The sequence below is a fragment of the Protomyctophum parallelum genome (assembly GCF_964188405.1).
Source record: "Protomyctophum parallelum genome assembly, chromosome: 15".
Lineage (NCBI taxonomy): Eukaryota > Metazoa > Chordata > Actinopteri > Myctophiformes > Myctophidae > Protomyctophum > Protomyctophum parallelum.
Genome location: NC_139710.1, coordinates 3196055 through 3264712, shown reverse-complemented (window position 1 = coordinate 3264712; position 68658 = coordinate 3196055). Strand labels below are relative to the sequence as shown.

Genomic DNA, 68658 nt, shown 5'->3' with positions numbered 1-68658 from the left:
CGAACGACAACCTACCTCCTCCCTCACCCTAACCCTAACCTCCCCCGGGGCAGACACCTAAACCTAACCGCAACCCTCTCCCGACCCGCAGCGCACCTCGGAGCATTGCTCCTTTGGAGCAATGCTCTGTCGGATGATAGTACGCCTCCCATCATATTCAAATGAGTATAAAACCGTGCAGCCATGAAAAAAAAATGGGACATGGACCTATAGATTAAGGTGAGATCTCATTCACCACAGGCACATTTATTTCCAACAAGACTGTTTGATTGGTTGCATATCTCCAACCATCATCATCACCTAAATTCACCATTGGCCTATTGTTATACAGGCTGCTCAGAAATAGTAAATAATAAATATGACACGATAGTCGATAGGTTAGATTTGTTTTCAAACATGAGACTAAATATGCATGGCAAAGTGTTTGAGAAGCCAATGTGGTACCATTTACAAATGATTGAATATTGAAATTATTGAAACTAATGTTAAATTTGTTCTTTGATTAATATTTGTAGACCTATTACAAGTCAAGCACAAAATCAGTGTCAATTCACATCTGCATACTGCACATATCAAGCCAATTCAAGGTACACACGACAACTTTCAATCACCAACACAGGATTGTACTATATTCTTGCCTATTATTTATTATTATTATTCCTAAAGGAGTTTTTAAAAACATTTGTCCATTTAACAGTCCATAGACTTTGGCTGGGATGTACATTTATATACGGGCTCTTTTTTAACAAATATGAAGTGCACATAATGGCACACTGGGCTATGCTTCAGACTGGTGTGCTCCTGCTGACATTGGGAGGAGTTAGAAACCTGTGAGATGTTGACAATTATTTATTTATTCAGTCATCCGTTGATGCGTTTATTTTGATGCTTTAAATGGGCAGAATATTGTGTGTGAAACTGAAACATTAGCACCATTCGCTTTGATAATTTGGAGCACATTGACTGACCAAGTCACGTCAGTGTAATGTGGCATTTAATTTGGGCATATTTAGGTCATGTTATAAAGAAATTGTTACTTTAACCTATCATGCATCATATTTACTATTTCTATGTGGCCTGTATAACATTAATTACCATAAGGTGAACTTATATAGGTGATGATGGTGAGATGGTGATGTTAAAAACAAATCTGTAGGCTGGCTTATTAAACAGTTTTGGAAATCGGTGTGAATCTGAATGAGATTTCAAGTTGATCTAGTTCCCAGTTCGTTTTGAGTTGTGATGGCTGCTTTTATAACCTATGATTTGATTACGATTACAAAATGTCATGGCTAGAATGGCTCACTGTAGTAGGCATATGTTCCATGACTGGGGAACTTTATGCCGACAAACAGAGGACAAAGTTCGAACCCCGTCAGAAACAAACGTTTATTCATTTATTTATTCATTCATCGATGCGTTTATTGTTACGCATTACATGGGCTGCATACTATAGGCTACTCCAACAATGGTGATAGGTGCATTTCTAAAACGTAGGTAGGCTATAGTATTGTTGGAGATAGACAGTCACAGGAAGACGGGGTTGTCTTCCTGTTTTAATAACAACAAAACATACGGCTAGCCTGAGTAGCCTCGGTCCCAGGCTTATACTGATCTGCGGCTATCGCAATGTGAGTGTCCGTCTGCCCAAGAATCGGATCGGATAACGGATTGGGTATGTGTTGGCATTGTGACAGAAAAAAAGTGGCATTTGCGAGGACAGCTACGCATTCTGTCGCCGTTAGAACATCTGCGCCGAAGACGCCGTTTCCACGGCGACGGAAGACGTCATTTCATTTTGATCTGATTTCATCCAAATCGGATACACCGGCACAAGCCAACCGCACACCGGGAGGCGGTACAATAAATGGTAAACAAACAAGAAGAAATAAAGCGACCAAATCGGTCAAACAAAGATTAAAAATACTTAACGGCTTCCGCGCCACAGGAGATATTCGCAGCAGAATGTATAGGTACTTAAAGTTCACGAATTCAGAATAACTCAAAGAAAAAAAGGCCGTCAGACGCCGCAGATACGAGCTTAGAGAGAATATGAATGTCCGCGTTCCGGAATTCCCATACGAAAATATAGTCATGACCAGGGACCCAACATAAAACTCATCAAAATTTCAGAAAAGCTTTATGTAGGGTCCCGAAAGGGGCTAAGGAGGACTGTGGGCAGTTGAGAAATCGTCTTCCAGTGACATCATCGATGGGGAATACAAGCTAATAAAAACTGCAGGCTTTCTAGTCCTGAAAAGTTGCAATGCAAAAATGGAAGCCATCGTTCTCACGATAATGAAAATCTAAATATTTTTGTCAAAAAATCTTGTTTAACAAAAAATCTGCCTAATGATGATGTCACTGGAAGACAGTTTCTAAACTGCCCACAGCTCTCCTATGAGACACAGACTGAGTAGAAAAGAATCGTGCCATTTTTTCATGATTATTAGTGAGGACCTATTATATGAAGATAGGTTGAAAAGTGGTGAAGTGGTCCTTTAAGTTTAACATGTAGTTACCTTCTTGCTACAGACAGACAGACGGTGTGTAACTTCTTGCTACAGACAGACGGTGTGTAACTTCTTGCTACAGACAGACAGACGGTGTGTAACTTCTTGCTACAGACAGACGGTGTGTAACTTCTTGCTACAGACAGACGGTGTGTAACTTCTTGCTACAGACAGACAGACAGACGGTGTGTATCTTCTTGCTACAGACAGACGGTGTGTATCTTCTTGCTACAGACAGACGGTGTGTAACCAAACACACACCAGGAAGAATACATCAGAATGCTGATTCCACACAGCTTTATATAGTTGAGGCCATCACAGTAGCCAATCAGCAGCCTGGCTCCTCCTAAACGTTAGGCCAATCACACGCAGTCACCACACTTTTTTTCAATTCAAAGGAGCTTCATTGGCATTGAGAAAACATATACACAGACAGACAGACAGACAGACAGACAGACAGACAGACAGACAGACAGACAGACAGACACACACACACACACACACACACACACACACACTTAAAAAAATTTTCGCATTCACATTTAACAAGAAGTTCTTGAACACAAACAATAGTGGATGCGCAAACACACACACACACACACACACACACACACACACACACACACACACACACACACACACACAGCTGGAGATGAGTCAGATGACTGAGGTTCTGGACCGATTCCTTGAAGAGGAAGGGTCTCTTTCCTGAATGACATTGGCAACTCCCATGTAAATATATTTTCTGTTTACTATCAGAACAAATAAAATAAAAATCACTTATTTTAAGTCAGATCAAAGTAAACATTAGTACATAAAGGGCCCAATTAAGGGCTATTTTGATAATAAAATAGGGCAGCCCTGGTTTTGGCCAGACACGCCTGAGGAAGCGTGAGTGAATCCACATCATCAGTCTGGCCAAATCCAGGCTAGGGCAGCCATAGCTGATTGGGTTGAGAGGGCACCTGAGAATCAGAAGGTCCATGGTTTGACCCCTAGCTCCGCTCTGTGTGTCATAGTGTCTGTGAGCAAGACACTTGACCCCTAACGGATACCAAACAACTCGCCCCTTTACCAACTCGCCCCCACAAAGTGTTAATTTAGTTAACAGTTAATTTAGTATCTCTCTCCCTCTCCCTGCTGAAATCTGAAATTATCTTGTATACAGATTTATTTGATTGACTAGTAGTCGATCTCTGTACTAAAGAATAACATGAGACAGGGACGGTGACGGCTTTCTTTCAGTGCTGTTTAAACAATCCACTTAGTTTTATTAAATACATTTCTTCCATGGAACCCATGTTTTGTAACTGCATCATCATGATATTATTATGTCCATGGATATACAGAGTGAATTCAACAATTATAAATTAATATGATAATACCTTTTATATAATCCAACATGAATTATGTTTGTTATTTACAGCTAGGTAGAGTATAGTGGGGCGAGATGGAAAAGGGGCGACCGTACCTGTTACCCCCCTAACTGCTCCCTGGCAAACTGCATAGGATGGGGTATTATATAATTTAGTTCATACCTCTCCTACTGTAGGTGTCGTGACTCCATGATTTTAAAATCAATCAAATCACACACCATGACAAAATGCCACAAACAATTACTGTACATGTAGCAGCACAAAGTTTTAGTTGACAACATTATGTTGCATCAGTTTACTTAACTTATAGTCCAAGTACGAACTGACTGAAACAACCGTGGCCACATTCATGGTCTTACACTGAAGCTTACAGGAGCGTGACAATGACTCACATGGGTTGTTCTTTCAGCCACAGATGTAAAAAATTAATCTTTGCAAACCTGGAATAGTAGCCTACTTGCTGTCTCAACATGTAAGCTTCCAAATGTCAGTGGCACAAACCCTGTAGGCTTACTGTAGGTTACTATTAAAGACAGAATGGGGACTTCAGTGAGGCAGCTGGTAAGGTTATTTTATCACTTTCATAATGTGTTTCACAAGATATCAAATGATGATACGTAATAAATTTGAACATGAATGATAGAAAATACTAATCAATCATCCTGGTGAGTTAGTGTTGACAATGAGTTTTAGCAACATGGAAATGATGCAGAGAAAATATTTATTATTTTTCTTGTAGACCTACACCTAATGTAAGCTCAGTGACTCAGCTAAAACTTACAGTCTTTCTGGATTAGCCATAAACCATGGGAGGGGAAACTATAGTCTTGATTTATATGCTGATGCCATACCTGTTCTTTTTGGAATAAAACAATTTCTCACTGGAAAATGTCATTGTCCGTTGTACCTCCACCATTTCCCCCAAAATGTCTTTATTATAATTTTATAACATTAACAAACGAGAATGAAAATAATTTGTTAAAACTCACTGTATTATGAAAAGCTAAACTTTGTGTTTGAAATGCAGAGTTTAATTAGCATTTTGCACACCTGCATAAAAGTCTTAGCAACAGGTTTATAGGTATAGTAAAGTAATCTGAGAGAAGTTAAAACAATATCCTGAATAAGGTCATTGACCAGAATGTCACATTTCAATAAACGTTTAGCAAATGTACGTGTGTGGGAATTGACTTTATTCTTCCTCTTAACCCATTCTGGCCGGGAACCCCTTTTGGTGTTAGCATTACGTTATGCTTTAGCTATTGAAAAATAGCGGTGGCGCGCTACGAGCTTGTAGGTCTGCTATTTTTGAAAAATCGTAAAAATGTGGCGCAAATCTTTGAATAAATATTCTTTCAAAGTGAATGTTTTTAACTCAGGTCTATCATCTCTACTTTGCACTTTAGATTCGGGGTAAAGGATTGTTGTTTATCATCATGCTTGGAATTGGAGGGACCTTTCAGAATGGCTGCCGTTTCACGGTCATCAGCTCCCCCTCACCAGTGAGATGAATTTTTGGTCAATTGCATTATCCTTTTATCCGTTCTGCATGGTATATTATGGGTAATTCCAATTATATAACTTCAAAGTGGGTAGTAAAGGACAGGAGCAGAAGTCCAAAAGTAATTAGATGTTGACAACCAATATAGTTAGTTGAAGAGAAGCACACTGTCTGTTTCAAATATCTCTCTCTATCTCTGTCTCCCTCTCTACAGTATTTCTTACCACATCTCTATTCTCTATATAGGATGCTTTTATAGACTGTCACATGATGTTGCCAGTGCCACTTGCTTACTGTACAGCACAACAGCAGTGACTGATGATTTATGAAATTGAGAACAGTATACTTAAAGGAGCTCTTCATTATTTACAACCGTATCCTGTCCTTATGCTCAGTATTTCCATCTACTCTCTCTGCGTCTCATTGGTGAGCTATGGACTGTTCAGAAACCAGCCTACCAATGACATAATCAATGGGATTCCAAGCAAATAGAAACTACAGCCAATTCCTGGGACGTTAGCATGCTGAAATAGAGGCCAATGTTCTTGGGTTCAAATCATTATTAAAATGAGCTTATGGGAGGACCGGTCGGTGGGCCGGTGGACCACATCGTCACGCTCATGTCACTATGACTCAGTCATAATCATAATTATAAGGTGTGTTGTCTAACCTCAATGTGTCGTCATGGCATCAGGTGCAAACAATTTAGCCTGCAAACCATCCCGGTCGAATTCACATTATCATTGTGTCTTCTGCAGACCAGTCTGGCCCCAAGTCAGTTTTAGTTGGTCAGTCACAGGGCCCTGAGCCAGCCTGCTACGGCCCGATCTTTAGGATGTATATATATTTTTTTAATCTTGTTCGAAATTACCAAACCTGCCTACCGATGATGTCACTGGTAGGCAGGTCCACACGCCACAGTCCTCCTCTGAGACACAGAGCGAGTAGTAGACATAAATGAGCAGTGAGTACAAATTGAATTGGTTGAAAGTGGGTGAAGTGGTCCTTTATATACTTACAATTACAATACATGAAACTAAGGAATATGTCTCAGTAGAGCCACAGAGATGGAATGCGTGTATAGTATGTCACTCTGTCTACAATGACTAATATTAATACTGTATCATCTTCAAATCACGCACAAGGTCTGAAACGTCATATATTAAATTCCAACTTAATATCAATATGGCGTAATTTGGTGTAAAGGTCAAGAATGTTAGTTATTGATTACAACATTGTCATTCATAACTTCACAGAAGAAAAGCAAGTCTCAACCATCTTATAGTAGATTACCTAATGTAAAATGACATTCAAATGTTCCATTTCGTGGCTCAACTACACACATCTCTAGGTTGCCTTGTTTAGTGAGATAAATGGAGTTTAGTGCTATCCCTTAACTCTTTTAATGCATTTACAGTACATACAACGCTTCATCAACAACACTTGGTATGAAAGATATGAAGAGGTCCCACATCCACAATCAGTCAAACTAATTTGGTCAGCTATTGTTTCTATATATTCTTTTGGAGGCTTATGTGGCTCTGTCATCTACATATATATAGGAACATTTGGAAGGTGAGTAACATAGAATATGGGGCCCTATTTTGGGGGCCAGGTGAAATGGCTCAAATCGCAGTCGCATAACGTGGCAGGTGGGGCGTGGTGAAAGTTATTTTCCAAACTGTAAGGGTGGAGTAACCGCGGCGAAGTGGTGGTGACGTGGGTTGGATAGTTTGAATATTAGTGGTGGATTCAATCATGACTGATCAAATGATTGTTTTTCATTACAGTGCAGTGCACTGTTCTCAGCCCAACGATGTACTGCAATGTTCAGTGTCCTCAGAAATGTAAACTGATACCCTTGAGCAGGAGGTGCAGAGTGCAAAATGCACAGCACTCAAAACAGATGATGTCAAATTACTGGTGCTATGCAAAATGTTTTTCAGCTAAGACCAATTACTCTGCAGGTGGATGTCCACAAAAACATATGCATGTTGCATAAATGTGTGCGTAGTTTTTAACCTAGTACTGTGGGTCTGCACTCTGCAAGATATAGATGCCCCCCCCCCCGCTATGCGGTCCTCATAGATCCAACATTATGTATCTGTGCAGCAGTAATGTTTTTGTGTCCATGTGACCTTTTTGTGAGAAATGTTTATAAAATGGGGTTTGTATTCTCTGCGTATTATTTGAGTACACTGGACAATGAAAGGTCGTCATTTGTGTTTTTTGTGCCCTGTTTTAAACACTATAGCATAACCTTCAGAAGATACTCAATTATGTCTGGCGATGTTTTGTATGGACGTCATGTCATGCCTTCAATATTCTCTATGTCACATGTGGGTATACATCCTAACATTTGTTCCAACATGAGGGGTTTATATCAAAGTCAAATAGACAAGCGTAACATACTGATTTAAGTGGGTTTATGTGATTTGGGAGATCTGGATGCATCCTCGCCAACTAAAGTGTTCCAAAAAACAGCAGTGGAAAAGTGTGTACCGGTAACTATACGCGGGAAATTGGCAATGTATTCCGCCTGTCCCAAAATAGGGCCCTATGACAGATTGACATATTTGATTGATTGATTGATTGATTCGTTCGTTCGTTCATTCATTCATTCATTCATTCACAACTTCCATTCCTTCTATAGGAAGAAAGTGATGATAGGGAACAGCTTGTTCTCCATTTTCTCAGCGGTGATCATGTTGACAAGTAAATGGGCAAAGTCCTTTGAAATGGTCCTACTGGCACAGTTTCTATTTGGCATCTCAGCGGGTAAACAAACAGCAAATTATTTTCTATACTGTACAATAACAGCTCACATTTTACCTCCGTGGAAACGACTGACCTGACAATGTCTTGTGACATTTAGGTACGACACAATGCATCCACGGGATATACCTAGGAGAGAGTTCACCAAGGAAAATAAGAGGACTGGTGACAATGACATCATCAACCTTTATATCACTCGGCAAGCTGTTTGGACAATTTGTTGGACTGAGGTCTTCAATTCTCTTTCCTTTTGACTGAATCAATTCATTGATTGCCGTGCATACAGTATATAGACAATAACTTAGCTGTAATGCAATATTCCATCTGCATTTCTCCAGTGAGATCCTCGGTCGTGAGGACTTGTGGAACGTCCTTCTCTCTGTTTCAACTTGTTTCTCAGTTGTTCATCTGTTCGCATCGCCGTTCTTTCCTGAGGCTCCCAGATACTCACTGATAGAGAAAGGCAATGTTGAGGAATGCAGAAGAGGTTGGTGAATTTCCCCTCGTGCACTTCACTGTTTACAGGATGTAATTGCCATCGGACTCCCCCTTGCCTCCTCAGTGTTTGCAACTCCATGTGTAAGAATTATATTTAGAAGAAATATCTGTCTCTGGATCGACTAAAAGATTTCCTTTTTGATCATCTGTACAGTTTATGTTTACAAGCTGTACAAGTTTATTTTTTTTGTTTTTGTCCCCGTTCTTCTCTCAATCTATAGCTCTCCAGAGTCTGTGGGGTCCAGGGGATTACAAGCAGGACATTGAGGAAATGGTAGCCGAGCAGGAAGCCATCAAGGGTGCCCCTCCTAAAAGTCTTCTGGAGTTCATTCAGGACAGAAGCATCCGATGGCAGCTCATCGCCATGACAGTGATGAGCTGCGGCATCATGTACTCTGGTGCTAGTGCGGTACGAGGCATAATAAAAAAAACTCAGCTCCCGTGGATTTTTTGTGCTAAAATGTATTTTTTTTGTTATTTGGGGACCACTCAGAACAGTACGCCAGCCAGTTAAAGTCAGATTTTTATAATATTGTAGTTGTCTTGAATGTTTTCAAAACATTTAAATTGATTTCTTACACTTTTAAAGTAGCCAGAAAAATATTTTCTGACTTTTGCTAGGGGTCCTTACTCACCTCGGACACCCTACTGACCCCTGTGCCTAACTCAATAATATAGTCATTACATTCCTCACTCTGCTCATGCTCCAGAATAATATCAAGTTAGATCATAATTGAAGCACAAAAGGTTTTGTGGCTGGGCTCTGAAAACTAAAATGTATAGGCCCTACTAGTAGGCCTGCTAGTATCCATTTTCTGGTCAAACACAACAAGGTTTGATTCAATTGTTATTTTCAACTGCAGGTTAATCTCACATGTTAAAGGTCACGTCAAGATATATCTTGCACTTTCTCATGCAAGCAGACAGCAGACATGTCACATGTTGACATGGAAATAGCATGGATTCACTTCAAGCAGGTACCAAGCAGGTATACGCTGGAACTAGCATTCCTCAGCTGCATGGCAAAACTGATGCAGTGATCAGCACTGTAAATGTACGTGGTTGCGGCATATGGGGGGCTGACAGGCGACTCAAATGGTGTCCTGAGTGAAAGTCATGAGGCCCTCAGGGTGTATCAGCAGCAGCATTGTTGAAGTGGTTTCTGCGAATTGAGCCGAACGACAGTGGAACTTATATGAGTACCTGGATACTGCTCATCTCCATCCTACTGGCTGACAGTTGGCAGACTTCTTCATTGTTTCAACACTTATAATACACCGGTTTGAATGTGCAGAGAGAAAAAGAAGGCGACATTAACTAGTTAGTCATGGGATCATCCTAACTAGATAGGATGGGAAATATGCTGTAAGTTAAGTTTTCGCCATGGCGTTCAGTGGCCATTTTGGATTGTGCAAATTGCCCAAATGGCAACTTTGGGCAACCACAGCAAAACTGTTCTAGGACACCATATGAATTCAAATCAACAAAGAAACGTCATAGGAAACAAGTCTGGAACACATGGGAGCATCAATGGATTATTGATTTTTGTTTTCAATTTTAGCACAAGAATCCTATGGGAGTACACCTCATATCGCACTATATACCAGTGTTCCGGATATACATTTAGTTATGCATTACCCTCTGTCATCAACAAACACTCACTTCACCCTGTCTGTAAGTTAGACATTAGTCTCACAAACACAATCAGAACCACAACACTGGAAAAAGTAAAGTGCACAATGTCATGTGTAACTCAAACTCTTCATCTTACAGATCACCACCTACTCATTTGACATCTTCCTGAAGGCAGGTGTCCCAAGGGAGAACATTCGCTACGTCACGCTCGGTATAGGAGCATCTGAGGTTCTCAGCTCCATCTCATGTGTGAGTGTAACAGCCTAATATCTCCCTTGGGTTTGAAATACAGATCTGGTGGTCTGTGTGGGAGAGGTCAAAGGGAGGGGGGCTTTTACTGAGCGGTAGATGTTTGCTTTGCCATGCAAGACAGATTTTCAATTTGCAATGACAATCTGTCAGTGTGATTGCTGAATAGTTGGATAAAAGCTCAATGGGAAGGCATATTGCATAAAGCCTTCCCTTTGCACAAGGGGCATGGCCAGGCCTGATTTACAGCTTTTCAGGCATATTTTTACCCTCTGCAGGAAATCTTTCTTTTGCAGTTATGCAGGAATGCCTACTGCGCCTACTAAGTGGCCAAAAACTACTTTCTGGCCTTGACAGCCCATACTGTCCACAGGATTCCACACAGAAAAGTCCTATCTGATTGCATTAAACAACGTTAAACTCACTTTGCCACTCGATTTGCCACTCACTTCATGCATGCGCATACTCTCTATACATAACTTTTCAATTAAAAATATGGAACAAAGACACATACGTTTTAAATAGCACATACAGAAATACTGTAAGAAATATTTGAATGTGTTTCAATCAGTAAACATAAGACATGACATGAATTTACATCTTACAATATTCCAGTAATTCCATTGAATGTGATTTTCTCCTACGTTGTGGTTCTTCCTTAGGGGTTGCTCATAGAGTCTGTAGGGAGGAGGCCTTTGCTCTGGGGAGGCTTCAGTGGCCTATCAACCATCCTGATGTTAATCACTGTCTCACTCAACCTGAAGGTGAGCCTACAGCCTCTGGCCAGATAAGCTATAATCTCACATAGCCGGATGATCAGAGATCTCCACCTTCTGATACAGTGGGAACAATGCTTTATTAAGGATAATAAATCCTTTATACTGTGTGCATAACTGTAGTCCCGGGTTTCTGGAGTGGCATACCTACTTCCTGTTCCGGATCATTTTCGTATCGCTCCATTTGATTGGCTGATATATATCATTGGTTCATTTGATTGATTGCAGTGGAGACAATCATACAAAGCTGTGGGACAATGAACCGAAAAGGAGCCTATTATGCACTTATTGCACGTTCTAACAGATGAAATTTAGCTTTGGCTAACTCTGGCCGATTTACATTGATGTGAAAACTGACATGTTGATTAATGAGCGTTGTCCCTGTCAAATAAAATAAATAAAATAAAAACTAAAGTGGGAACAATGATTTATAAAGGTTACTTTATTATTCACTTATTAACAGTTAACTATGCATTTTGTATCTACCTGGTCTACAGTGGGAACAATGCTTTATTAAGGTTACTGAACCTCTAGGCATGTCTGCAGGGTCTGCTGCAATACGTTCTCTCCAACTAAGTAAGACACTCTCTGACCTTTGGCCAAGAACACATGTCGTTGGTTAATGATGACCCCTGCAATCCATCAATGAGCTACTATAGCAGATCTTGGATGATCTGAAGGTATTATTGCTGCTTCTGACAAACTCACAGTCTATATACTCCTCCTGAGGTGTGCCATGTCACACTGCCGACCTCACTGCACTCTCACTTGACTTAACTAGAAGTTTGGGCTGCTGCGGTATAGCCTGGCATGGCCAGACTAATATCACTGTGGAGACATTAGTCTGGAACTTCGCTGTGTAAGATTTATTTCCAAGGTGCGGTTACTAAACAGATTCAGACATCACAGCAAAAATGTCTCACTTTGAATAGTGGGCTCTGATTGGTGAGTGAAATATAATTCAAACTGAGGAGTGCCAGACCAATCTCCCCAGGGATTTGTTTTTCCTGTGGAAGATTTGTCTGGTTTCCAGGCTAGCTATGCAGCCCTCACGTCTAGAGTTTGGGCCACTACGCTTTTTGAGTGGGAAGAATTGTCATGGTCCTGGGCTGTGGTTTGGCGTCAGGACCTAGTCTCTACTCTCTAGAGCTGTTAAAACATTTTCAAAAGTGTATGATTTCTGTCTACGATGTTTCATGCACTTTTTCCACAGAAGTATAAATTGTGTCACCTTATTACAGGACTCCAGTGAGTGGGTTCCATACAGCACTGCAAGCTTGATCTTCCTCTTTGTGATCTTCATGAAGGGAGGACCTGGTATGCAGACTCCAGTTGATGGATTATGTCAAAAATAAATCAATATACAATAACAACTGAATATTTATGTATACTGTATGCACAAACATAAGTTGCATACAAAGGTAAATGTGTCCAACGATGTAATCTTCCCAGGCGGAGTGTCCCCTTCTCTCCAAAATGAGATCTTTGTCCAGTCCTATCGACAAGCAGCGTTTGTCTTCACAGGGATCCAGCGCTGGATAGGATCAGCTGTGCTAGGCCTCATCTTCCCTTTCCTTATTGTAAGTACACTGCTTTGCTGATCCGTTAATATCCCCATAACCTTGAGGGGGGGTGGGGATTAGTAGTCATATAGTACCTATTTTTAACAGCTTTTGAACACCGGAATCCAATTGTAACTCATCTCAGATCTAACTAGAAATGCACTCTGTCGAGGTGCCAATTTGCGCCTTGCACAAAAGTTCTGCACAAGCAGAGCACGCACGTATACCGCTACTATCTAATGTCTATTACAACAAGTATACCGCTACTATCTAATGTCTATTACAACAAGTATACCGCTACTATCTAATGTCTATTACAACAAGTATACCGCTACTATCTAATGTCTATTACAACAAGTATACCGCTACTATCTAATGTCTATTACAACAAGTATACCGCTACTATCTAATGTCTATTACAACAAGTATACCGCTACTATCTAATGTCTATTACAACAAGTATACCGCTACTATCTAATGTCTATTACAACAAGTATACCGCTACTATCTAATGTCTATTACAACAAGTATACCGCTACTATCTAATGTCTATTACAACAAGTATACCGCTACTATCTAATGTCTATTACAACAAGTATACCGATACTATCTAATGTCTATTACAACAAGTATACCGCTACTATCTAATGTCTATTACAACAAGTATACCGCTACTATCTAATGTCTATTACAACAAGTATACCGCTACTATCTAATGTCTATTACAACAAGTATACCGCTACTATCTAATGTCTATTACAACAAGTATACCGCTACTATCTAATGTCTATTACAACAAGTATACCGCTACTATCTAATGTCTATTACAACAAGTATACCGCTACTATCTAATGTCTATTACAACTGCTGTTCTAAACCCTTTTTCTTTTACCAACCTTGAAACGTACCTTAGTTACGTCACCATCAACAGCCAATAAGGGTCACCATTCAAGCTTACGCCACCAAAAATACACAATCCCTGATTGGCCAAAGGGACCACCAAAATTCTGAATCCCTGATTGGCCGAGTCAGTCACCGACATACGCAGCAGAAAACAGTACTTGCTCTCTGCTTGCACAAGTAATAATTCATCATGTGGATCATGATTAGATTCATTTTAGACGATGACGATGACGACTTTTGGCATGAAGGGGTTAACCCATTCTGACCTGAGATCAGATTCATACGAGGTTTCCACTGGACACACACTGGTCTGATTAACCCATTCTGACCTGAGATCAGATTCTAAAAATGTCAGTTGTTCTTCGATTTTTCAAAAAATAGCAGACCTACAAGCTCGTATCGCGCCACTCGGTGGCGCGATATGAGCTTGTAGATCTGCTATTTTTCAATAGCTAAAGCATAACATGATGCCGACACCAAAATGGGTGCCCGGTCAGAATGGGTTAATATGCATTAATTAATAATGCATTAATCATAAATCTAATTCATTGTGCATATCCACATTCATAAACACTGTAGAAAAACTAATTTGATGCATTTAGACCAAGTATTTTGCATTAAATACTATACAACTATATTTGTGGGTGGACTTTCAGTGTTTCGGGGTTAATAACAAAAAATGCTCAAGGGATATCACTGGGCAGCCTCTTGAATTCTTAAGAGGTGACCCCAAGCTACAAGAATCATTTGAGGAAAAAAACTTTATCTGACGAAACCACGTTCAGCCAAAAATCACCCTTTCGCTCCCGGACTTGGTGGTTGTGAAAACTACAGCATGACGTCACGCGTCGGTGATAACTCACCGCTCACCTGTTTTACTAACCTTATCACCTAAAACTGGAGTATGACTAGGCCTTAATGCTTCATCTGGTTCAGCATTTAAAGCGGTCCACTCATGTGAGAGGCAGTTCGCTTATGGCTAACTCTGGGCCATTTACATGGATGTGAAAACTGAAATGTTGATTAATGACCATTGTCCCTGTCAACTAAATAAATACAAATCGTCCCTTATAGTTCTCTATATTGGTTAATCACTGCTCTCTATGTCCCCAGGATGCCTTGAAGTCTTTCACCTTTGTGCCGTTTGCCATTGTGTGTTTACTGGCCTCTCTGTATTGCTTCTTCCTCATACCTGAGACCAAGGGGAAGACTCTACTGGAGATCTCAGAGGAATTTAAAGCCACCACTGTCTGCAGGAAGTCTCCCTCACATGACAAATACATGGAGACCAAGTTGTGAGGCTGTTCAGAAAACGAAATATTAACAGCTCTACTCTTTCCAATGATTTGACAAGACCTTTACCCCGTCTCCCACTCTCACTGGGCTGATGTGGCAGTGATTTGGAAAAAGTGGAGTTTAATTGTCGTTATTAATTTCTTTCTATGGTTGAGTGACAATGATCACCCAGTAAAGCATAATCATTAAGCTCTAATGAATCATGAAAAGTGTATTTTCTGTAGAATGATAACTCCTCTGAATTGACAGCCCAACTCCAACTTGCCTGACTGAAACTCAATCACAAAAAGGACACAATGAGCCGCATCTGATGCCTGGAGAAAGTATTTGACCAAAACGTCGCTGAAGTAAAAGTATTCATGTTGCAAGTGTAGACGGTGTGCGGGACATTGTGTACTTTTTGTGACACAAACACATTAACAAAAGTTAATGGAAATAATCAGTGGTGACTTGTGGGGATAGTCCTACTAGCCAGCATATGAACTGTTGAATGAGTACACCAAGGTTTTATGTTATAAATGTTGAGTATGAGTCCCCAGGATGTAGAAACTGCCGGATGCTGACTTGCATAATGTTGAGCAATTTTCATATTTGGCATAATATGTGACCATACCATTAACAACCTATAAGGAAAGAACACTCAATTTCATCATGCTTTATGAACTGTAGCATGTGACGTGTCAAACTAGGGGGTTTTCATGATGCTGAATCCATTCCAAGCACAAAAACACTCCTTGGGCTAAAAACGGCCATAGCCGTCATCACAAATGATGATGTAAGCACATTTGGGCAAGTGCCTATATGTTTTCTTTGCAAAACTAATGCTTGGAATGGATTCAGCATGATGAAAAGTGAAAACCCCCTAGTTTGACATGTCACATGCTACTTAAAGCATGTTTTTGCCTACTATAGGTTATTAATGGTATGGTCACATATTATGCCAATTATGAAAAACATATGCAAGGTACTGTACTAGCATCCGCCAGTTTCTCCATGCTGGGGACCCATACTCAACATTTATAACATAAAACCTTGGTGTACTCAACATGTCCGGGTTCACAATGGGGATCTATGGGCTGGCAAGTAGACTAGGAGGGGGCTAATAAACACATAGCAGCAACATCACTCCAGATACCAGGGTTCAGCAATGACACTATACTTTGTAGGCCTATACTTTGTTATAGCAAATGCTCCTCACTCTCATGCGCACACACACACACACACACACACACACACGCACGCACACACGCACACACACACTGGAGACGGGTCAGATGACTGAGGTCTGGCGCACACACGTACACACACGGAATAGGGTTGCCCTCAATCACGATAGAAGGTTTAAGCCTGCCATCTAGTGTTTGCTGTGGTCCATTCCTACTGACCAGTTTCCTTTGGACAGCTGTAATAAACACAGACAAACAGCCTTCAGTGCAAAACTATTCTTCAGTGCTGATGGTCACTAAAGTTGTAGGTGGTTGTACTGTAGTAGGTTCCAGTAGGCTATAGGTCTACAGTCCACCATTATGAAACAAACATCATATGTTTGAAACAATGTCATATACACTGAAGAGTGAACACAAATAAAGATGAATACAATAACAAGTATTTTGTCTGCAGTGTAATTTTTTCAAGATGTCCAAAGTTGAATTATTCAAAGAATGTGTAGGATTGTAGCCTATAAAACTCCTCTAATGGAAGTCAATTCCGATCCTAATGAGTACGACATGGATTATGCTCCACATTGAAGTCAGCGTTGATGATACACAGATACACAATGCAGCATGGAGGACAATAACCATGAACACAGACTGTGTCCCAGCCAAGCTCAGCACAGAATATGTACACATAGCTGCATCAAGTGGATGTGTCTGTTGTACCATGTCATTCTGTCTATGCATTGAACTGCCATTGTCCTATGTCTATGATGTCCAATTGTATGTATGAGGAGCAACTGGCTATGATGCTTTGGCAAGCTGATCATGTAGTAAACAGACATTTTCCTGAGAGAGAGGAAGTGGACAAACAGGCACATACAGTATACCTAATCTAATGTATGTGTCTGACTATGAAAGGCATTACATTTCCACGAGGCAATCAAGCCCCCCTGGTTGTTGTTAGATGCTGTGTGAGGCAGAATATAATCTTAAAACTGTAATTTCCCCCAAAGAAATGATTGTGGAGGTGACGAGTAAACAAACAGAGACCTCTCAGATCTCACATGCACATCCACTTTGTTAGGCAAACGGGAAGTGAACAGTCGAAGACAATTAAAACAGCAGCCTTGCTGTATCCTAATAGTGAGAGCTGTGGAGTCAACAGTCTTGTTCTCCAGGGAACTGTTACTAAGGAGAACAAACAGGCAGGAGGATTTTCATCGATTCTACCTTTCGTCAGACGAACCCTGTACTTATACTAGTGTAATGCGTCATGACTCATGAGCAAGCTATAGAAATATAGAAAGTAACTATGTTCACAGTTCACTGTAATCTGTGCTATCTAAAGCAGCGATGTTAATCATCTACGCATAGGGAGCCCCTATTTTCAACTTCTAATGCCATTAATTCTGGGATTGCTTCATTTACTGTGTCTATTTAAGTGTCTATTGTGTGCCAGCATGGGCAGCTACTGTACAGTTAACTGGCACACAGAAAAACTTGAATGAAACACCCACAATTAACTGTAATTCCTTCAGCTGCATTAAACTGTGACAATGTCTGCTCTGAAAAGGAGCCATTCCGTATACTGCAGGAGGTAAACTAGGGTCAACACCATGTACTGTAGTAGCCTGATTAGATTTATTGGGGGGGAAATGTTGCTCTCATTGTCAGCATACTTATTATTGTATTAAAAAAATATTATGCCACATTAGAACATGGTTAAACTACACATTTTCTTCACAACAATCAACAAACTCAGGGAATCAATTACAGAACAGCACAAAATGAATGCCCCTTAAAGTCTCCCCCATTTAAATTGGTAGAAATGTCACTAGCATTTGGGAAAGGATAAAAACAAAGTGAGCTCCTCAGAGCACAGGTCTCCACCAGCCTAGCCAGGGTCCGCAAACTGTGGTCATACACTAGCCACTTAGAATGGGATCTGAAAAATCAAACGTATACATCTTGATCACATCTTGATCGCCCTCAGATTGTGCGAGTGAGGAAAATATGTTTATTGTACGATTTATGGTTCAACATTTATATGCTAAAGTAGTTAAATGTTCAAATGGAAGTTCTTTTTTCACTTAGTGGGAATGTGAGTGTTTTCCAGCAATCGGGCAGACAAGTGTGTGTGTGTGTGTGTACACACACACACACACACACACACACACACACACACACACACACACACACACACACACACAGAAACGCGGAGAAAAAACATACACAGTGCTCAGAAGGATTAAACTCCCTTCCCACATGGGAGACCCAGATTTTAATCGATGTGCATTACTGTAGCTGATATTGAAGTTCACATAAAGCAGGATGAATGCCATTCTCTTAATTAAATAAATAAATATGCCGTCTTTAAAATGAAATCACATGTCTGTACTATGTACTATTAATTCACATGGGTTATATTTCAGTGCATAGAAAAAAGTGAAACTGATCTCTGAACTCTCTCACTGTTAAATTGGCTTAGTTACAGTCAAAAAAAGCTTTGAGTATACGGAACAAAGAGAGGCACAAATGTGACGAGACCGTGTCAATTATTCATAGATTAAAATTCCATATTAATTTTGTTAGTTTACCATGCATCAATCACCCTCATTTCACTTCATTACAGGACACTGCTCTATACGGAGGTGTTTGTTTTTTAAAGACTACTAGAACTTTCATTTAGGTAGACTCCAAGAGCACAGGGCTGACGGTTGCAGTAAAGGCCACCCAAAAACAAATATGCACATAATACTATTTACCAATAGATACTTTTCTAGTCTAAATATTTGGTGAGATTAAGGAACAACACAGAGGTAGTTACTGCTTATAGTTTGTCTATGTCTAGGGGGACTGTGAAGTTGTGAATATAATTAGGCCTGTCACAATTATTACATAATCGCCTAATCGCACTTATTTGGCATAATCATCAAAATTCATGTTGAAATATTCTTCAAACATTTAAAAAACTTGTGGAAGAATCCACAAGCTCACAATAATGCGAAGTGTTGTGAGCTTGTAACTCGGCTATTTCTCGGCAAAGGTCACCAAGTTATGTCCACGCTGCTGTGTCATGCAAATTAGGATTTTTTTGGCAGACTCCTGAACAGTGTTTGGGTCAGGTTTAGTGCAGATTGTGACAGACCTACATTATAATACTACACCAAATCATAGAACATTCCACAAATAAGGCAAAATTGCTTTGATTGTTGCATCCAAATAGCTCTCGACTTGCAACTTCTGGCCTCACGTTGCCTCATTGATTGTGCATTGTTTACTTATCTTGGATGTGATGTTTTGGGCAAAATGTGGGTCCTCATCAAAGCACACCCTAATCGTCCATCTAACGTGTAAGTGGGGTGATTAGAGGTTGGAGGTCATGCCAATCCACTGTTTGACCAGTTGGTGGGCAATGGCTTGTCTGGGTGGCATGGTGAAGACTGGACTGGATCCTCTGTACACGGAATCAATCACCTGTCAGATCGTGAAACATGTTCAGTGCACTGATTGGTCATTAGATAAATTGAGGTAAAATATTAGCAATGTTAGTATACTCTCTGTATTTAGTCTTTGTACATTCTTTCTGTACTGTTCCTGTATACCCAAATAGCATGTCACTTGTTCGTCATCGATGCCAATCCCACCTAAACAATCTAGAAGGTGTTATGTCCATAAAAGTAAAATTATGGTAACATAATACATTCTGCACATACAAAAGGAACAATAAAAACATGAAAAATATATTAGTAAAATGTTGTCATACAAAAGCTAGCCTTGCCGAGTCTAAACCTTTTGTTTTCTCCGTCCACTGTACTGCTCAATAAAGCAGATATGCCTTGCAAATGTTTTCCTCCGAGTGATGCTAGGGGGTCTGTTAAACCTTTGGAAAGCTCTGGTTGATAGTGTTCCTAAGCTTCTTAAGGCTGCACGAGCTGTGTCAAGCAAGTTCAAATCGAGGGTATTCGAAAGCAACATAAAATACTCCTACTGTGTTCTTCACAGTTCTTTACTAACCTGCTGCCTTGTAAACCAACGTGCTTCCTCAATCTCCTTTTCGTCCACCTTGATGTCGGTCGACAGCGCGACGGCCATACAGCCAATCATGAGGTTGGAAGGCATGGGCCATGGCTGGCAGGAGACATACTGAACCGGTCCTACCTTCACGCCACTCTCCTCCTCTACCTCCCTCTTAACTGCAGCCTCTATTGACTCACCTGAGAGAGAGAGAGAGAAACTGAGAGTTCCCTGACAGACCCGAGTTCACTTCACTTTAATTTGTATCTCTTTAGTTCCATTTAAAATCTATTGGAATTGGTGCTGCATGGATGTGTTATTTGAAGGTGCTCGGCTACATTATGTATATAGACTCTGTGTCATGCTCTAATTGCACAATCACTGACTAAGTGGATGATATTAGCCTATAATTATTTCACGGCCTTGAATCTTATAACACGGATGCCAGTGATTAAGAGCTAGATTCACCCACATTTGTAACCAAAATTGTTCACCAATGAACAGTGGGTTATCGTCATTACACTAGAGCACCGAAGTCTGACGCGCCAATACACAGGTTCATGTATTTTTTTAATTGCAGTGAAATCTCCATAGGGCGATTTTAGGTCGCTCCATATAAGAACTGTGTTTGAAAAATAAACCGACCACCCCGGCCTTTCTGTCAGGGGAGTGGCTGTGCGTCATTAATGATGTGCATTCATATTTGATACAGCCAGTTTCTGGAGAAAATGGAATTAATGTGGCCGCAAAAGCCTTGAAACTACATATGAAGGCAATGTCGCTGCTAATATACGTCACGCCCAGCTGTCAACACATTGCGTTCCTGAGATTCCTCGTTGACGTAAGCTCAGCTGGTGGTGACTCGACTCGTACTAACCACGAAACATTAAATATCAATAAAATAAAAATAGAAATAAACAGTTTCTGTTGTGCGACGGGCACAGTGCCAGTCGGGCAGATGCAGCCACCCGACTACCCGGAAATGTAGTCTCTGGGTTGTTTGACTCGTTTATAACGCTTATTTTGTTACTCTTTGGGTATATTTGTACATTTCCACCTTCAGTCGATGCTTCATATCCATATGAGTGAAAAGGCCGGGGTGAGCGGTTTATTTTTCAAACACAGTTCTTATATGAGGCGATCTAAAATCCCCCTATGGAGATTACAATGCAAATAAAAAGTACACGAACCTGGGGACTGACGCCCTCTACTGACAGTGACGTCAGGACTTTGGTGCTCTATACTGTAGTGTACAATGTATTGGGGTTCTAACTTGTTATAATCGTGGCTACTGGCTTCTTTACCATGTTAAATCCAAATTGTATGCATTGCAATTATCTATTGCATTGCATAGCACTGTACAGCACTGTACATCTCTCTTTTTTATGTTTTTTTTGTGTGGCTTTCGCCATTATTTTATTTTATTTTTTATGAAGGGACAGACAGTAGGCTGACAGGAAATGGGTAGAGAGATGGGGGGGTGACATGCAGTAAAGGCCGTCGGGAACGGGAGTCGAATCCGCGGCACACTGCCAGACTGGATTACCAGCCAAAGTGCCTGGACCGCTGAGCCACGGCCCAGGCCAGCACTGTACATCTCTGTGTGCGTGTGTGTGTGCGTGTGTGCGTGCGTGCGTGCGCATCTAGAAACGCAGTATTGTATGTGCATTACCAGGCTCTATGAATCCCGCCAGGCAGGAGAACATGCCAACAGGGAAGACTTTCTTCCTGCCGAGCAGACACTGGTTTCCATCAGGATGAATCACCAGCATTATAACTACTGGGTCTGGAAACACATGTGAGGTCATGAGCAGATGATGCATGACCTGCATTATTCATAAATTAACCTAATCTACCAACAGTCCAACACACAGGTAGCAGGAGTTGTGTGGACGGTTTGGGCTTCATCACTCAGTACACTTGGATTAACCAAGGACTTTTCAGGATTCATAATATGTTTGAATTTAAATCCTGAAAAGTAACTGTTTTGGACATACAAGTTTTCCACCCGATAGAGACAATATAATAAAGAGCTTGGGCCTCCTTTTGTAAAAAAGGAAAAAAAAAAGTATTTATGATATAATTATGAATGTTAAATATATTACAGGCTGTCGGGAAGCAGTGAGGCAAAAGCACTGGCTAAAAGGAAAGAAAACTGAAGATGAATGAACCAAGACTAAGTGGACTTACCAACGCGAGGGTAGCAGGTATTGTGTACACCTTGCAGGCTTCTACAGTCAGGATTCAGGCAGGTCCTCTTGTACCCTCCATCCTCCATCTTAGTGCCACTACCACAGGTGGGACAGAAACTGTAGCGGCTGTGCCACGCCAACACTGCCCTTGCCTGGGCTATGATACCTGATGGATGGATGGATGAGAGAGTTCTATTTGTTTCAAGTTTAGCTTAGTCGTGAATGAATAAGGTTATTGTAAGTTGTTTTTTTTTGTTTTATATTCTGTACTAGAAGAAAATAGTTATTTAGTTCGTCAGTTTGATAGACAAATGAACAATTAGGCATTTTAGCAGATGTTCTTCTTTATCGACAGTGACTTACTGTACAAAGTGTAAGTTGTATGATCTCATTACAACTAACAACTGGTTAAGCAGCCAATTAAACATAGTACTAGCAGGCAGACATCAAAGGTAGCATCTGTCTAAATGAAAAGCTTACAGCATCGTTAAGTAACAACACCGGTAATTTCACTAAGCTGTACCTTTGTTTATTCACAAATTATTTAAATGTAATTATAATAATACAATATAATAATAACATCATACAATTACAATTTAGGCATTTAGCGGACACTCTTAATCCAGATCGATTTACAGTAAGCAAGGACAACACAACATCAATGCATAGAAATAGTCATCCAGGATCATATAAGTAAACCAACAACCTATCATCAGTCTAACAGTAGAATATCCAAAGATAATCTGTACATTGAAACTATCAAACTATAGGATGCCAGGTCAATAATGACTTGGCATTTGTCTACATAACATGCTATCTAAATTAAAATGTTAGCCTTTGCATAAGCCTACAAGGTCGTCGAGGCGAGCGCAAGTGCTGCGGCAAGTGCTACAGGCTAAGGTGGAGTCTGAAGAAGTGAGTCTTCAGACTATGGCGGAAGATTGGGAATTTGGGAGTGAGTCTGCAGTTCTAACTGCAATGGGGAGTTCATTCCATAGTTTGGGAGCCAGAAGGGAGAAGAGTCTGGGACGTGTGGAGTGTTGTCTCAGATGTCATATATTTAGACAAGACCCAAAATACTGGACAAAAATGTCAGAATATGTTTGATGAATGGATGCATGAGTGTGACGGTTGAGAAAACTGTGTATTTCATATTTTTAGTCATTCAAGACATTTTAAATACAAACACAAAGTGGGCAAAGCCAACAAAATATGAAACAAATGCACAACGCTCAATGCTCACCAGCCTCATCTTCACTGAGAGTCAGCAGGTCTCTGTTGGGTCTCTGAGGGAAAACGCTATTTGCCTCTCTGCTTAGTTTAAGGAGCTCAGCCGGTTCTGTGTCTGTGTTGATGGCAAACCAGGCAGGAGGCTCCCTGATACTGTTTGTCTGAGGGGAGGATGTTGAGGAAGAAGAGGGCGAGTTTCTCTGCTCTACCCCGAGGAAGATCATCACAGAGTCTGGTTTGTGGAGTAGCTCTTTAACCACTTCGTACCCAAGCCGGCAAACTTTGGTGTGTGTCTATCAGGGTGAGAAGCAGGATTCTGTTTATTCACTACATCCTAGAGGGTCTGTTCAGCAACAAGAGGTGATTTGGTTGTTGGACAACCGATAACACTCCAGTAATGATCACACCTGTACTTCTCATAGGTCAAATGGTTAATTGGCCTTACCCCTGGGCCGTCTTCCTGGGAGCTTAACATGGGGCTGAGGTTGGAGAAAAGCAGGTAGACAGAGTCTGGGCTTTTCTGTTTGGCCTCCAACCAGGCTGTGTCTGCCCTCCTCTCACTCTGCCTGTCCAGAGGCTCTCGGTTGAAGTAGTTGTCCTGTTGGTAAAGGTCAAAGGTCTGCAGGACATGCTGTGGTTGGTCAGGTGTCCCAGCCAACAGGTCAGAGATGTGTCTGTGGCCCCAGAACTTGGCGATGTCATAGGCCGTCTGAGATGAGTGGTTCACTGGCAATTTGTCACAGCTTCACAGAGAACGGGGGACAGGAACTTGCTCAGGGTTGAGGTTAGGTTAAGTTTATTTGGACTATTTATGCAAAAGCTATTAACCCATTAAAACAAGACAAGCATGCGTCATTTCAGAGTTTAGCTATACTGTACATGGTCTCTTTCGGGTGGAAACCTCATGTGTCCAAAACTGTTACTTTTCAGGATTAAAATCCAAAAATAGCAAAAGTAGTAGGTCGAACATCTCAAAGAGTTTGTAGATCAGCTACTTTTGATGCTTTTGTGTAATGCTGTAGTACCATATAGGCTACTGTATGATCAAGAACGACATTGATTTACAAAAAAAGTGTCCCCATTCAAGTCTCTTATTAACCCATTCTGACCGGGCACCCATTTTGGTGTCAGCATCATGTTATGCTTTAGCTATTGAAAACGCACCCATTTTGGTGTTGGCATCATGTTATGCTTTAGCTATTGAAAACGCACCCATTTTGGTGTTGGCATCATGTTATGCTTTAGCTATTGAAAACGCACCCATTTTGGTGTTGGCATCATGTTATGCTTTAGCTATTGAAAACGCACCCATTTTGGTGTCGGCATCATGTTATGCTTTAGCTATTGAAAACGCACCCATTTTGGTGTTGGCATCATGTTATGCTTTAGCTATTGAAAACGCACCCATTTTGGTGTCGGCATCATGTTATGCTTTAGCTATTGAAAACGCACCCATTTTGGTGTTGGCATCATGTTATGCTTTAGCTATTGAAAACGCACCCATTTTGGTGTTGGCATCATGTTATGCTTTAGCTATTGAAAACGCACCCATTTTGGTGTCAGCATCATGTTATGCTTTAGCTATTGAAAACGCACCCATTTTGGTGTCGGCATCATGTTATGCTTTAGCTATTGAAAACGCACCCATTTTGGTGTCGGCATCATGTTATGCTTTAGCTATTGAAAACGCACCCATTTTGGTGTTGGCATCATGTTATGCTTTAGCTATTGAAAACGCACCCATTTTGGTGTTGGCATCATGTTATGCTTTAGCTATTGAAAAATAGCAGATCTACAAGCTCATAGCGCGCCACCGAGTGGCGCGATACGAGCTTGTAGGTCTGCTATTTTTTTTTTAATTGAAGAGCGACTGACATTTTTAGAATCTGATCTCAGGTCAGAATGGGTTCATCAGACCAGTGTGTGTCCAGTGGAAACCTCGTATGAATCTGATCTCAGGTCAGAATGGGTTAATAGAATGCATGTATTATTTATTTTTGTCTGAAAATGTAGTAAGACATCTGAAGAGTAAAGTGTAAACATTGTCTCCAGTCTCGGTTTGTTTTAACCTCCTGACTTTACTACTAAGAACAGGCTAAATAGGATGAGGCCTCAAGGCTGGAGCGCACGCACACACACACGCACGCATACACACGACCAAATGTCTCTAAAACATGATGTCACCGAAGACTAAATGATCCTAGGCTACCTCGCACTTGTTTAACAACAAACCAGTTAAGAATGGGGTGAAAACATTGCAAATTATGCACACTTGATCCTGCAAAGTTATGGGCTACTAATTTGCCCAAGTATTTTTTATTTATGTATTATTATTATTATTATTATGTACGGTAATAACATTCTGGCCAGGAACCCATTTTGGTGTTATCATCATGTTATGCTTTAGCTATTGAAAAATAGCAGATCTACAAGCTCATATCGCGCCACCGAGTGGCGCGATACGAGCTTGTAGGTCTGCTATTTTTGAAAAATCGAAGACACTTTTAGAATCTGATCTCAGGTCAGAATGGGTTAATAATGAAACTGTCAGGATGTAATAGACATTTTTAGAATCTGATCTCAGGTCAGAATGGGTTAACCCATTCTGAACGGGCACCCATTTTGGTGTTGGCATCATGTTATGCTTTAGCTATTGAAAAATAGCAGATCTACAAGCTCATATCGCGCCACCGAGTGGCGCGATACGAGCTTGTAGGTCTGCTATTTTTGAAAAATCGAAGACACTTTTAGAATCTGATCTCAGGTCAGAATGGGTTAATAATGAAACTGTCAGGATGTAATAGACATTTTTAGAATCTGATCTCAGGTCAGAATGGATTAGTGATGTAGAAAGCCTTACATGGTCCTCTGTGGCGTGAAGTGACAGACCCCAGAGCATGATGGTCTTGCTCTTCTTGTCGTCCCCTTGCTCTCTCCTGTAATCTTGCTCGGGGAAGTCTCCGTCAGAGTGATAACCATCTTCTGATCGATCGCTGTTCCGCCGTTTCCTCCCTCGTGGCTGTGGGCAGTGGGCACGGGGCAATTAATCAACATGTAATCAAAACAAAGCTACACTTGACGACACTGGGCCTGTCACAATTACATAATGGCATATTGAAGATAATAGACTCTTTCAAACATACATTTAAAACAGATCCACAAGCTCATGACGATGCTGTGTCTCATTATTAAGTATCATTATTAAATATCTCAGTAACTTGTTATTTGCCATCTCTGCACAGTTTTGTCTCCATCTCTGCAAATTTAATTTGTATTTATATGTTCAATGTCAAAAACACACAAAATAAATCATTAATCGCAATTACTTGGATGACAATTAATCATCAAGTTAAATGTCATGTTGCTGACAGGCTTAACCCATTTTGGTGTTGGCATCATGTCGTGCTTTAGCTATTGAAAAATAGCAGACCTACAAGCTCATATCGCGCCACCGAGTGGTGCGATATGAGCTTGTAGGTCTGCTATTTTTTTTAAATTGAAGACACTTTTAGAATCTGATCTCAGGTCAGAATGGGGTTAATAATGAAACTGTCAGGATGTAATAGACATGTTTAGAATCTGATCTCAGGTCAGAATGGCTTAATGATTAGTGATATTATTCCCAGTGACATTACCTCCGGACTGTCTCGGCTGCTGCGGCGTTCTCCTTCGTGGCGGTCACTCCGCCTGTCCTGTCGGTCCTCTCCGGAGCGCCGTGAGTCGTGACTGCGTTCCTGGTCCCTGTCGCGTCTCTCGCGCCTCTCCGAGTCATCATGTGACTGCTCAGAGGAGGAGCCATACCTGCCAGTGCGTTCAGTGCGGCCAAGCCTGTTCACAACAAAACAGCACTTAGGTCACCGAGGCCACATTTCTCATTAACAAGATATAGGAAGGTAAAGGTAAAACAGAACAAAGCTGTACCACCGAGGTAAATCATATCTACTCGTCACAGTGCATCTCAACAATACAATTTAACCCATTCGGAACGGGAACCCATTTTGGTGTTAGCATCATGTCGTGCTTTAGCTATTGAAAACGCACCCATTTTGGTGTTGGCATCATGTTATGCTTTAGCTATTGAAAACGCACCCATTTTGGTGTCGGCATCATGTTATGCTTTAGCTATTGAAAACGCACCCATTTTGGTGTTGGCATCATGTTATGCTTTAGCTATTGAAAACGCACCCATTTTGGTGTCAGCATCATGTTATGCTTTAGCTATTGAAAACGCACCCATTTTGGTGTCGGCATCATTTTATGCTTTAGCTATTGAAAACGCACCCATTTTGGTGTTGGCATCATGTTATGCTTTAGCTATTGAAAACGCACCCATTTTGGTGTTGGCATCATGTCGTGCTTTAGCTATTGAAAACGCACCCATTTTGGTGTCGGCATCATGTTATGCTTTAGCTATTGAAAACGCACCCATTTTGGTGTTGGCATCATGTCGTGCTTTAGCTATTGAAAACGCACCCATTTTGGTGTCGGCATCATGTTATGCTTTAGCTATTGAAAACGCACCCATTTTGGTGTTGGCATCATGTTATGCTTTAGCTATTGAAAACGCACCCATTTTGGTGTTGGCATCATGTCGTGCTTTAGCTATTGAAAACGCACCCATTTTGGTGTTGGCATCATGTCATGCTTTAGCTATTGAAAACGCACCCATTTTGGTGTCGGCATCATGTTATGCTTTAGCTATTGAAAACGCACCCATTTTGGTGTTGGCATCATGTTATGCTTTAGCTATTGAAAACGCACCCATTTTGGTGTTGGCATCATGTCGTGCTTTAGCTATTGAAAACGCACCCATTTTGGTGTCGGCATCATGTTATGCTTTAGCTATTGAAAACGCACCCATTTTGGTGTTGGCATCATGTCGTGCTTTAGCTATTGAAAACGCACCCATTTTGGTGTCAGCATCATGTTATGCTTTAGCTATTGAAAACGCACCCATTTTGGTGTCGGCATCATGTTATGCTTTAGCTATTGAAAACGCACCCATTTTGGTGTTGGCATCATGTTATGCTTTAGCTATTGAAAACGCACCCATTTTGGTGTCGGCATCATGTTATGCTTTAGCTATTGAAAACGCACCCATTTTGGTGTCGGCATCATGTTATGCTTTAGCTATTGAAAACGCACCCATTTTGGTGTTGACATCATGTTATGCTTTAGCTATTGAAAACGCACCCATTTTGGTGTTGGCATCATGTTATGCTTTAGCTATTGAAAAATAGCAGATCTACAAGCTCATATCGCGCCACCGAGTGGCGCGATACGAGCTTGTAGGTCTGCTATTTTTTTTTAAATTGAAGAGCGACTGACATTTTTAGAATCTGATCTCAGGTCAGAATGGGTTCATCAGACCAGTGTGTGTCCAGTGGAAACCTCGTATGAATATGATCTCAGGTCAGAATGGGTTAATAGAATGCATGTATTATTTATTTTTGTCTGAAAATGTAGTAAGACATCTGAAGAGTAAAGTGTAAACATTGTCTCCAGTCTCGGTTTGTTTTAACCTCCTGACTTTACTACTAAGAACAGGCTAAACAGGATGAGGCCTCAAGGCTGGAGCGCACGCACACACACACACACACGCACGCATACACACGACCAAATGTCTCTAAAACATGATGTCACCGAAGACTAAATGATCCTAGGCTACCTCGCACTTGTTTAACAAACCAGTTAAGAATGGGGTGAAAACATTGCAAATTATGCACACTTGATCCTGCAAAGGTATGGGCTACTAATTTGCCCAAGTATTTTTTATTTATGTATTATTATTATTATTATTATGTACGGTAATAACATATTAATCCATTCTGAACGGGAACCCATTTTGGTGTTAGCATCATGTTATGCTTTAGCTATTGAAAAATAGCAGACCTACAAGCTCGTAGCGCGCCACCGAGTGGCGCGCTACGAGCTTGTAGGTCTGCTATTTTTGAAAAATCGAAGAGCAACTGACATTTCTAGAATCTGATCTCAGGTCAGAATGGGTTCATCAGACCAGTGTGTGTCCAGTGGAAACCTCGTATGAATCTGATCTCAGGTCAGAATGGGTTCATCAGACCAGTGTGTGTCCAGTGGAATCCTCGTATGAATCTGATCTCAGGTCAGAATGGGTTCATCAGACCAGTGTGTGTCCAGTGGAAACCTCGTATGAATCTGATCTCAGGTCAGAATGGTTTAAAGAAATAACCATAAAAAGTAGGAGAAAGAAATGTTGAAAATAGCCGATCTACAACGTCTCGACACGTCACGCAGCGACGGCTTATTGGAGCCTTTTTCTAATTGGCTCCTTATCTCTTGCACACCCTGGCTGCCCCCCCCCACTTTGAAAAGCATCAGTGTGGCGTTTATATCCAGCAGTCAGTCAAATAAGTGAACCAGGACCTACGGTACATTTGATAGACTAATGCTGATCAATGATTTAGTGCTAAAGCCTACATTTTATTAACCCATTCTGACCTGAGATCAGATTCTAAAAATGTCTTCTACATCCTGACAGTTTTCTGAAAAAGCTATGTTTCTATGTCAGTCGCTCTTCGATTTTTCAAAAAAGTAGCAGACCTACAAGCTCATAGCGCGCCACTCGGTGGCGCGCTATGAGCTTGTAGTATTTTTCAATAGCTAAAGCAGAACGTAATGCTAACACCAAAAGGGGTGCCCGCGCAAAATGGGTTAAAACACAATCCATGCCAATACATTACAATAGAAACGCAGACCAGGTGCCAGCGTTTCTATTGACGTCCTGGCACAGGGGGTTATAGTGCTCAAAACGTAACCTGACGTTCCTTGGCTTGGCTTGGCTTGGCTTAATGCAATTACGATCCAAGACACATCTTTTGCGCCAATCAAGTAAAGCTATGGAAAACTGAACCGTAAAAGTATTATGCCGATACCAAATACCTCATTCATTCGGGGAAATATTGGGGCACAATTAACACCATCGGGGCCCATGACCGTCAAGTTCAAGTGCACGGTCATGTGCCCCGAGACGGAGATTGATAATCTCAAATTAGTGCTATATGAAAACTGATGGCATCGCTCTACAGCCTAGAGGCGCTTGCTGACGATGGGCACATTTTATTAATGGATTAAATAGGGCCGGGCCCTCAAGGTGTTTTAACACATCCCAACCTAAAAGAAATACGGTGAAACTTGAATAATTAATAAAATGCTGTTGAACTGAAAACTAGGGAGGCCCTGAATGGCCATGTTGCATTCAAAATATATTTTATCTTGTACGTACGAGATAATATCTTGTACGGACGAGATATTATCTTGTACGTACAAGATAAAATATATTTTGAATTCATGGCCATTCACGGGCTCCGTAGTAAACTGGTTGTGAATGGTGCATAATTTCACACCATGGTTTAAAATAAAAACAAAAACAAAACATTCCAAATTACCATTAAAGGGATCCACATGACAAATGACAGACCTTGGAGGATGCTGAACCTTCCCCAGGGGAGCGCTGCTCCAGATATCCTCCCAGCTCATGGTGGAGCTCCGTGAGGCCCGTAGCGGAGAGGCCATACTGGGCGGAGAGAGGCGACGCCTCCCCGGGCGTCTGGCCGCTCAGGCCAGGGTGGGAGTGCAGGAGGTGGGCCGCCTGACCCTGTGCTTGTGCTTGTTGAAGCCTGTGTTTCTGGACCTCCGCGTAGAGGCTGTCTCGCTGCTTCTTGGACATTCGACCAAACTTCACCGCTGTACAGGAGAGGAGAGCAGAGAAGCTACGTTACAGTCAGGAGTACTTTATCAGGAGTACTTTATCAGGAGTACTTTATCAACCAACAAGACAAAGAGTGTCTTGAGTGCTGCTATTGTGCATGTTGGCTCACTGGAAACCCTCTGCTACACCAGTGGGTCTCAAAGTGTCCTTGAGTGGTTTCCAAATGGGTATGGTACCTCTAAGAGTTATGGGGGCCCTTGAATTTAAAAAGGTTTGAGAACCACCATACACTAAATGAGCCAACGTGCACCATAGCAGCAGACAGACAGACAGACAGATAGCAGACCTACAAGCTCGTATCGCGCCACTCGGTGGCGCGCTACGAGCTTGTAAGTCTGCTATTAAAAAAAGAATCACACACACACACACACACACACACACAGACAGACAGACAGACAGACAGACAGCAGACCTACAAGCTCGTATCGCGCCACTCGGTGGCGCGATACGAGCTTGTAGATCGGCTATTGAAAAATAGCCGATCTACAAGCTCGTAGCGCGCCACCGAGTGGCGCGATACGAGCTTGTAGGTCTGCTATTTTTGAAAGAATCGAAGAACGTCTGACATTTCTACAATCTGATCTCAGGTCAGAATGGGTTCATCAGACCAGTGTGTGTGTCCCAGTGGAAACCTCGTATGAATCTGATCTCAGGTCAGAATGATTTAAAAAACAAATTCACAATCCATCGTTTTCTCTGATGAGCTTTTTTACAACCGCTGCTCTCCTTGTTAATTACAGTATGAAAACAACTCTACCTCCTCTGTGACACAGCAGTGTAGTATTGACAGTATAACATGTGGAATGCAGCCAGGCTAGCCTGCTCACACATTAACCTGGTCTAATTGTTGCACAGTTATTTAATAAATCATTCAGTGCATTTATATCTGTGTTTGTTACATTTTGTTTTACAAAGTTGGGAAAGTAATGTTTAAGTCAAGCCTTGATGTTGCCTTCAGAGCTGCCATGTCTCACCCTTTGAGTGTGACAGTCACGCAATTTAACCCTTTACCACGCACCACGCCACACATGCCATTTCACACGCATTATAATGATAAATAACAATTTTCTCTGCGGCTCCGCCGCGTAATAACGCACGCTCCTCACAAACGGTAAAATAGGCGATCTGCATGCAGCGCTGATGCAGGAGGGTAAACAGTGGACCAAATCTTCAGCAGGGTCCCTGACTGTTTGACGCATGGAAATGAGCCATGCAGAGTTTAACATCGCTTCGAAATATTTTTCATGGAAGACAATATAGCCCCCACAAGTTACAACAAGTGAGTAAGTGACCTGTGACTATCTCTCTTCTATACTTGCGTGATATGAGGAAGTGGAACGGTGCCATAGCCCGTGCACATTATAGGGACAAAGTCGTGTGTGTGTGTGTGTGTGTGTGTGTGAGAGAAGTGAAGTGAAGGGGCTGCATCGCGACTTGTTTCTGTTCATAGAGAGAGAGAGAGCCCACAGATGTGTTTGAACTAAGAAAATGTAAAAAATAAGGAATTTTCCCACATTCCAGTTTTCTGACATATTCCCCAATTTCCACTGAGATTATGGGGTGAATGAATGTGGCCAGACCCATCTTCTCTTTCTGTCATAGTGACATTGTCCTGCATCAGATCATGTCCAAATCAGGTTCTCCAATCTCCAGTAGCCTCTTCAGTTTTTTGAAGATTTTTTGAGTGGTGCAACCACTCCCTTACGGAGCTATGTGTGTGGCTGGCTGGGTCTGAGCACTATGTGTGTGGCTTGCTGGCTGGCTGGGTCTGAGCACTATGTGTGTGGCTTGCTGGCTGGCTGTGTCTGAGCACTATGTGTGTGGCTTGCTGGCTGGCTGGCTGGGTCTGAGGAGCATAGATAGATAGATAGATATCTTTTTCATTTCTATAAGCATGAGGAGGCTGTCAGTGCAGGGAGAGCAGCTGGCATGGAGGTGAAGACATCAGTGTTAAGGTTAAATATCAACGTTAAAACGGGCCAAATCGACATTAAAAAAAGCCAATTTTTAAGACACTAGAGTCTCACTCTTGACATTTTCTGAAATATGGCAGCCCTGCCTTACACAAAATAATGATTCCAGACTCCACACAGTGAGGCATACAGCTTAACCCATTCTGACCTGAGATCAGATTCTAAAAATGTCCTCTACATCCTGACAGTTTCATTAATTACCCATTCTGACCTGAGATCAGATTCTAAAAGTGTCTTAGGTTTTTCAAAAATAGCAGAGCTACAATGGGGAACCCCTTTTGTTGTGCTTTAGCTATTGAAAAATCTTTTTAAAAAATCAAACAGACAGACCTGTGAGATGCATTATCCTACAGACAGACAGACAGACAGACAGACAGACAGACAGTCTCCTCTCATCCCACTAACCTCACTGAGCTAGCGTTAGCATTAGCGTTAGCATGTCAACACAAAGCAGTCAGTCACTGTCACTGCATTCCGTGGAGACATTCAGTTGCTTCTCCAAACATGATGACTGTCCTCTCTGATTGTTGTGTAAACTCTCTGGAGACACAGCCTGTGCATATGCAGGTTTGTGCAATGCAGACTAGAGAATATAAGACACAGTTTATCTGAATCACTGCTTTGCTACAGCCACCCTCCTCCTATGGAGTAACAACATCCTCTCTGGTGTTCACTTCCTGCCGGTCCGTCAGCAGCACACTCCCCCTGTTCCAGACACAATGTTAACCCCATGAGTGCTTTCTTTTAAAACAAGACAAAACAAACTCCTAAAAAATGAGTTATGAAGTAACAAAAACGTTTTTAAACAGAAAACATGAAACCAAAAAATATTATATACCCAACCGGGTTACACAGACACAGAGAGGGGGGGGCTAGAGAAAGCAATATGAGATATTTTATAATAATAATAATAATAATAAATTGTATTTATAACGCACTTTACATTTGAAACAAATCTCAAAGTGCTACAGGCAGAAAATTACCTTGTGATTAGCAGACAGCCAAAAGTAAAACATAAAACATAAATTTGTTTTGGCCATCCAATTATTTAACATCTAATATGAATACACGGTTTTCTGAAAAGTCTTGTTTTCAAATAATTGCAATGCATACAATTGAATAAAGAATAGCCTACTATATGTGCATGCGTCTGTCTGTCTGTCTGTCTGTCTGTCTGTCTGTCTGTCTGTCTGTCTGTCTGTCTGTCTGTCTGTCTGTCTGTCTGTCTGTCTGTGTGTCTGTGTGTGTGTGTGTGTGTGTGTGTGTGTGTGTGTGTGTGTGTGTGTGTTTTTCAAAAATAGCAGACCTACAAGCTCGTAGCGCGCCACTCGCACTATGAGCTTGTAGATCTGCTATTTTTTTTAAAAGGTACCTCTCTAGACTCACTTTCTTACGCTGAATCAGAATATTGCAATGACGAGACTGTCTGACCTCAGGAAAGTGGTGAAAAAGGGCGCCAAAGTTTGTATGGGCCCTTAATATCCAGTAGCTTAGAAGCCTTAGAGAGGTTAGACAAATAACGAAACATTTTCTTTCAATGGGACCAATTCCATTAAATCCAGCTGGAAAAAGTGAGTCAGAAAAAGTGGTGTTTGAAAAATAAATAAATTATTTGAGCTTTTGGGGCTGAAAAAACGTGTCTCTTTTGATTTTGTGGATAGTTAGAAGTGCCATAGAGCTTAGAGACCCCTTCCATTGGATTCGGCATGCTTCAAACATTCAGAAACAGTATTGTTTGTGGAAACAGGATTTTTTCTGAATATGTTATTGATTTTAGAGCTGGGAGGCCGCATACGAAGCCTGTCTAAGGTCACACCTTGACCCTAGACCTTAGGAGTGTCTTTGAGCGACGGGAGTGGGTTCCCCAGATTCAGCTTCACCTTCTGAACAAAAGTATGTCTTGTTTGAAACAAAACGACTTTGGGAAAGGGCCTAAAGGTGGCGCTAACGGTTAAACTACAGGGAGTGTTGTGCATTTTCTTTTTAAAATACCTTTCTAGACTCACTTTTTCCCGCTGAATCCGAATATATCAACGACGAGACTGTCTGACGTTGGGAAAGTGGTGAAAAAGGGCGCCAAAGTTTGTAAAAATGGCACCAATGCATCCAAAAAGAAGATATTTCCTATTATTTTTTCTAATCAAGGGGCATGTATTCCCACTTACTTTTTTGCCCCGATTCCAATGGTGGTGGTCTCATCTCTCTACGACGTCAGGAAGTGGGTGTAAACGGCTACTTCCTGTCCCCAGCCCCCCGAAACCTTCTGGAAAAAACCGAGACCATTTTCGGACTCAGCACGACGAGCCGAACACGCCGATATGTGTTTCCCAGCACAGGGACTTACGGTTATCTTAATTGGCTAGTTAATTGGTTAGTTTTCAACGCGCGATAGCTCGAGAACGATAAGTCCGTCAGCCAAGTAATTTACATGGGCGTGTTCAGTTTTTCGAGATCTTCGCTCTGATATGTCCGCCATTGTCGTGCGACACCCGTAGCAAAAGTTTTCCAACTATCATGTGTAAAGCGGAAGCCTTATAGACATGGTGAAGCTGACAGTGTATTGAAGGGGGAATTGAAATTTTAAAATTTGAGAACCACACATCCGTGCGCGGGGAGACACATATCAGCACGTTCGTCTAATCGATAGCTACGCGTGGATGCAAGGCACGCCCATTTTCGACGTTTGTGGGAGGAGCTATCGCGCCTCAAAGTGTAACCCTAGGGTTAGGAATTACACGACCGTGTGTGGAGAACCACATATGAACCACATATCAGATTGTTCGTCTTGACAAGCTATATAACATACTAAAAGATGGGCCCGTAATATATAAGGGTTTTTGACTTATAAGCGTTAAAGTGGTTAGACAAATAACAAAACATTTTTCTTCAACGGGACCAATTTCATTAGATCCAGCTGGAAAAAGTGAGTCGGAAAAAGTGGTGTTTGAAAAATTATTTAATTAATTGAGCTTTTGGGGCAAAAAAAACGTGTCTCTTTTGATTTGGCGGAGAGTTGGCAATGTCGTAGGGCTACGAAACCCATTCCATTGGATTCGGCATGCTTCAAACATTCAGAAACAGTCTTGTTTGTAGAGACAGGATTTTATCTGAATATTTTATAGATTTTTAAAAGCACAAGGCCCGAAACGAAGCCTTTCAAAGGTCAACCCTTGACCCTAGACCCTAGGAGTGTCTTTGAGCAACGGGAGCGGGTTCCCCAGACTCACTTTTTTGCCCCGATTGCAACGGTGGTGGTCCCGTCTCTCTAGGACGTCAGGAAGTGGGTGTAATAGCTTACTTCCTGTCCCCAGCCCCCCTCCCCCTTCCCTGCCTGGCCCCTCCTCTTCCCCCTGCCTGGCCCCTCCCCCTTCCCTGCCTGGCCCCTCCCCCCCCCCCGCCTGGCCCCTCCCCCTTCCCTGCCTGGCCCCTCCCCCCCTTGCCTGGCCCCTCCCCCTTCCCTGCCTGTGCGTGCGTGCGTGCGTGCGTGCGTGCCTGGCCCCTCCCCCTTCCCTGCCTGGCCCCTCCCCCCCCCACCTGGCCCCTCCCCCTTCCCTGCCTGGCCCCTCCCCCTTGCCTGGCCCCTCCCCCTTCCCTGCCTGTGCGTGCGTGCGTGCGTGCCTGGCCCCTCCCCCTTCCCTGCCTGGCCCCTCCCCCCCCGCCTGGCCCCTCCCCCTTCCCTGCCTGGCCCCTCCCCCTTGCCTGGCCCCTCCCCCTTCCCTGCCTGTGCGTGCGTGCGTGCGTGCGTGCCTGGCCCCTCCCCCTTCCCTGCCTGCCCCCGCCCCCCTGGTCCCTCCCCCTTCCCCTTGCCTGGCCCCTCCCCTTCCCTGCCTGGCCCCTCCCCCTTCTCTGCCTGGCCCCTCCCCCTGCGTGCGTGCTTGGCCCCTCCCCCTTCCCTGCCTCCCCCCCCGCCTGCCCCCCCTGGCCCCTCCCCCTTCCCTGCCTGGCCCCTCCCCCTTGCCTGGCCCCTCCCCCTGCGTGCGTGCTTGGCCCCTCCCCCTTCCCTGCCTGCCCCCCGCCCCCCTGGTCCCTCCCCCTTCCCTGCATGGCCCCTCCCCCTTCTCTGCCTGGCCCCTCCCCCTGCGTGCGTGCTTGGCCCCTCCCCCTTCCCTGCCTGGCCCCTCCCCCTTCCCTGCCTGGCCCCTCCTCTTCCCCCTGCCTGGCCCCTCCCCCTTCCCTGCCTGGCCCCTCCCCCTTCTCTGCCTGGCCCCTCCCCCTGCGTACGTGCTTGGCCCCTCCCCCTTCCCTGCCTGGCCCCTCCCCCCTTGCCTGGCCCCTCCCCCTTCCCTGCCTGTGCGTGCGTGCGTGCGTGCGTGCCTGGCCCCTCCCCCTTCCCTGCCTGGCCCCTCCCCCTTGCCTGGCCCCTCCCCCTTCCCTGCCTGTGCGTGCGTGCGTGCGTGCGTGCGTGCGTGCGTGCGTGCGTGCCTGGCCCCTCCCCCTTCCCTGCCTGCCCCCGCCCCCCTGGTCCCTCCCCCTTCCCTGCCTGGCCCCTCCCCCTGCGTGCGTGCTTGGCCCCTCCCCCTTCCCTGCCTGGCCCCTCCCCCTTGCCTGGCCCCTCCCCCTTCCCTGCCTGGCCCCTCCCCCTTCTCTGCCTGGCCCCTCCCCCTGCGTGCGTGCTTGGCCCCTCCCCCTTCCCTGCCTCCCCCCCCCGCCTGCCCCCCCTGGCCCCTCCCCCTTCCCTGCCTGGCCCCTCCCCCTTGCCTGGCCCCTCCCCCTGCGTGCGTGCTTGGCCCCTCCCCCTTCCCTGCCTGGCCCCTCCCCCCTTGCCTGGCCCCTCCCCCTTCCCTGCCTGCCCCTCCCCCTTCCCTGCCTGGCCCCTCCCCCTTGCCTGGCCCCTCCCCCTTCTCTGCCTGGCCCCTCCCCCTGCGTGCGTGCTTGGCCCCTCCCCCTTCCCTGCCTGCCCCCCCGCCTGCCCCCCCTGGCCCCTCCCCCTTCCCTGCCTGGCCCCTCCCCCTTGCCTGGCCCCTCCCCCTGCGTGCGTGCTTGGCCCCTCCCCCTTCCCTGCCTGCTCCCCACCCCCTGGCCCCTCCCCCTTGCCTGCCTGGCCCCTCCCCCTTCCCTGCCTGCCCCTCCCCCTTCCCTGCCTGGCCCCTCCCCCTTCCCTGCCTGGCCCCTCCCCCTTCTCTGCCTGGCCCTGGCCCCTCCCCCTGCGTGCGTGCTTGGCCCCTCCCCCTTCCCTGCCTGCCCCCGCCCCCCTGGTCCCTCCCCCTTCCCTGCCTGGCCCCTCCCCCTTCCCTGCCTGCCCCTCCCCCTTCCCTGCCTGGCCCCTCCCCCTTCCTGGCCCCTCCCCCTTCCTGGCCCCTCCCCCTCCCCCTGCCTGTGGCTTGTTTGTGGGCGTGGCTTGTTTGCTTGTGGGCGTGGCTTGTTGTGGGCGTGGCTTGATTGTTTGTGGGCGTGGCTTGATTGTTTGTGGGTGTGGCTTGATTGTTTGTGGGTGAGGCTTTGTTTGTGGGTGTGGCTTGTTTAAAAATGCTTAATTGCCTGGCCCCTCCCCCCTGCCTGGCCCCTCCCCCTTCCCTGCCTCCCCCCCCCCCGCCTGGCCCCTCCCCCCATGGCCCCTCCCCCTTCCCTGCCTGGCCCCTCCCCCTGCCTGGCCCCTCCCCTGCCTGGCCCCTCCCCCTTGCCTGCCTGCCCCTCCCCCTCCCCTGCCTGGCCCCTCCCCTTCCCCTTGCCTGGCCCCTCCCCTCCCCCTTCCTGGCCCCTCCCCCTGCCTGGCCCCTCCCCCTTCCCTGCATGGCCCCTCCCCCTTCCCTGCCTGGCCCCTCCCCCTTCTCTGCCTGGCCCTGGCCCCTCCCCCTGCGTGCGTGCTTGGCCCCTCCCCCTTCCCTGCCTGCCCCCGCCCCCCTGGTCCCTCCCCCTTCCCTGCCTGGCCCCTCCCCCTTCCCTGCCTGCCCTCCCCCTTCCCTGCCTGGCCCCTCCCCCTTCTCTGCCTGGCCCTGGCCCCTCCCCCTGCGTGCGTGCGTGCTTGGCCCCTCCCCCTTCCCTGCCTGCCCCCGACCCCTGGTCCCTCCCCCTTCCCTGCCTGGCCCCTCCCCCTTCCTGGCCCCTCCCCCTTCCTGGCCCCTCCCCAGCCTGGCCCCTCCCCCTCCCCCTGCCTGTGGCTTGTTTGTGGGCGTGGCTTGTTTGCTTGTGGGCGTGGCTTGTTGTGGGCGTGGCTTGATTGTTTGTGGGCGTGGCTTGATTGTTTGTGGGTGTGGCTTGATTGTTTGTGGGTGAGGCTTTGTTTGTGGGTGTGGCTTGTTTAAAAATGCTTAATTGCCTGGCCCCTCCCCCCTGCCTGGCCCCTCCCCCTTCCCTGCCTGCCCCCCCCCGCCTGGCCCCTCCCCCCCATGGCCCCTCCCCCTTCCCTGCCTGGCCCCTCCCCCTTGCCTGCCTGCCCCTCCCCCTCCCCTGCCTGGCCCCTCCCCTTCCCCTTGCCTGGCCCCTCCCCTCCCCCTTCCTGGCCCCTCCCCCTGCCTGGCCCCTCCCCCTGCCTGGCCCCTCCCCTGCCTGGCCCCTCCCCTTCCCCTTGCCTGGCCCCTCCCCTCCCCCTTCCTGGCCCCTCCCCTGCCTGGCCCCTCCCCCTTCCCTGCATGGCCCCTCCCCCTTCCCTGCCTGGCCCCTCCCCCTTCTCTGCCTGGCCCCTCCCCCTTCCCTGCCTGCCCTCCCCCTTCCCTGCCTGGCCCCTCCCCCTTCTCTGCCTGGCCCTGGCCCCTCCCCCTGCGTGCGTGCTTGGCCCCTCCCCCTTCCCTGCCTGCCCCCCGCCCCCTGGTCCCTCCCCCTTCCCTGCCTGGCCCCTCCCCCTTCCTGGCCCCTCCCCCTTCCTGGCCCCTCCCCCTCCCCAGCCTGGCCCCTCCCCCTCCCCCTGCCTGTGGCTTGTTTGTGGGCGTGGCTTGTTTGCTTGTGGGCGTGGCTTGTTGTGGGCGTGGCTTGATTGTTTGTGGGCGTGGCTTGATTGTTTGTGGGCGTGGCTTGATTGTTTGTGGGTGTGGCTTGATTGTTTGTGGGTGAGGCTTTGTTTGTGGGTGTGGCTTGTTTAAACCACAGGGAATTCCATACAATCAACGGCCGGACTACAGACCACAGATCCGCCGGAGACAGAAACCTTGGCTGAACAACAGACGGCAGGACCAGCAGTCAGGACATCAGCCAAGAGCCGGAGAGAGACCACACCACCAGACCCGGACGGGTCCAGTAAGATATAACACACACATCGACACACACACACACCACACAGAAAGAGGTGACTTCTTAAAAGCCATCAGGACCATGAACAAATTGATCATAAGTACACATCATCTGCAGAATGTAAATTCTTCGAGCAGACCACCAGCAAGTATAGCAAGGAAAACCCTTGAACTCATTAATTTGATCAAACCAGCTCAACCAACGGATAAAACCACCCTATTACTTGAAGGGATATCCAGACACTGGTGCCATACAACAATCTTAGCCCTAGAGGAACACTACACTACACTGATAAACACAACCAAACAAGAATTAACAGATAACCTAACAGAGGACGAAGAAAAGAAAGCCTTTACCATAGCAATCAGATGGTCTAGAAAAAACTTAGGGAAAAGGTTAAAACAATTAGAGATAAACAAAGCCCAACTTATAATCACACAGCTTAGAACAACTAGAACTGTCATGTCTACCCCATCCCCCCCCACTGTTGTCCCTCTGAATGTCCCCAATTCACACCCTCCGATTCCTATTGCACGGGTTTCAACCCCCCCCCCTCCTACCCCATCTGCCCAGGCCCCCAATTCACCCCCTACCTCCCCCATTCCTGCTATGCATATCTCCACTCCCCCTGCCCCATCTGCTGGTAGAGCACCCCATTGTTCTCCATTACCACACCCCTGTGTATCCTCTGCCCCCCTCTCCCCACCTTCCCTGACCCCCACCCCCTCCTCCCTATGTGCTTTCCCCAAAGTATTGATCACCAGGGCCCCACCGCCAACCCTAATTCAAGTCCAACCTAGAAGAGATCTTTCGGAAGTAGACTTCCCTCGCCTGACCTCACCAATACAGATAAGTACACCGCAGAGGCAAACACGGAGCCAAAAAGACAAGGCCAAGGGAGCCATTCCAGATGACACGCCACAGCCCCAGAGGACGGCCCGCAGCAGGACGGAACCAAGAGAGGAGAGGACCCCACATGGCCAGACCCAGGACACAGAAGCAACCCCTACCTGGACCACGACAGACCCAGGAGAGAACCGAGGACAGGAAACAGACGAACCAGAGATCATGGAGCCAAGGACCCCAGGAGAAGTTTACAGACACATCTCCACACAAAAGAAAAACCAGCGTTGGAGATTACACCCGGAGAAAAGCATCGTCATCATAGGAGACTCAAACCTGAGCAATATCCCATCTCTCCTCCCATCTCTCAGACGACAGGATCTACAAGTGGATGGCTACCCAGGAATGAAATTCCAACACACGAAGGTCTTACTGGAGAGAATACCAAGAAACACCACAGTAGCACACTGTATCCTATCCGTTGGGATAAACGAGAGAAGCCAAAATAATCAAAAAACAACACAGAGGGCCTTGAGAGAGACCATCGTAGCAGCACAGAACGCATTTCCAACCGCAAGTATCCATATACCTTTGGTCAACTACTCAAATGGCCTCCCACACAGGGAGAAAGACAACTTAAGAGAATTAAATCGCAATATCACAAATAAAAATAGTTTCCTCCCAAAATTGGATGAAAGGGATTTTAAAGTGGGTCCTGATAACATACATTGGAAAAAAGAGACAGGCAAAGCAATGCTTGAAAATTGGCTTACTAGTTTAAACTTATTGACCCCATAAACCCAGAAAGGAGGGGGAGTAAGTCTAACATAATTAATTTGTCGCATTACTTCCAACCAGACCAACACCAGACCGAACTGCTGGAAAAGGGGCTTTCATTTGTTCCAACTCTGGACATCTACAAACAACAAACCAACAGATTAAAGAAAGACCTTTCCCAGTATCACCGCAGACTGAAACTAGCCACACACTTTGGAATGGACCAGACAGGAGAAATGGTACAGCCATTTCGACCAGGTTCAAACTGGGAACCGGCTGATACGGTACTCCCAAACAGCCTTAAACAACTAATCAAGGATGACCTAAATACGGTAAGACACATTCCAGGGCACATTAAAGAAAAAGATAACCTCACATTAGCACAAACCAGGGCACTTAGAGAACTAATTAACAACAAACAGATCGTAATCAAACCAGCAGACAAAGGCTCCTGCATAGTAATTATGGACAGACACCAATACCTGTTAGAAGGTGAGAGACAGCTTAACAATCGGGATCATTATAGGCCATTAGACCAACCAATTTACCTAGAGACAGCGAAAAAAGCCCAAGCCATTGTTAACAAACTGAGGGAAAAAAGACACATAAATGCCAAGCAACATAAATATTTAATAGGACAGGACAGCCCTCGAGCTAGGATATTTTATCTTTTACCAAAAATACACAAGAGCCCGGATTCATGGACAATACCATATGAAGTTCCACCCGGTAGACCAATTGTGTCGGACTGTGGCAGTGAGACTTATCAGACAGCAGAGTTTATTGAATACTTCCTAAACCCACTGTCGATAAAACACCCCAGTTTTATAAAAGACACTTACGATTTTGTGGACAAAATTAAAACTATTATAGTAGGAAAAGAGGCCTTGTTGTTTTCGATAGATATAGACAGCCTCTACACAAACATTGAGACAGAAGCAGGCCTACTGGCAATTAAAGAAGTATTTAATAAGTACCCAGACACAAATCGACCAGAAGAGGAATTACTCCAATTACTAGACTTAAATCTAACCCAGAATGATTTTTCCTTTAACAACAAATGTTATCTACAAATCAAAGGGACGGCCATGGGAAAGCGATTTGCACCATCTTATGCAAACATTTACATGAGCATATGGGAACAGACAGCACTAGAAAAATGCAGACTTAAACCAACACATTATTATAGATTTCTGGATGATATTTTTGGAATATGGGAACATAGCAAGGAAGATTTCCAGGAATTTATTGATGTTCTTAATAGCCATCACAGATCCATAACGATAAAATTTGTGACACACACTGAAAGGATTGACTTTCTTGATGTAACAATCTTCAAGGGCCCAAACTTTAACACAAATGGGAAACTAGACTTAAAAGTATTCTTTAAAGAAACAGACACCCACGCCCTATTACACAAAACGTCATTCCACCCGACACACTGTTACACAGGGATAGTCAAATCACAACTACTAAGATTCCATAGGATTTGCACGCAAAGAAGTGATTTCAAAATAGCTTGTAAAACACTATTTAAAGCACTTAGACCAAGGGGATACACTAGGACATTCCTCCGGAAAGCTCAAAGTACTTTTTTAGAAATAAGAGTACGAGATCCAGGCCCTAAATTGGCCCTGATAACCAGTTATTCAACACAGAGCACACTAGCCAACAACAGAATAAAAAGGAACTTTGAGAACCGAACGGATGATCTTCTAAAAGATTATAAAATTATATCAGCCTACAGAAAAAACAAAAACCTTAAAGATTATCTAGTACACAGCAAACTAAAAGAAATCAACGCACCAGCACGCGAGGGACCAGAATACTTCAAACCCAAACAATTAGTCAAAAATAGAACTACAAAACGCGTTTTAGAGATTAAACAACGATTAACAAGCAGAACGAGCAACTGCATTTACTTAATCACATGTAACAAATGTGGTTTACAATATGTCGGAGAAACAGGGAAAACAATAGGTACAAGGCTGGGACAACACAGATACAATATTAACAATGGAAGAAAGACAACCACAAGATTTGTGCAACATTTTATGGCTCATGGCATTGAAGCTTTAACATGCACTGGACTGCAACACAATCCCAACTGGACAGTGGGACAAAGACGTTTTAATGAAAAACAGTGGATTAAGAACCTCAACACGGATTTCCCTGGAGGCTTAAACATACCTAAAATCAGATCTTGAACACAACAAAACCTAAACGCAGGATTAAACTGGAGAAATCTAAAAATGATTGGATCAGACTTCCTTCAAATACATGGCGAATACATTTATTCCTTGCACTGTACCTACACATGATGCGACCTGCGGTCGCATCATGGGTAGGCACAGTGCACTGAAGTCTTTCAAATCCCCCCCGAGTTAGTACCTGTAAACCGGAGGAAATTCTTTTATAATTATTATTGATTCTCTATTAGAGACATCTTATCTCTACTAAAACCAAAACCACAAATGAAAAAATCCAGAACAATGGAACACAAACCCATTGATTCTGGTTGGACAGGGTGAAACAATGGCTAAAGAAACCACACCCATCAAAGCTAATTGGCCAAAGACTACTAGGTCACGCCCACCATTAGGAACACATAAAAACCAGGGTGACAGCACAACTAATCATTCTTAACAGAATCTTGCCTGAAGAAGGACCAACCAGTCCGAAATAGCTATAGCATGCATCAGATGAACCACTTGAGAGACCATCGCAGAACTACTGAAGATACACCTCCACCGGGACGATGGCCTGGAAACAAGCCATATCACCAGGAGAGAATCAACACCCAACCGCCTGAAGACAGGCCTAGGCTGGAGGAGCCCTGGATGAGGAACAGACCCAGAGAGAGATCTCCCCATCAACCACAGGGAATTCCATACAATCAACGGCCGGACTACAGACCACAGATCCGCCGGAGACAGAAACCTTGGCTGAACAACAGACGGCAGGACCAGCAGTCAGGACATCAGCCAAGAGCCGGAGAGAGACCACACCACCAGACCCGGACGGGTCCAGTAAGATATAACACACACATCGACACACACACACACCACACAGAAAGAGGTGACTTCTTAAAAGCCATCAGGACCATGAACAAATTGATCATAAGTACACATCATCTGCAGAATGTAAATTCTTCGAGCAGACCACCAGCAAGTATAGCAAGGAAAACCCTTGAACTCATTAATTTGATCAAACCAGCTCAACCAACGGATAAAACCACCCTATTACTTGAAGGGATATCCAGACACTGGTGCCATACAACAATCTTAGCCCTAGAGGAACACTACACTACACTGATAAACACAACCAAACAAGAATTAACAGATAACCTAACAGAGGACGAAGAAAAGAAAGCCTTTACCATAGCAATCAGATGGTCTAGAAAAAACTTAGGGAAAAGGTTAAAACAATTAGAGATAAACAAAGCCCAACTTATAATCACACAGCTTAGAACAACTAGAACTGTCATGTCTACCCCATCCCCCCCCACTGTTGTCCCTCTGAATGTCCCCAATTCACACCCTCCGATTCCTATTGCACGGGTTTCAACCCCCCCCCCTCCTACCCCATCTGCCCAGGCCCCCAATTCACCCCCTACCTCCCCCATTCCTGCTATGCATATCTCCACTCCCCCTGCCCCATCTGCTGGTAGAGCACCCCATTGTTCTCCATTACCACACCCCTGTGTATCCTCTGCCCCCCTCTCCCCACCTTCCCTGACCCCCACCCCCTCCTCCCTATGTGCTTTCCCCAAAGTATTGATCACCAGGGCCCCACCGCCAACCCTAATTCAAGTCCAACCTAGAAGAGATCTTTCGGAAGTAGACTTCCCTCGCCTGACCTCACCAATACAGATAAGTACACCGCAGAGGCAAACACGGAGCCAAAAAGACAAGGCCAAGGGAGCCATTCCAGATGACACGCCACAGCCCCAGAGGACGGCCCGCAGCAGGACGGAACCAAGAGAGGAGAGGACCCCACATGGCCAGACCCAGGACACAGAAGCAACCCCTACCTGGACCACGACAGACCCAGGAGAGAACCGAGGACAGGAAACAGACGAACCAGAGATCATGGAGCCAAGGACCCCAGGAGAAGTTTACAGACACATCTCCACACAAAAGAAAAACCAGCGTTGGAGATTACACCCGGAGAAAAGCATCGTCATCATAGGAGACTCAAACCTGAGCAATATCCCATCTCTCCTCCCATCTCTCAGACGACAGGATCTACAAGTGGATGGCTACCCAGGAATGAAATTCCAACACACGAAGGTCTTACTGGAGAGAATACCAAGAAACACCACAGTAGCACACTGTATCCTATCCGTTGGGATAAACGAGAGAAGCCAAAATAATCAAAAAACAACACAGAGGGCCTTGAGAGAGACCATCGTAGCAGCACAGAACGCATTTCCAACCGCAAGTATCCATATACCTTTGGTCAACTACTCAAATGGCCTCCCACACAGGGAGAAAGACAACTTAAGAGAATTAAATCGCAATATCACAAATAAAAATAGTTTCCTCCCAAAATTGGATGAAAGGGATTTTAAAGTGGGTCCTGATAACATACATTGGAAAAAAGAGACAGGCAAAGCAATGCTTGAAAATTGGCTTACTAGTTTAAACTTATTGACCCCATAAACCCAGAAAGGAGGGGGAGTAAGTCTAACATAATTAATTTGTCGCATTACTTCCAACCAGACCAACACCAGACCGAACTGCTGGAAAAGGGGCTTTCATTTGTTCCAACTCTGGACATCTACAAACAACAAACCAACAGATTAAAGAAAGACCTTTCCCAGTATCACCGCAGACTGAAACTAGCCACACACTTTGGAATGGACCAGACAGGAGAAATGGTACAGCCATTTCGACCAGGTTCAAACTGGGAACCGGCTGATACGGTACTCCCAAACAGCCTTAAACAACTAATCAAGGATGACCTAAATACGGTAAGACACATTCCAGGGCACATTAAAGAAAAAGATAACCTCACATTAGCACAAACCAGGGCACTTAGAGAACTAATTAACAACAAACAGATCGTAATCAAACCAGCAGACAAAGGCTCCTGCATAGTAATTATGGACAGACACCAATACCTGTTAGAAGGTGAGAGACAGCTTAACAATCGGGATCATTATAGGCCATTAGACCAACCAATTTACCTAGAGACAGCGAAAAAAGCCCAAGCCATTGTTAACAAACTGAGGGAAAAAAGACACATAAATGCCAAGCAACATAAATATTTAATAGGACAGGACAGCCCTCGAGCTAGGATATTTTATCTTTTACCAAAAATACACAAGAGCCCGGATTCATGGACAATACCATATGAAGTTCCACCCGGTAGACCAATTGTGTCGGACTGTGGCAGTGAGACTTATCAGACAGCAGAGTTTATTGAATACTTCCTAAACCCACTGTCGATAAAACACCCCAGTTTTATAAAAGACACTTACGATTTTGTGGACAAAATTAAAACTATTATAGTAGGAAAAGAGGCCTTGTTGTTTTCGATAGATATAGACAGCCTCTACACAAACATTGAGACAGAAGCAGGCCTACTGGCAATTAAAGAAGTATTTAATAAGTACCCAGACACAAATCGACCAGAAGAGGAATTACTCCAATTACTAGACTTAAATCTAACCCAGAATGATTTTTCCTTTAACAACAAATGTTATCTACAAATCAAAGGGACGGCCATGGGAAAGCGATTTGCACCATCTTATGCAAACATTTACATGAGCATATGGGAACAGACAGCACTAGAAAAATGCAGACTTAAACCAACACATTATTATAGATTTCTGGATGATATTTTTGGAATATGGGAACATAGCAAGGAAGATTTCCAGGAATTTATTGATGTTCTTAATAGCCATCACAGATCCATAACGATAAAATTTGTGACACACACTGAAAGGATTGACTTTCTTGATGTAACAATCTTCAAGGGCCCAAACTTTAACACAAATGGGAAACTAGACTTAAAAGTATTCTTTAAAGAAACAGACACCCACGCCCTATTACACAAAACGTCATTCCACCCGACACACTGTTACACAGGGATAGTCAAATCACAACTACTAAGATTCCATAGGATTTGCACGCAAAGAAGTGATTTCAAAATAGCTTGTAAAACACTATTTAAAGCACTTAGACCAAGGGGATACACTAGGACATTCCTCCGGAAAGCTCAAAGTACTTTTTTAGAAATAAGAGTACGAGATCCAGGCCCTAAATTGGCCCTGATAACCAGTTATTCAACACAGAGCACACTAGCCAACAACAGAATAAAAAGGAACTTTGAGAACCGAACGGATGATCTTCTAAAAGATTATAAAATTATATCAGCCTACAGAAAAAACAAAAACCTTAAAGATTATCTAGTACACAGCAAACTAAAAGAAATCAACGCACCAGCACGCGAGGGACCAGAATACTTCAAACCCAAACAATTAGTCAAAAATAGAACTACAAAACGCGTTTTAGAGATTAAACAACGATTAACAAGCAGAACGAGCAACTGCATTTACTTAATCACATGTAACAAATGTGGTTTACAATATGTCGGAGAAACAGGGAAAACAATAGGTACAAGGCTGGGACAACACAGATACAATATTAACAATGGAAGAAAGACAACCACAAGATTTGTGCAACATTTTATGGCTCATGGCATTGAAGCTTTAACATGCACTGGACTGCAACACAATCCCAACTGGACAGTGGGACAAAGACGTTTTAATGAAAAACAGTGGATTAAGAACCTCAACACGGATTTCCCTGGAGGCTTAAACATACCTAAAATCAGATCTTGAACACAACAAAACCTAAACGCAGGATTAAACTGGAGAAATCTAAAAATGATTGGATCAGACTTCCTTCAAATACATGGCGAATACATTTATTCCTTGCACTGTACCTACACATGATGCGACCTGCGGTCGCATCATGGGTAGGCACAGTGCACTGAAGTCTTTCAAATCCCCCCCGAGTTAGTACCTGTAAACCGGAGGAAATTCTTTTATAATTATTATTGATTCTCTATTAGAGACATCTTATCTCTACTAAAACCAAAACCACAAATGAAAAAATCCAGAACAATGGAACACAAACCCATTGATTCTGGTTGGACAGGGTGAAACAATGGCTAAAGAAACCACACCCATCAAAGCTAATTGGCCAAAGACTACTAGGTCACGCCCACCATTAGGAACACATAAAAACCAGGGTGACAGCACAACTAATCATTCTTAACAGAATCTTGCCTGAAGAAGGACCAACCAGTCCGAAATAGCTATAGCATGCATCAGATGAACCACTTGAGAGACCATCGCAGAACTACTGAAGATACACCTCCACCGGGACGATGGCCTGGAAACAAGCCATATCACCAGGAGAGAATCAACACCCAACCGCCTGAAGACAGGCCTAGGCTGGAGGAGCCCTGGATGAGGAACAGACCCAGAGAGAGATCTCCCCATCAACCACAGGGAATTCCATACAATCAACGGCCGGACTACAGACCACAGATCCGCCGGAGACAGAAACCTTGGCTGAACAACAGACGGCAGGACCAGCAGTCAGGACATCAGCCAAGAGCCGGAGAGAGACCACACCACCAGACCCGGACGGGTCCAGTAAGATATAACACACACATCGACACACACACACACCACACAGAAAGAGGTGACTTCTTAAAAGCCATCAGGACCATGAACAAATTGATCATAAGTACACATCATCTGCAGAATGTAAATTCTTCGAGCAGACCACCAGCAAGTATAGCAAGGAAAACCCTTGAACTCATTAATTTGATCAAACCAGCTCAACCAACGGATAAAACCACCCTATTACTTGAAGGGATATCCAGACACTGGTGCCATACAACAATCTTAGCCCTAGAGGAACACTACACTACACTGATAAACACAACCAAACAAGAATTAACAGATAACCTAACAGAGGACGAAGAAAAGAAAGCCTTTACCATAGCAATCAGATGGTCTAGAAAAAACTTAGGGAAAAGGTTAAAACAATTAGAGATAAACAAAGCCCAACTTATAATCACACAGCTTAGAACAACTAGAACTGTCATGTCTACCCCATCCCCCCCCACTGTTGTCCCTCTGAATGTCCCCAATTCACACCCTCCGATTCCTATTGCACGGGTTTCAACCCCCCCCCCTCCTACCCCATCTGCCCAGGCCCCCAATTCACCCCCTACCTCCCCCATTCCTGCTATGCATATCTCCACTCCCCCTGCCCCATCTGCTGGTAGAGCACCCCATTGTTCTCCATTACCACACCCCTGTGTATCCTCTGCCCCCCTCTCCCCACCTTCCCTGACCCCCACCCCCTCCTCCCTATGTGCTTTCCCCAAAGTATTGATCACCAGGGCCCCACCGCCAACCCTAATTCAAGTCCAACCTAGAAGAGATCTTTCGGAAGTAGACTTCCCTCGCCTGACCTCACCAATACAGATAAGTACACCGCAGAGGCAAACACGGAGCCAAAAAGACAAGGCCAAGGGAGCCATTCCAGATGACACGCCACAGCCCCAGAGGACGGCCCGCAGCAGGACGGAACCAAGAGAGGAGAGGACCCCACATGGCCAGACCCAGGACACAGAAGCAACCCCTACCTGGACCACGACAGACCCAGGAGAGAACCGAGGACAGGAAACAGACGAACCAGAGATCATGGAGCCAAGGACCCCAGGAGAAGTTTACAGACACATCTCCACACAAAAGAAAAACCAGCGTTGGAGATTACACCCGGAGAAAAGCATCGTCATCATAGGAGACTCAAACCTGAGCAATATCCCATCTCTCCTCCCATCTCTCAGACGACAGGATCTACAAGTGGATGGCTACCCAGGAATGAAATTCCAACACACGAAGGTCTTACTGGAGAGAATACCAAGAAACACCACAGTAGCACACTGTATCCTATCCGTTGGGATAAACGAGAGAAGCCAAAATAATCAAAAAACAACACAGAGGGCCTTGAGAGAGACCATCGTAGCAGCACAGAACGCATTTCCAACCGCAAGTATCCATATACCTTTGGTCAACTACTCAAATGGCCTCCCACACAGGGAGAAAGACAACTTAAGAGAATTAAATCGCAATATCACAAATAAAAATAGTTTCCTCCCAAAATTGGATGAAAGGGATTTTAAAGTGGGTCCTGATAACATACATTGGAAAAAAGAGACAGGCAAAGCAATGCTTGAAAATTGGCTTACTAGTTTAAACTTATTGACCCCATAAACCCAGAAAGGAGGGGGAGTAAGTCTAACATAATTAATTTGTCGCATTACTTCCAACCAGACCAACACCAGACCGAACTGCTGGAAAAGGGGCTTTCATTTGTTCCAACTCTGGACATCTACAAACAACAAACCAACAGATTAAAGAAAGACCTTTCCCAGTATCACCGCAGACTGAAACTAGCCACACACTTTGGAATGGACCAGACAGGAGAAATGGTACAGCCATTTCGACCAGGTTCAAACTGGGAACCGGCTGATACGGTACTCCCAAACAGCCTTAAACAACTAATCAAGGATGACCTAAATACGGTAAGACACATTCCAGGGCACATTAAAGAAAAAGATAACCTCACATTAGCACAAACCAGGGCACTTAGAGAACTAATTAACAACAAACAGATCGTAATCAAACCAGCAGACAAAGGCTCCTGCATAGTAATTATGGACAGACACCAATACCTGTTAGAAGGTGAGAGACAGCTTAACAATCGGGATCATTATAGGCCATTAGACCAACCAATTTACCTAGAGACAGCGAAAAAAGCCCAAGCCATTGTTAACAAACTGAGGGAAAAAAGACACATAAATGCCAAGCAACATAAATATTTAATAGGACAGGACAGCCCTCGAGCTAGGATATTTTATCTTTTACCAAAAATACACAAGAGCCCGGATTCATGGACAATACCATATGAAGTTCCACCCGGTAGACCAATTGTGTCGGACTGTGGCAGTGAGACTTATCAGACAGCAGAGTTTATTGAATACTTCCTAAACCCACTGTCGATAAAACACCCCAGTTTTATAAAAGACACTTACGATTTTGTGGACAAAATTAAAACTATTATAGTAGGAAAAGAGGCCTTGTTGTTTTCGATAGATATAGACAGCCTCTACACAAACATTGAGACAGAAGCAGGCCTACTGGCAATTAAAGAAGTATTTAATAAGTACCCAGACACAAATCGACCAGAAGAGGAATTACTCCAATTACTAGACTTAAATCTAACCCAGAATGATTTTTCCTTTAACAACAAATGTTATCTACAAATCAAAGGGACGGCCATGGGAAAGCGATTTGCACCATCTTATGCAAACATTTACATGAGCATATGGGAACAGACAGCACTAGAAAAATGCAGACTTAAACCAACACATTATTATAGATTTCTGGATGATATTTTTGGAATATGGGAACATAGCAAGGAAGATTTCCAGGAATTTATTGATGTTCTTAATAGCCATCACAGATCCATAACGATAAAATTTGTGACACACACTGAAAGGATTGACTTTCTTGATGTAACAATCTTCAAGGGCCCAAACTTTAACACAAATGGGAAACTAGACTTAAAAGTATTCTTTAAAGAAACAGACACCCACGCCCTATTACACAAAACGTCATTCCACCCGACACACTGTTACACAGGGATAGTCAAATCACAACTACTAAGATTCCATAGGATTTGCACGCAAAGAAGTGATTTCAAAATAGCTTGTAAAACACTATTTAAAGCACTTAGACCAAGGGGATACACTAGGACATTCCTCCGGAAAGCTCAAAGTACTTTTTTAGAAATAAGAGTACGAGATCCAGGCCCTAAATTGGCCCTGATAACCAGTTATTCAACACAGAGCACACTAGCCAACAACAGAATAAAAAGGAACTTTGAGAACCGAACGGATGATCTTCTAAAAGATTATAAAATTATATCAGCCTACAGAAAAAACAAAAACCTTAAAGATTATCTAGTACACAGCAAACTAAAAGAAATCAACGCACCAGCACGCGAGGGACCAGAATACTTCAAACCCAAACAATTAGTCAAAAATAGAACTACAAAACGCGTTTTAGAGATTAAACAACGATTAACAAGCAGAACGAGCAACTGCATTTACTTAATCACATGTAACAAATGTGGTTTACAATATGTCGGAGAAACAGGGAAAACAATAGGTACAAGGCTGGGACAACACAGATACAATATTAACAATGGAAGAAAGACAACCACAAGATTTGTGCAACATTTTATGGCTCATGGCATTGAAGCTTTAACATGCACTGGACTGCAACACAATCCCAACTGGACAGTGGGACAAAGACGTTTTAATGAAAAACAGTGGATTAAGAACCTCAACACGGATTTCCCTGGAGGCTTAAACATACCTAAAATCAGATCTTGAACACAACAAAACCTAAACGCAGGATTAAACTGGAGAAATCTAAAAATGATTGGATCAGACTTCCTTCAAATACATGGCGAATACATTTATTCCTTGCACTGTACCTACACATGATGCGACCTGCGGTCGCATCATGGGTAGGCACAGTGCACTGAAGTCTTTCAAATCCCCCCCGAGTTAGTACCTGTAAACCGGAGGAAATTCTTTTATAATTATTATTGATTCTCTATTAGAGACATCTTATCTCTACTAAAACCAAAACCACAAATGAAAAAATCCAGAACAATGGAACACAAACCCATTGATTCTGGTTGGACAGGGTGAAACAATGGCTAAAGAAACCACACCCATCAAAGCTAATTGGCCAAAGACTACTAGGTCACGCCCACCATTAGGAACACATAAAAACCAGGGTGACAGCACAACTAATCATTCTTAACAGAATCTTGCCTGAAGAAGGACCAACCAGTCCGAAATAGCTATAGCATGCATCAGATGAACCACTTGAGAGACCATCGCAGAACTACTGAAGATACACCTCCACCGGGACGATGGCCTGGAAACAAGCCATATCACCAGGAGAGAATCAACACCCAACCGCCTGAAGACAGGCCTAGGCTGGAGGAGCCCTGGATGAGGAACAGACCCAGAGAGAGATCTCCCCATCAACCACAGGGAATTCCATACAATCAACGGCCGGACTACAGACCACAGATCCGCCGGAGACAGAAACCTTGGCTGAACAACAGACGGCAGGACCAGCAGTCAGGACATCAGCCAAGAGCCGGAGAGAGACCACACCACCAGACCCGGACGGGTCCAGTAAGATATAACACACACATCGACACACACACACACCACACAGAAAGAGGTGACTTCTTAAAAGCCATCAGGACCATGAACAAATTGATCATAAGTACACATCATCTGCAGAATGTAAATTCTTCGAGCAGACCACCAGCAAGTATAGCAAGGAAAACCCTTGAACTCATTAATTTGATCAAACCAGCTCAACCAACGGATAAAACCACCCTATTACTTGAAGGGATATCCAGACACTGGTGCCATACAACAATCTTAGCCCTAGAGGAACACTACACTACACTGATAAACACAACCAAACAAGAATTAACAGATAACCTAACAGAGGACGAAGAAAAGAAAGCCTTTACCATAGCAATCAGATGGTCTAGAAAAAACTTAGGGAAAAGGTTAAAACAATTAGAGATAAACAAAGCCCAACTTATAATCACACAGCTTAGAACAACTAGAACTGTCATGTCTACCCCATCCCCCCCCACTGTTGTCCCTCTGAATGTCCCCAATTCACACCCTCCGATTCCTATTGCACGGGTTTCAACCCCCCCCCCTCCTACCCCATCTGCCCAGGCCCCCAATTCACCCCCTACCTCCCCCATTCCTGCTATGCATATCTCCACTCCCCCTGCCCCATCTGCTGGTAGAGCACCCCATTGTTCTCCATTACCACACCCCTGTGTATCCTCTGCCCCCCTCTCCCCACCTTCCCTGACCCCCACCCCCTCCTCCCTATGTGCTTTCCCCAAAGTATTGATCACCAGGGCCCCACCGCCAACCCTAATTCAAGTCCAACCTAGAAGAGATCTTTCGGAAGTAGACTTCCCTCGCCTGACCTCACCAATACAGATAAGTACACCGCAGAGGCAAACACGGAGCCAAAAAGACAAGGCCAAGGGAGCCATTCCAGATGACACGCCACAGCCCCAGAGGACGGCCCGCAGCAGGACGGAACCAAGAGAGGAGAGGACCCCACATGGCCAGACCCAGGACACAGAAGCAACCCCTACCTGGACCACGACAGACCCAGGAGAGAACCGAGGACAGGAAACAGACGAACCAGAGATCATGGAGCCAAGGACCCCAGGAGAAGTTTACAGACACATCTCCACACAAAAGAAAAACCAGCGTTGGAGATTACACCCGGAGAAAAGCATCGTCATCATAGGAGACTCAAACCTGAGCAATATCCCATCTCTCCTCCCATCTCTCAGACGACAGGATCTACAAGTGGATGGCTACCCAGGAATGAAATTCCAACACACGAAGGTCTTACTGGAGAGAATACCAAGAAACACCACAGTAGCACACTGTATCCTATCCGTTGGGATAAACGAGAGAAGCCAAAATAATCAAAAAACAACACAGAGGGCCTTGAGAGAGACCATCGTAGCAGCACAGAACGCATTTCCAACCGCAAGTATCCATATACCTTTGGTCAACTACTCAAATGGCCTCCCACACAGGGAGAAAGACAACTTAAGAGAATTAAATCGCAATATCACAAATAAAAATAGTTTCCTCCCAAAATTGGATGAAAGGGATTTTAAAGTGGGTCCTGATAACATACATTGGAAAAAAGAGACAGGCAAAGCAATGCTTGAAAATTGGCTTACTAGTTTAAACTTATTGACCCCATAAACCCAGAAAGGAGGGGGAGTAAGTCTAACATAATTAATTTGTCGCATTACTTCCAACCAGACCAACACCAGACCGAACTGCTGGAAAAGGGGCTTTCATTTGTTCCAACTCTGGACATCTACAAACAACAAACCAACAGATTAAAGAAAGACCTTTCCCAGTATCACCGCAGACTGAAACTAGCCACACACTTTGGAATGGACCAGACAGGAGAAATGGTACAGCCATTTCGACCAGGTTCAAACTGGGAACCGGCTGATACGGTACTCCCAAACAGCCTTAAACAACTAATCAAGGATGACCTAAATACGGTAAGACACATTCCAGGGCACATTAAAGAAAAAGATAACCTCACATTAGCACAAACCAGGGCACTTAGAGAACTAATTAACAACAAACAGATCGTAATCAAACCAGCAGACAAAGGCTCCTGCATAGTAATTATGGACAGACACCAATACCTGTTAGAAGGTGAGAGACAGCTTAACAATCGGGATCATTATAGGCCATTAGACCAACCAATTTACCTAGAGACAGCGAAAAAAGCCCAAGCCATTGTTAACAAACTGAGGGAAAAAAGACACATAAATGCCAAGCAACATAAATATTTAATAGGACAGGACAGCCCTCGAGCTAGGATATTTTATCTTTTACCAAAAATACACAAGAGCCCGGATTCATGGACAATACCATATGAAGTTCCACCCGGTAGACCAATTGTGTCGGACTGTGGCAGTGAGACTTATCAGACAGCAGAGTTTATTGAATACTTCCTAAACCCACTGTCGATAAAACACCCCAGTTTTATAAAAGACACTTACGATTTTGTGGACAAAATTAAAACTATTATAGTAGGAAAAGAGGCCTTGTTGTTTTCGATAGATATAGACAGCCTCTACACAAACATTGAGACAGAAGCAGGCCTACTGGCAATTAAAGAAGTATTTAATAAGTACCCAGACACAAATCGACCAGAAGAGGAATTACTCCAATTACTAGACTTAAATCTAACCCAGAATGATTTTTCCTTTAACAACAAATGTTATCTACAAATCAAAGGGACGGCCATGGGAAAGCGATTTGCACCATCTTATGCAAACATTTACATGAGCATATGGGAACAGACAGCACTAGAAAAATGCAGACTTAAACCAACACATTATTATAGATTTCTGGATGATATTTTTGGAATATGGGAACATAGCAAGGAAGATTTCCAGGAATTTATTGATGTTCTTAATAGCCATCACAGATCCATAACGATAAAATTTGTGACACACACTGAAAGGATTGACTTTCTTGATGTAACAATCTTCAAGGGCCCAAACTTTAACACAAATGGGAAACTAGACTTAAAAGTATTCTTTAAAGAAACAGACACCCACGCCCTATTACACAAAACGTCATTCCACCCGACACACTGTTACACAGGGATAGTCAAATCACAACTACTAAGATTCCATAGGATTTGCACGCAAAGAAGTGATTTCAAAATAGCTTGTAAAACACTATTTAAAGCACTTAGACCAAGGGGATACACTAGGACATTCCTCCGGAAAGCTCAAAGTACTTTTTTAGAAATAAGAGTACGAGATCCAGGCCCTAAATTGGCCCTGATAACCAGTTATTCAACACAGAGCACACTAGCCAACAACAGAATAAAAAGGAACTTTGAGAACCGAACGGATGATCTTCTAAAAGATTATAAAATTATATCAGCCTACAGAAAAAACAAAAACCTTAAAGATTATCTAGTACACAGCAAACTAAAAGAAATCAACGCACCAGCACGCGAGGGACCAGAATACTTCAAACCCAAACAATTAGTCAAAAATAGAACTACAAAACGCGTTTTAGAGATTAAACAACGATTAACAAGCAGAACGAGCAACTGCATTTACTTAATCACATGTAACAAATGTGGTTTACAATATGTCGGAGAAACAGGGAAAACAATAGGTACAAGGCTGGGACAACACAGATACAATATTAACAATGGAAGAAAGACAACCACAAGATTTGTGCAACATTTTATGGCTCATGGCATTGAAGCTTTAACATGCACTGGACTGCAACACAATCCCAACTGGACAGTGGGACAAAGACGTTTTAATGAAAAACAGTGGATTAAGAACCTCAACACGGATTTCCCTGGAGGCTTAAACATACCTAAAATCAGATCTTGAACACAACAAAACCTAAACGCAGGATTAAACTGGAGAAATCTAAAAATGATTGGATCAGACTTCCTTCAAATACATGGCGAATACATTTATTCCTTGCACTGTACCTACACATGATGCGACCTGCGGTCGCATCATGGGTAGGCACAGTGCACTGAAGTCTTTCAAATCCCCCCCGAGTTAGTACCTGTAAACCGGAGGAAATTCTTTTATAATTATTATTGATTCTCTATTAGAGACATCTTATCTCTACTAAAACCAAAACCACAAATGAAAAAATCCAGAACAATGGAACACAAACCCATTGATTCTGGTTGGACAGGGTGAAACAATGGCTAAAGAAACCACACCCATCAAAGCTAATTGGCCAAAGACTACTAGGTCACGCCCACCATTAGGAACACATAAAAACCAGGGTGACAGCACAACTAATCATTCTTAACAGAATCTTGCCTGAAGAAGGACCAACCAGTCCGAAATAGCTATAGCATGCATCAGATGAACCACTTGAGAGACCATCGCAGAACTACTGAAGATACACCTCCACCGGGACGATGGCCTGGAAACAAGCCATATCACCAGGAGAGAATCAACACCCAACCGCCTGAAGACAGGCCTAGGCTGGAGGAGCCCTGGATGAGGAACAGACCCAGAGAGAGATCTCCCCATCAACCACAGGGAATTCCATACAATCAACGGCCGGACTACAGACCACAGATCCGCCGGAGACAGAAACCTTGGCTGAACAACAGACGGCAGGACCAGCAGTCAGGACATCAGCCAAGAGCCGGAGAGAGACCACACCACCAGACCCGGACGGGTCCAGTAAGATATAACACACACATCGACACACACACACACCACACAGAAAGAGGTGACTTCTTAAAAGCCATCAGGACCATGAACAAATTGATCATAAGTACACATCATCTGCAGAATGTAAATTCTTCGAGCAGACCACCAGCAAGTATAGCAAGGAAAACCCTTGAACTCATTAATTTGATCAAACCAGCTCAACCAACGGATAAAACCACCCTATTACTTGAAGGGATATCCAGACACTGGTGCCATACAACAATCTTAGCCCTAGAGGAACACTACACTACACTGATAAACACAACCAAACAAGAATTAACAGATAACCTAACAGAGGACGAAGAAAAGAAAGCCTTTACCATAGCAATCAGATGGTCTAGAAAAAACTTAGGGAAAAGGTTAAAACAATTAGAGATAAACAAAGCCCAACTTATAATCACACAGCTTAGAACAACTAGAACTGTCATGTCTACCCCATCCCCCCCCACTGTTGTCCCTCTGAATGTCCCCAATTCACACCCTCCGATTCCTATTGCACGGGTTTCAACCCCCCCCCCTCCTACCCCATCTGCCCAGGCCCCCAATTCACCCCCTACCTCCCCCATTCCTGCTATGCATATCTCCACTCCCCCTGCCCCATCTGCTGGTAGAGCACCCCATTGTTCTCCATTACCACACCCCTGTGTATCCTCTGCCCCCCTCTCCCCACCTTCCCTGACCCCCACCCCCTCCTCCCTATGTGCTTTCCCCAAAGTATTGATCACCAGGGCCCCACCGCCAACCCTAATTCAAGTCCAACCTAGAAGAGATCTTTCGGAAGTAGACTTCCCTCGCCTGACCTCACCAATACAGATAAGTACACCGCAGAGGCAAACACGGAGCCAAAAAGACAAGGCCAAGGGAGCCATTCCAGATGACACGCCACAGCCCCAGAGGACGGCCCGCAGCAGGACGGAACCAAGAGAGGAGAGGACCCCACATGGCCAGACCCAGGACACAGAAGCAACCCCTACCTGGACCACGACAGACCCAGGAGAGAACCGAGGACAGGAAACAGACGAACCAGAGATCATGGAGCCAAGGACCCCAGGAGAAGTTTACAGACACATCTCCACACAAAAGAAAAACCAGCGTTGGAGATTACACCCGGAGAAAAGCATCGTCATCATAGGAGACTCAAACCTGAGCAATATCCCATCTCTCCTCCCATCTCTCAGACGACAGGATCTACAAGTGGATGGCTACCCAGGAATGAAATTCCAACACACGAAGGTCTTACTGGAGAGAATACCAAGAAACACCACAGTAGCACACTGTATCCTATCCGTTGGGATAAACGAGAGAAGCCAAAATAATCAAAAAACAACACAGAGGGCCTTGAGAGAGACCATCGTAGCAGCACAGAACGCATTTCCAACCGCAAGTATCCATATACCTTTGGTCAACTACTCAAATGGCCTCCCACACAGGGAGAAAGACAACTTAAGAGAATTAAATCGCAATATCACAAATAAAAATAGTTTCCTCCCAAAATTGGATGAAAGGGATTTTAAAGTGGGTCCTGATAACATACATTGGAAAAAAGAGACAGGCAAAGCAATGCTTGAAAATTGGCTTACTAGTTTAAACTTATTGACCCCATAAACCCAGAAAGGAGGGGGAGTAAGTCTAACATAATTAATTTGTCGCATTACTTCCAACCAGACCAACACCAGACCGAACTGCTGGAAAAGGGGCTTTCATTTGTTCCAACTCTGGACATCTACAAACAACAAACCAACAGATTAAAGAAAGACCTTTCCCAGTATCACCGCAGACTGAAACTAGCCACACACTTTGGAATGGACCAGACAGGAGAAATGGTACAGCCATTTCGACCAGGTTCAAACTGGGAACCGGCTGATACGGTACTCCCAAACAGCCTTAAACAACTAATCAAGGATGACCTAAATACGGTAAGACACATTCCAGGGCACATTAAAGAAAAAGATAACCTCACATTAGCACAAACCAGGGCACTTAGAGAACTAATTAACAACAAACAGATCGTAATCAAACCAGCAGACAAAGGCTCCTGCATAGTAATTATGGACAGACACCAATACCTGTTAGAAGGTGAGAGACAGCTTAACAATCGGGATCATTATAGGCCATTAGACCAACCAATTTACCTAGAGACAGCGAAAAAAGCCCAAGCCATTGTTAACAAACTGAGGGAAAAAAGACACATAAATGCCAAGCAACATAAATATTTAATAGGACAGGACAGCCCTCGAGCTAGGATATTTTATCTTTTACCAAAAATACACAAGAGCCCGGATTCATGGACAATACCATATGAAGTTCCACCCGGTAGACCAATTGTGTCGGACTGTGGCAGTGAGACTTATCAGACAGCAGAGTTTATTGAATACTTCCTAAACCCACTGTCGATAAAACATCCCAGTTTTATAAAAGACACTTACGATTTTGTGGACAAAATTAAAACTATTATAGTAGGAAAAGAGGCCTTGTTGTTTTCGATAGATATAGACAGCCTCTACACAAACATTGAGACAGAAGCAGGCCTACTGGCAATTAAAGAAGTATTTAATAAGTACCCAGACACAAATCGACCAGAAGAGGAATTACTCCAATTACTAGACTTAAATCTAACCCAGAATGATTTTTCCTTTAACAACAAATGTTATCTACAAATCAAAGGGACGGCCATGGGAAAGCGATTTGCACCATCTTATGCAAACATTTACATGAGCATATGGGAACAGACAGCACTAGAAAAATGCAGACTTAAACCAACACATTATTATAGATTTCTGGATGATATTTTTGGAATATGGGAACATAGCAAGGAAGATTTCCAGGAATTTATTGATGTTCTTAATAGCCATCACAGATCCATAACGATAAAATTTGTGACACACACTGAAAGGATTGACTTTCTTGATGTAACAATCTTCAAGGGCCCAAACTTTAACACAAATGGGAAACTAGACTTAAAAGTATTCTTTAAAGAAACAGACACCCACGCCCTATTACACAAAACGTCATTCCACCCGACACACTGTTACACAGGGATAGTCAAATCACAACTACTAAGATTCCATAGGATTTGCACGCAAAGAAGTGATTTCAAAATAGCTTGTAAAACACTATTTAAAGCACTTAGACCAAGGGGATACACTAGGACATTCCTCCGGAAAGCTCAAAGTACTTTTTTAGAAATAAGAGTACGAGATCCAGGCCCTAAATTGGCCCTGATAACCAGTTATTCAACACAGAGCACACTAGCCAACAACAGAATAAAAAGGAACTTTGAGAACCGAACGGATGATCTTCTAAAAGATTATAAAATTATATCAGCCTACAGAAAAAACAAAAACCTTAAAGATTATCTAGTACACAGCAAACTAAAAGAAATCAACGCACCAGCACGCGAGGGACCAGAATACTTCAAACCCAAACAATTAGTCAAAAATAGAACTACAAAACGCGTTTTAGAGATTAAACAACGATTAACAAGCAGAACGAGCAACTGCATTTACTTAATCACATGTAACAAATGTGGTTTACAATATGTCGGAGAAACAGGGAAAACAATAGGTACAAGGCTGGGACAACACAGATACAATATTAACAATGGAAGAAAGACAACCACAAGATTTGTGCAACATTTTATGGCTCATGGCATTGAAGCTTTAACATGCACTGGACTGCAACACAATCCCAACTGGACAGTGGGACAAAGACGTTTTAATGAAAAACAGTGGATTAAGAACCTCAACACGGATTTCCCTGGAGGCTTAAACATACCTAAAATCAGATCTTGAACACAACAAAACCTAAACGCAGGATTAAACTGGAGAAATCTAAAAATGATTGGATCAGACTTCCTTCAAATACATGGCGAATACATTTATTCCTTGCACTGTACCTACACATGATGCGACCTGCGGTCGCATCATGGGTAGGCACAGTGCACTGAAGTCTTTCAAATCCCCCCCGAGTTAGTACCTGTAAACCGGAGGAAATTCTTTTATAATTATTATTGATTCTCTATTAGAGACATCTTATCTCTACTAAAACCAAAACCACAAATGAAAAAATCCAGAACAATGGAACACAAACCCATTGATTCTGGTTGGACAGGGTGAAACAATGGCTAAAGAAACCACACCCATCAAAGCTAATTGGCCAAAGACTACTAGGTCACGCCCACCATTAGGAACACATAAAAACCAGGGTGACAGCACAACTAATCATTCTTAACAGAATCTTGCCTGAAGAAGGACCAACCAGTCCGAAATAGCTATAGCATGCATCAGATGAACCACTTGAGAGACCATCGCAGAACTACTGAAGATACACCTCCACCGGGACGATGGCCTGGAAACAAGCCATATCACCAGGAGAGAATCAACACCCAACCGCCTGAAGACAGGCCTAGGCTGGAGGAGCCCTGGATGAGGAACAGACCCAGAGAGAGATCTCCCCATCAACCACAGGGAATTCCATACAATCAACGGCCGGACTACAGACCACAGATCCGCCGGAGACAGAAACCTTGGCTGAACAACAGACGGCAGGACCAGCAGTCAGGACATCAGCCAAGAGCCGGAGAGAGACCACACCACCAGACCCGGACGGGTCCAGTAAGATATAACACACACATCGACACACACACACACCACACAGAAAGAGGTGACTTCTTAAAAGCCATCAGGACCATGAACAAATTGATCATAAGTACACATCATCTGCAGAATGTAAATTCTTCGAGCAGACCACCAGCAAGTATAGCAAGGAAAACCCTTGAACTCATTAATTTGATCAAACCAGCTCAACCAACGGATAAAACCACCCTATTACTTGAAGGGATATCCAGACACTGGTGCCATACAACAATCTTAGCCCTAGAGGAACACTACACTACACTGATAAACACAACCAAACAAGAATTAACAGATAACCTAACAGAGGACGAAGAAAAGAAAGCCTTTACCATAGCAATCAGATGGTCTAGAAAAAACTTAGGGAAAAGGTTAAAACAATTAGAGATAAACAAAGCCCAACTTATAATCACACAGCTTAGAACAACTAGAACTGTCATGTCTACCCCATCCCCCCCCACTGTTGTCCCTCTGAATGTCCCCAATTCACACCCTCCGATTCCTATTGCACGGGTTTCAACCCCCCCCCCTCCTACCCCATCTGCCCAGGCCCCCAATTCACCCCCTACCTCCCCCATTCCTGCTATGCATATCTCCACTCCCCCTGCCCCATCTGCTGGTAGAGCACCCCATTGTTCTCCATTACCACACCCCTGTGTATCCTCTGCCCCCCTCTCCCCACCTTCCCTGACCCCCACCCCCTCCTCCCTATGTGCTTTCCCCAAAGTATTGATCACCAGGGCCCCACCGCCAACCCTAATTCAAGTCCAACCTAGAAGAGATCTTTCGGAAGTAGACTTCCCTCGCCTGACCTCACCAATACAGATAAGTACACCGCAGAGGCAAACACGGAGCCAAAAAGACAAGGCCAAGGGAGCCATTCCAGATGACACGCCACAGCCCCAGAGGACGGCCCGCAGCAGGACGGAACCAAGAGAGGAGAGGACCCCACATGGCCAGACCCAGGACACAGAAGCAACCCCTACCTGGACCACGACAGACCCAGGAGAGAACCGAGGACAGGAAACAGACGAACCAGAGATCATGGAGCCAAGGACCCCAGGAGAAGTTTACAGACACATCTCCACACAAAAGAAAAACCAGCGTTGGAGATTACACCCGGAGAAAAGCATCGTCATCATAGGAGACTCAAACCTGAGCAATATCCCATCTCTCCTCCCATCTCTCAGACGACAGGATCTACAAGTGGATGGCTACCCAGGAATGAAATTCCAACACACGAAGGTCTTACTGGAGAGAATACCAAGAAACACCACAGTAGCACACTGTATCCTATCCGTTGGGATAAACGAGAGAAGCCAAAATAATCAAAAAACAACACAGAGGGCCTTGAGAGAGACCATCGTAGCAGCACAGAACGCATTTCCAACCGCAAGTATCCATATACCTTTGGTCAACTACTCAAATGGCCTCCCACACAGGGAGAAAGACAACTTAAGAGAATTAAATCGCAATATCACAAATAAAAATAGTTTCCTCCCAAAATTGGATGAAAGGGATTTTAAAGTGGGTCCTGATAACATACATTGGAAAAAAGAGACAGGCAAAGCAATGCTTGAAAATTGGCTTACTAGTTTAAACTTATTGACCCCATAAACCCAGAAAGGAGGGGGAGTAAGTCTAACATAATTAATTTGTCGCATTACTTCCAACCAGACCAACACCAGACCGAACTGCTGGAAAAGGGGCTTTCATTTGTTCCAACTCTGGACATCTACAAACAACAAACCAACAGATTAAAGAAAGACCTTTCCCAGTATCACCGCAGACTGAAACTAGCCACACACTTTGGAATGGACCAGACAGGAGAAATGGTACAGCCATTTCGACCAGGTTCAAACTGGGAACCGGCTGATACGGTACTCCCAAACAGCCTTAAACAACTAATCAAGGATGACCTAAATACGGTAAGACACATTCCAGGGCACATTAAAGAAAAAGATAACCTCACATTAGCACAAACCAGGGCACTTAGAGAACTAATTAACAACAAACAGATCGTAATCAAACCAGCAGACAAAGGCTCCTGCATAGTAATTATGGACAGACACCAATACCTGTTAGAAGGTGAGAGACAGCTTAACAATCGGGATCATTATAGGCCATTAGACCAACCAATTTACCTAGAGACAGCGAAAAAAGCCCAAGCCATTGTTAACAAACTGAGGGAAAAAAGACACATAAATGCCAAGCAACATAAATATTTAATAGGACAGGACAGCCCTCGAGCTAGGATATTTTATCTTTTACCAAAAATACACAAGAGCCCGGATTCATGGACAATACCATATGAAGTTCCACCCGGTAGACCAATTGTGTCGGACTGTGGCAGTGAGACTTATCAGACAGCAGAGTTTATTGAATACTTCCTAAACCCACTGTCGATAAAACACCCCAGTTTTATAAAAGACACTTACGATTTTGTGGACAAAATTAAAACTATTATAGTAGGAAAAGAGGCCTTGTTGTTTTCGATAGATATAGACAGCCTCTACACAAACATTGAGACAGAAGCAGGCCTACTGGCAATTAAAGAAGTATTTAATAAGTACCCAGACACAAATCGACCAGAAGAGGAATTACTCCAATTACTAGACTTAAATCTAACCCAGAATGATTTTTCCTTTAACAACAAATGTTATCTACAAATCAAAGGGACGGCCATGGGAAAGCGATTTGCACCATCTTATGCAAACATTTACATGAGCATATGGGAACAGACAGCACTAGAAAAATGCAGACTTAAACCAACACATTATTATAGATTTCTGGATGATATTTTTGGAATATGGGAACATAGCAAGGAAGATTTCCAGGAATTTATTGATGTTCTTAATAGCCATCACAGATCCATAACGATAAAATTTGTGACACACACTGAAAGGATTGACTTTCTTGATGTAACAATCTTCAAGGGCCCAAACTTTAACACAAATGGGAAACTAGACTTAAAAGTATTCTTTAAAGAAACAGACACCCACGCCCTATTACACAAAACGTCATTCCACCCGACACACTGTTACACAGGGATAGTCAAATCACAACTACTAAGATTCCATAGGATTTGCACGCAAAGAAGTGATTTCAAAATAGCTTGTAAAACACTATTTAAAGCACTTAGACCAAGGGGATACACTAGGACATTCCTCCGGAAAGCTCAAAGTACTTTTTTAGAAATAAGAGTACGAGATCCAGGCCCTAAATTGGCCCTGATAACCAGTTATTCAACACAGAGCACACTAGCCAACAACAGAATAAAAAGGAACTTTGAGAACCGAACGGATGATCTTCTAAAAGATTATAAAATTATATCAGCCTACAGAAAAAACAAAAACCTTAAAGATTATCTAGTACACAGCAAACTAAAAGAAATCAACGCACCAGCACGCGAGGGACCAGAATACTTCAAACCCAAACAATTAGTCAAAAATAGAACTACAAAACGCGTTTTAGAGATTAAACAACGATTAACAAGCAGAACGAGCAACTGCATTTACTTAATCACATGTAACAAATGTGGTTTACAATATGTCGGAGAAACAGGGAAAACAATAGGTACAAGGCTGGGACAACACAGATACAATATTAACAATGGAAGAAAGACAACCACAAGATTTGTGCAACATTTTATGGCTCATGGCATTGAAGCTTTAACATGCACTGGACTGCAACACAATCCCAACTGGACAGTGGGACAAAGACGTTTTAATGAAAAACAGTGGATTAAGAACCTCAACACGGATTTCCCTGGAGGCTTAAACATACCTAAAATCAGATCTTGAACACAACAAAACCTAAACGCAGGATTAAACTGGAGAAATCTAAAAATGATTGGATCAGACTTCCTTCAAATACATGGCGAATACATTTATTCCTTGCACTGTACCTACACATGATGCGACCTGCGGTCGCATCATGGGTAGGCACAGTGCACTGAAGTCTTTCAAATCCCCCCCGAGTTAGTACCTGTAAACCGGAGGAAATTCTTTTATAATTATTATTGATTCTCTATTAGAGACATCTTATCTCTACTAAAACCAAAACCACAAATGAAAAAATCCAGAACAATGGAACACAAACCCATTGATTCTGGTTGGACAGGGTGAAACAATGGCTAAAGAAACCACACCCATCAAAGCTAATTGGCCAAAGACTACTAGGTCACGCCCACCATTAGGAACACATAAAAACCAGGGTGACAGCACAACTAATCATTCTTAACAGAATCTTGCCTGAAGAAGGACCAACCAGTCCGAAATAGCTATAGCATGCATCAGATGAACCACTTGAGAGACCATCGCAGAACTACTGAAGATACACCTCCACCGGGACGATGGCCTGGAAACAAGCCATATCACCAGGAGAGAATCAACACCCAACCGCCTGAAGACAGGCCTAGGCTGGAGGAGCCCTGGATGAGGAACAGACCCAGAGAGAGATCTCCCCATCAACCACAGGGAATTCCATACAATCAACGGCCGGACTACAGACCACAGATCCGCCGGAGACAGAAACCTTGGCTGAACAACAGACGGCAGGACCAGCAGTCAGGACATCAGCCAAGAGCCGGAGAGAGACCACACCACCAGACCCGGACGGGTCCAGTAAGATATAACACACACATCGACACACACACACACCACACAGAAAGAGGTGACTTCTTAAAAGCCATCAGGACCATGAACAAATTGATCATAAGTACACATCATCTGCAGAATGTAAATTCTTCGAGCAGACCACCAGCAAGTATAGCAAGGAAAACCCTTGAACTCATTAATTTGATCAAACCAGCTCAACCAACGGATAAAACCACCCTATTACTTGAAGGGATATC

At 43.9% G+C, this 68658-nt stretch overlaps 2 protein-coding genes across 2 annotated transcripts; one reads left to right on the top strand and one right to left on the bottom strand.

Annotated features, from left to right (window-relative positions):
- Positions 1-8053: 8053 nt before the first annotated feature.
- Positions 8054-15087, top strand: slc2a9l1 (solute carrier family 2 member 9, like 1; the record flags this gene model as incomplete). The annotated part of the gene is made up of 9 exons (XM_083784748.1): positions 8054-8168; positions 8266-8395; positions 8504-8652; positions 8885-9072; positions 10437-10547; positions 11210-11311; positions 12565-12640; positions 12776-12903; positions 14902-15087. 9 exons carry the CDS (start codon positions 8054-8056, stop codon positions 15085-15087), a joined length of 1185 nt encoding a protein of 394 aa, XP_083640874.1.
- A 3439-nt stretch (positions 15088-18526) lies between these two features.
- nudt12 (nudix (nucleoside diphosphate linked moiety X)-type motif 12) lies at positions 18527-30603 on the bottom strand (the record flags this gene model as incomplete). Its single annotated transcript, XM_083784747.1, has 9 exons — positions 18527-19718; positions 20259-20458; positions 21931-22044; positions 22449-22616; positions 23694-23973; positions 24126-24423; positions 26536-26699; positions 27316-27508; positions 30599-30603. 9 exons carry the CDS (start codon positions 30601-30603, stop codon positions 19608-19610), a joined length of 1533 nt encoding a protein of 510 aa, XP_083640873.1. The 3' UTR covers positions 18527-19607.
- Between the last annotated feature and the right edge of the window lie 38055 nt (positions 30604-68658).